This window comes from Haemaphysalis longicornis, unplaced genomic scaffold (assembly GCF_048455015.1).
Source record: "Haemaphysalis longicornis isolate Haplotype H1 unplaced genomic scaffold, Haemaphysalis longicornis Haplotype H1 scaffold_6, whole genome shotgun sequence".
NCBI classification, from domain to species: domain Eukaryota; kingdom Metazoa; phylum Arthropoda; class Arachnida; order Ixodida; family Ixodidae; genus Haemaphysalis; species Haemaphysalis longicornis.
This window is the reverse complement of record NW_027526407.1, coordinates 101,047,041-101,104,965: the sequence shown is the minus strand read 5'-3', so window position 1 is coordinate 101,104,965 and position 57,925 is coordinate 101,047,041. Positions and strand designations below refer to the sequence as shown.

The 57,925-nt window shown below is 46.9% G+C and overlaps 1 protein-coding gene across 1 annotated transcript; it reads right to left on the bottom strand.

Annotated features, from left to right (window-relative positions):
- Nucleotides 1-15,231: 15,231 nt before the first annotated feature.
- LOC144141814 (venom metalloproteinase antarease-like TserMP_B) lies at nucleotides 15,232-50,485 on the bottom strand. Its single transcript, XM_077673305.1, has 9 exons — nucleotides 50,378-50,485; nucleotides 33,823-33,897; nucleotides 33,610-33,743; nucleotides 33,339-33,388; nucleotides 25,852-25,960; nucleotides 19,504-19,671; nucleotides 18,987-19,122; nucleotides 18,789-18,893; nucleotides 15,232-15,367 (listed from the first exon to the last, which is right to left on the bottom strand). Exons 2-9 carry the CDS (start codon nucleotides 33,832-33,834, stop codon nucleotides 15,308-15,310), a joined length of 774 nt encoding a protein of 257 aa, XP_077529431.1. The 5' UTR covers nucleotides 33,835-33,897; nucleotides 50,378-50,485; the 3' UTR covers nucleotides 15,232-15,307.
- Nucleotides 50,486-57,925: the final 7,440 nt, after the last annotated feature.

Below are 57,925 nucleotides of genomic sequence, written 5' to 3'. Positions count from 1 at the left end.
AGTGGGACAATGGGGTGCTCTAAAAACCTATAATGCATTTCCCCACGGACGAGTTCACCGATCGAAATATTCTAATAGCATCTATAGAGAAACCTAGCGCGCGCGGAACCGGTTTTCTATAGTCTATATTACGTCTTCGACTAAACCAGATTTATTCACGATGCTGCGCGCATTGAGCGAAACAACTCTGAGCACTTTGGTTACAGACTGTCATTTTTTATCGCGCTTCGCTTGGTCACACGGGCAGGCGCAGCTAAATCGGGTTCAATCCGCTCCTGCGCAGCAGGCCGCGTGACTTCAACCCGGCAGTTTAGAAGCTGGTCCCAAGTGTAAACTTTGTTGTCTACCTTCAGTTTATCAAAAGAGAGAAAAACCTTCGCCCCATTAGCCCTTTCTTCAGCTGCACAACGCCACAGCTTACCGCGCAAGTCAGGTAGCCTTTTTGAGAAGTCCCCTGATACAGAAATCTCCGTTCCTTTTAGCTTAGGGCGCGATGCCATTATTTTCATTTTCTTCCAGGTCCAGGTAACATACTTCATAGCGTTACACAGATGCGATGAGCGAGCAGTTACACTTGTCACTCATATGCGCAGGATGAATAGCCTCTTCAATTATACGTGTATTTTAGTGTCGGTGTGAATATAAACTGGAACTTCTTTAAAGAGACGTTTCCACCCACAGGACTGACGATGCGCTCATACCGCGTGAAAGGTTCTCCGTGCTCAAGGTTTATTCATGCTCACGCAGGCATGTACTGCAACAACGTCACGTTTGACTGGTACAGACACGTTGGCAGTCTTCGTTGCCATGTATAAAACAGCCACGTGGCACTGCACAAACTTGGGAACGTGTTTTCTAAAGCAAAACCCATACGCTACACGTGACAGAGGCCTTCTTTCAAGAGCCAATCAACAACGGGGTATCTTTACCAGGGCACCAAACACCAACTCAACGTGAAAATGCTTTGTTACTCTTCAAAGCGTGCGATATTTTGTAGGCGTAGGGCACAATGACCTCACGTTTTATAATTTCAGCGTTATGTTTGTGCGACTCAGAACGCCCTGCCGTTTTCACCCTTGGTGAGAATCTTCTCCTAGACACCCACAACAGCTTATCAGAAAACCCAGCGACTTTCAACACGGTCACCTGTTCGAGGCAAGCCTCAAAGGTTTTGTTTTACAACGTAATTTTTTATTTGAGGTCATAGTCTTTCTTGAGCTACTGAAACGCGCCGATATTGGTGTACCTTGATTTATTTCTCTCTGTCCCTAGATTTTAGAGGTAAGCGAAAGGTAAGCGAATTGTTCATTGTACGGTTCTCTAGGCAAATCGATTTTGCTGTATTAAATCCACAAATATGGGCTACATTTTTTACATTGTGCAGCTAAAATTTAATGATAGGATTACTTAAGGAAGCTCGTCAATTCAAAACTCGTGTTCGCAATGTTCAATCACTTAAGAGTAATCCTGTGTCTAAACAAGAATAGCCAACCAGCTGCATTTAACCTAGGATGGAAATTCCCACTGTCGGCATGGAAGGATCCCCTGACAAGGAACGCGCTTCTCAATGTGATAGTCAAATAGTGCGACTTTCGGCAACCGCGGGATCCGCCCAAGCGCACTGAAGCCGTGCTATACCTGCTGTGAGGGAACGTTGCTTACACCAGCAGCTTCTTGTTTGAGCCGGATGTTTATGCTCGTCATTGTGTCCAGGGTGCTCTATGACTGAGGACATTAGCCACCTCTTATGCCACTTCCTGCGATATACTACTCCACGGGCCCACCTTTGAAGGCACTTGTGCGACTTCGACTTGAAAGTGCACTACAACTTTCCCACTTCATCGCACCCTGCGGAAATCATTTCGAGGCAGTGCTGGGGACAAAAACTGTTTACTTTCCTTGCGGAAACAGGGCCGCAAGAGTTATCCTGAATACCCTGAATAAATTTATTTTAAAAATGTGCACATCTCCCCTTTCTTTGCCTTTTGTCATTTTTCTGTTTCTCTCCATTTTTCGTCCTTTCAGCTGACTGTATTCCCACCAACCTGTAGTAGAAAGCCATGTGGTTACTGGGGCTGACATCTCTGGCTTTCATTAAACGTTTTGTAAATCTATCTATATATCTATCTATCTATCTATCTATCTATCTATCTATCTATCTATCTATCTATCTATCTATCTATCTATCTATCTATCTATCTATCTATCTATCTATCTATGTATCTATATGTCTGTCTGTCTGTCTGTCCATCCATCCATCCATCCATCCATCCATCCATCCATCCATCCATCCATCCATCCATCCATCCATCCATCCATCCACCCATCCATCCACCCACCCACCCATCCGTCCATCCGTCAATCCATCCATCCATCCATCCGTCCGTCCGTTCGTCCGTCCGTCCGTCTGTCCATCCGTCCGTCCGTCCATCCATCCGTCTTTCCGTCCATCCGTCCGTCCATCCGTCCGTCCGTCCGTCCGTCCATCCATCCATCCATCCATCCATCCATCCATCCATCCATCCATCCATCCATCCATCCATCCATCCGTGCGTCCGTCCGTCCACCCATCCGTCCATCCATCCATCCATCCGTGCGTCCGTGCGTCCACCCATCCGTCCATCCATCCACCCATCCGTCCATCCATCCATCCATCCATCCATCCATCCATCCGTCCGTCTATCCATATGTCCGTCCATCCATCCATCCATCCATCCATCCGTCCGTCCGTCCGTCCATCCGTCCGTGTATCATTCCGTCCGTCCATCCATCCATCCGTCCATCCATCCGTCCGTCCATCCGTCCATCCATCCTTCCGTTAATCCGTCCGTCCATCCGTCCGTCCATCCGTCCATCCGTCCATCCGTCCATCCATCCGTCAATCCGTCCATCCGTCCGTCTGTCCATCCATCCATCCATCCATCCAGCCATCCATCCATCCATCCATCCATCCATCCATCCATCCATCCATCCATCCATCCATCCATCCATCCATCCATCCATCCATCCGTCCATTCATCCATCCGTCCATCCATCCTTCCGTCCATCCGTCCATTCATCCGTCCGTCCGTCCATCCGTCGCTCCATCCATCCATCCATCCATCCATCCATCCATCCATCCATCCATCCATCCATCCATCCATCCATCTATCCATCCATCCATCCATCCATCTATCTATCTATCTATCTATCTATCTATCTATCTATCTATCTATCTATCTATCTATCTATCTATCTATCTATCTATCTATCTATCTATCCTTTCGTCCCTTCCTCTCCATAACTCTCTCTCTCGCTCTCTCTGTCTACTTTTGCGGGAGCAGATCGAAAAAAAATTGCCGCGTATCTGTTTTTTTTTTCGTTCCAAATGTCGCCAAAAGACGATGGTGGAATGGCGCGCCTGCCACTTAAAAGCCTCCCTGCTCTTTCCCGCTCACATCTCATGCTGTTGCTCTCCTATCTCGTTCAACCCAAAATAACTCGCTAGAGGTTTGCTCAAGAGCATTTACATTTACCGCGTTCCACTGGTCCAAGTCCGGTGTTCCAATGCCAGCGCTGCCGTGATGAGGAGAGGCGCATAAATTGAAGCACCCTACTGTAATATTTATAGAACGACGTCGCCCCACTTCACGACCGTTTCATGAGGAACGTCGATCCCATCTAGTGAAATGTTTCGTTGCTATTGCCGTTTGATTTATTAAATTCCGCAAGGAGGTTGCGCTGGCAACAGCAGTCGACGGTTTTCTGCCATTGAGGTGTATTTAATTTGCTATCGAAAAAACCCAGCATCCATGATTTTTTAATAAAGGAGCACTGCAAATATCACTTATGTATTGATTTGCTGCCTTATATATGCGTAATGTTTTGTTCTTGTTCATTGTTGTTGAGAATTAGGAACATTGAGACCGGATGTTGACGTTTAGATTCGGTTGTGAGTATATAAGGCTATTGCGCAACTTTCATTTCTCTTTGGCCGGGTTGGGAATCGAGTCACAGACACACAGACAGACATGAAGAAAGACCAAAATACCTTCGTTTAAGTAGCCCAAGAAAGCCTATGGTCTCTAATAACGTGTTGGAAAGAATGTTTTATCCACAAAAAAACTCCCACCTCCCCTCGCGGGAACTTCTGTGTAGATGCGACGCATAGGCGGAGCGGCGAAGGGAACGCGTTTTATAGCGCGCATAACGTTGAGGGCACTGCGTAAGCTGGTCCCAGTCGATGACGACGTTGGCGTACTTGTAAAGCGGCGTGGACTCTAGGTATTTGAGCCAAGCGTGGATGTTGCTTCGCCGGAGAACGGCACACCGGTTATATGCGCAGCGCGCCCGAAGGAGAGGAAACCGCGGAAGAGAGAGTACTGCACATGCGCCGGCCCCAGCGCGTCTGCCGCGGCTATGACGCAACGTGCCGCGGCTATGACGCAACACAATCCAACACAATCCACTTTAATCCAATCCAATCCAAATCCAATCCAACCGAATCCAAGCCAAGCCAAGCCAAGCCAATCCAATCCAATCCAATCCAATCAAATCAAATCCAATCCAAAGCCCCTCGCGAGAGTGTTCGTTATCGGAGAGGAGAGGGGTGAGCGGCGGAGACCGGCGGAGAGCGCAGCTCGCGCGGCGAGGAGAATGGCAGAGGGGTGGACAACGCCGACAACAACGACGACGACGCCGGAGGGACAAGGCGAGTGAATCAGATGTTCTGCATCTAATACAAACAATGCCGGCGCCCGAACCTCGCGATCGCGGCACGAGCGCTAATTTTACACAATGCCTGCAGATGGAGCAGCATTGCGAACGCGGTAAAACTGAACCAGCAAACCTTGAATGGGTGGACTGAGACAGGATGGGAACAGCGTCACAGGAGGGCAGATGAGACAGGAGAGGCAGTAACGTGGCAGCGGCGACCAACGCCCCTCGGCTTTCGACGCCATTTGCGACACGAGATGCGCCGCCGATTTCTTGTTCCTTGGTGTTTCGTCGTTTCTTTCTCCATTCCCACCATTTTCCACCCTTCCCAACTCTCCCACCTATTAGCGGTGAAGCCTCTTAGGGACACGGGCGGTGGGCGTCTCATGTCATCGTAGTATCATTTAGTCACGGTACTAAAACGCCGGGACATTAAAACACGGGTACTAAAATCCCCGCCTCGCACTATAACGTTTCATCTCCGTGGGCAAACACGCGTCCAAAAAAACACACCATGACACTGTTTTTCCAACGGCTCGCGCTAGAACACTTGAGACTTCAAAGACAGGAGACATTTACATCAAAACTATCTACTTCTACCCCCATGGTTTCGTCTTCATGGGCAAAACGCCAATGCGCCAAAAATGCACTTGCACGCTGCATGCATCGCCCTTCCTCAGTTTTCGCGTTATGGTTTCATCTCCGTGAGCAAAAACGCCCAGCCGGCAAGAATAAACATACTCTGCATGCATGCCCCTCCCAGGTTGCAGGTTAGTGGAGATGACCCAGGATGTTACAACTATTCTACCTGCCCGCATTGCGCTCTGACCCACACTTCAAAAACACGTTCGCCTTGTGTATAGTCTTGTCTGGATCGTTTTAGGTGTATAATGGGGTAGCCGCTTAATTTATTAGGAAAACAAGTGCTAACCTGAGCGCTCATTCATTCACATTTCCTTTTACTGTGTTTGACTTCAAAGATTTTAGAAACTTAAATGGCCTGTCCAGAATTTCGCGTGTTAGTATCTGATTGGTCGATTTAATAAAAGTGTATTGAAAACAACCAATGAATTGTGGCTCTAGAAACACTTGCTGTCTTGGGTTCTCCCTGCACGAGAGTGGCAGTCCGGGAATTTGTCGCCAGTTCGCGCAGGTGAGTGGGGTTATTAACAGTCAGACGAGCCCCTCGTGAAAATTCGGTTCGGAGTGATACAAAAAACGGTATCCTCTAGTTACAAACTTTTCTGCAGGAATTCTCACGTTTTTAACATTTAATGTGTAGATGAAAACCAAGGCTTGCGGGGGCTTTTATATTGAGGAGATGAATTAATATTGTGGTATGAGGGAGATCTCTTATTGGGTAAATATTTGACAACCTTTGGATGTGTAAATGTGTTACGAAAATGTTCATTCTTTTTATCAGAAGTGCCTCCTGTACGGAAGTCATGAAGGATCAGTTTACTCTTAGCACATCAAAATTGTTGAGAATTGGGGCCGTCATTTAAAACGCCACGATTGCTGAAAACTTCTATTTTTCTAAATAAATAAAACTTCTCAATGAAACATTTTTGTTGATTATCCTAGCACCCTTTATAAGTGGAGCGATGAGGTTTGCAGACTTGTACACTAAAGAAATGAAATACAACATATATATCAGCAGCGAAGGTCTAATACGCCGTGCCTATATGCGAAAATATTAGATCCTACACACGATACTGGAAGTTACGGATAAAGGCTACAGCTTCATTTCTCAGGGCGTGTTTTTTTTCAAAGTCTGCTACAACATAAAAACACCCATTAAGCATCAGCTATTTTCCGCTATTGTACGGCCACCATCGTTCGCCTTGATATATAATTTGTTTAGCATTGTGACTGGATTTCTGAGCGGTCGAAGCTTTGCGGGCCGTGGCAGCTCTATATGAAATACCGACCCACCATGGCCCGGAAAGCTCCGACAGTTTTTGTTTGTTATTGAAGGAAATCTCTGTGACGCACGTATAAACAAGGTTAAAAGTTGCACTGCTGTAGAAGTGCACACAATTTCTTCCTAGTTCGTTGCCCCCCCCCCCCTCTAGTTCATTGCCCCCCCCCCCAAGTTTCACAACAAAAGGGCGCGCTGCAAACGCATTGCGAAGGCAGGAAAATTTCAGAAAATTATGAGATTAGAAAAGCCTCGTAGAGAAACTTGGGCACCCTCACTGCTTAGGGTGTTGCTAGTTGTTTTTATCATATACATAAAATCTGTAATTTTCGAAGAATGCTTGTTACTCGTTACGCAGCAATTACTTCGACTTATCTATCGTTAAAGAAAGCAGTGCGGTGGATGTATGCGCACAAACCGCCTCACATCAGATATTTCTATTAAGGGAACCCTACTGCCAGAGATAAAGACGGAAAATTTTTCACACAATCCCAGCGCCACTGCGTATGAGCATCTAAAAGTTCTTGAGCAGCTGGCATACATTTTTCTGTGTACATTTAGGAAACTACACTGCTAAAAAAGTATGTGTCAGGAACATAACAGTTTATTTGTTTTCCGGGCCATTACAGAGATACCACGTACGGCAACTTTAGGTGGAGGAGTACTTGCTTAAGCCACTGTTCTTTCTCTAATCCTCAACCCTAATATGCGGAGATTTGTTTGCTGCGCTCACAGAGGTTCCTTCACAATACGTAGGAAGAGGGAAACGACTGGATGTGGCGCTTGTGGATTTGGTGTTAGTTTTAGTTCTAATTTTGCAGTAATAATTTATTTTTTTCTTTACTGGACGTAACCTAATTGTAGCGTGCATAAAGCGCACTTCTTAACACCTATTCATAAGCATTTATACACATTTGAGCCGTGATTTGTTCACTATAACTAGGACTGTGAAAGCTAGCGGCAAGCCATTGAAGGCGCTGTCTCAATATCTCACTCGCGTTACTTTTTTGCGCTACGTTTCCCATTTTCGAAAAAGTCCTTCTCTAAACCTTTTAAAATGTTTCAAGAAGCAAGATCCGATGTAAAAATTGTTGCACCTTTCCTGGTGAGTGGAGAGGCTGAAATAATGGTGTGCGTCACAGGTGCATAATCGCCAATGACGGGTACGTTTCTTATAAAAAACGTACTTTTCATATACCTGCAATTGGTCCTTTCCGGCTAGGTTTCACGAAGCAGCACTGCTTCAGTTTGGTTTTCCTTGAAAGCAGACATAGCTATTTGCAGTGTACTCTGTCTGTAAGCAACGCTTCTTCGTCTTATAGTAGGCAGTGGTTTGCTTTTAACAAAATCAACCACGGCCGAGTTGTTCTGCCATCTTTCTTTTTATAGCTTCAATTCCATCTCCCACTTTTATTGGAGGAAATACTTTGCGAAGGTCTACCCGTATAGGATTTCCAGCAGCAGTGGCAGAGATAGAGAATGTTTTCACGGTCCAGCCATCTGTGTTCCACTAGATCCTGTACCTCTAGAGCTCCGCAGGATCATGCACAAACACCTTCATGTTTTTCAAACACCTCTTAAGGAGTATTGCCCTGGAGTTTCATCACAAATCTGGACGCCTATTCCTCGCTTGTTCATACGTCAGGATACCAACGGGCTGGTTTGCCCCGGCTAGAAGATTCCTTTAACCGGGCACACGTTTGCAATTGTAAGCTGTGCAGGATAGAATGTGCCTTAGGATAACTGCTGTTACGAATCGGCCAGCGCCGCAGTACTTCCCCGCATCACTCATCGGCTGTGCGGCAAAGCCACTGTGCGCCTTTGAAAACACGCGCCACCATGTCAGTGACAAGTTGCGACAAGCCGCGTCAGACGCTTTGCTCTCGGCGCATTTCAAAACTTCGGCGGCTGGCGGCGAGGCTCGTCTCCACGCTCTTCAAGGACACAGAGGCCCCGTCGATCGCAACGGAGTCCTCCTCTCTCCCCTCTCTCGGACTCAACGCACGCGGAGGCTACCGACGACTACTGAACACTGGAAAGAGCCTTGTTTGTGTCTGTGACGTTCGTGGCGTGTTGCCGCTTGTTGCGTTTGACCGTTATCGCTTTTGGGTATATATAGAGCTGCCCAAGCGGTGTAAACCATTCCTGTTACAGCAGCGAATCGATGCTACCGCTCTGCTCGAGTCCTGTATTGTAACCTCGCCGGTCGGGGCATTGTTTTTTGGCTTCGGCTCACTTCTCGCTATGAAGTAAACAGTTACGTTAGCCTACGGCTTCTGGACTTCTTTACGGCTGCAACAGCGGCCGGCCGCTCGCATCATACACGCTACCACTTGTATGTCGGAGGCCACGGAGCTCAGATCGGGTGCCCGCACTCGGTCGCAACAACTGGTTGGCAGCGGTGAGATGGCAACTTCGTAACACCTGAAGCCAGCGGTGCGAGACCCAACACCACGGACATCAAGGCGGCTACGGACTTCGCAGAATTCACGGCGGTCAAGGGTGAGTGCGGGACGTTTCTTCACTGAGTTTTACCAGGCTTCTGAGGATAGCTGGTAGGGCGTGTGTTTTTGTCGCGTGGGTTATTCGCGCAAAACATTTTTGGAGCAGTGGGAAAGCAGTACTCTAGACCGGCCATGAATTTGAAGGCGTTGAAAAAACCGCAGTTGTTGGAGCTTGCAAAAGAGTTGCGCTTGGATGTTACAGACGCGCTGAGAAACCCAGAGCTGATACAGGCAATACTCGCTGTCGGGGCTGACGATGAGGAGCTGTCTGAGTGCATTGAGCTGATCAATGACAGGGAGACCGCGAAACGTCAGGCTGCAGAGGCTGAGCGTGAGCGAGAAATGCGAGATTACGAGGAAAAGTTGCGATGGTACGACCTTGAGATCGAGGAAATCCGAAGGGAAAGAAAGAGGCTCGAGCGAGAGATACTGCAACGAGAGAACAAGAACATTATTAACGGAAGAACGAGAAAAGCGAGACCTGGGCCATGGCTGCCCTTCGCGGGGACGATAACTTTACTAACACGGTCCCACGATGATGGTGATGGTGTGGCGCATACCCATTGGGAGATTCAACATCCTCCCGCGCCCGCAACGTTCGTATCGGGCCTTAAATAGAAACGCTGTACGGACGCCGAACAAGCAATCCACCATGCTAACAATTTGTTTCCGGTCCATAACGTCAATCCTGGTGAAGCTGCCCGGAAATCCTGTTCCTTTTTTGTCTCCAGCGGTGCATCCATCGTCTCGCAGCTTTCACTACAGCCAAACGCCGCCAAGGTGCAGCAGCCGACAACAAAACAATACTCCAAACCTGCTGAGACGTCTCCAGTCGCTCAGTGGAATACGTGCTTCGCTGAAGCTGTTGCCGTGAAAGTCTCAAGCGTTCATTGCACCTGCAGCTAAGATGCAACGAGTCGGTCGGTGGATTCTGGTCGGTCCTGTGCCTGCCCCGCGTTTGCATTTTATCGGTTTCCGTCTCTAGCGAGCACATTTTCTTGATGAGAACCAAGTCAGCATATGGGTCGGCTGATCTCGGACCAGGCGTCCGCGTCTGCTCGCTGGGACGAGAAAGGGTCATCAAGGGTGGTTTAGACTTTCCACGCTCAGTACCACGGAAGGACTGGCTTCCAGGAAGGTCCGGTAAGGATTCATCCTTCATGAAGTCGGGAACAAAGATGTATTCGAGCACATACGGTTGACGGTCGACCTTTTCTTTCACATCTTCGACTTCACGTTCTCTGTCGTCTGCTCCGGTTACTGTCGCTGAACCTTCTTTGACGGCGACAGGCGCTTTATCATGTGCACCACGCTTATCGTTCGTGCGTACGCTCGAAGATACGTCGTCATTTAGGAAAGGTGAAGCTTCGGCTGTTACGATGGCTTGTTCCTCGACGGACACTTCAGGGGCGCTAGTGGACGAAATACTCAGGGTATTGGGCTCTATCGTATTATCGCGTTCTCGTAGAGGCAAAAAGCGCATCCGCGCGTCGCACGTCGTGTTGGACTGAACAGTTTCTTGAACAGCCGCCTCGGAGCAGTTCTGCGGGCGAGCACTTGGGCTCCCGTTGCTACAAGTCGAGGTTGTGGACGTCGCGATGTGCTGGAAGCGGCAAAATGGGTTTTGGTAGGTTTTCCCCGCGTGATGGGCGTGAACATCAAATCCTCTTCCCGCTGCTTGTCGGACAAGTCGGTGTGATCACGGGACGTCGCCTGCAAATGGTTCCCAAGCCTCTACAGTTGAGGCGACGCACTCTTAGCCGTGCTAACCTGCAGCGTTGGTGGGTCAAATTGCAAGGTGGATGTATGTAAGTCGACGTGAGAGGGGTCACCTGTACGAGTTGCCGTGCGAACACCGTTCGATATAATGGTGAGTGGTCGAGGGAAATTTGGCCTGCTAGGAGTGGCGTTGGTGGTGCCTCTCATGCCGGACGCCTCTGAGACCTTCAAGGCATTGCGGAGCCGGTTGAGGGCGCGGCATATACCTCCTCGGTACGCCAAGGCCTCGAAGTATTCGCGCTCGACTTCCGCATGGTCGATAAGGTCGATAATGCTCTGATCTATCTCGTACATTGTGGCATCTTTGCTCTCCAGAAGGTCAATGGTCGCTAGCAAGTCGTGCGGAGCTTGAGACGGGGCTTCTAGAAGCTCATTCGCTGCCTTGAGCAGTCTTGCAGTAGCTTCGCGAAAGATACGTTGCTGCCGACGCAGCTTATCCATTCGACACTTACTGTCGATCGTCACTGGACGGTCTGGGCCAGCCATGCCGACCTCCGGCTGAGGGCGGTGTGATCAGCAGAAACAGCAGTCAACGGAACGGGGTTCTGGGTACCTCAAGCCGGAGGGGACGTCGGTGGTCTCCTTCGTCGTGTGCGGTCATCCTCCCGGGTTTAGCGGCACCAGAAATATTAACGGAAGAACGAGAAAAGCGAGACCTGGGCCATGGCTGCCCTTCGCGGGGACGATAACTTTACTAACACGGTCCCACGATGATGGTGATGGTGTGGCGCATACCCATTGGGAGATTCAACAAACATAGAGCACAAAATTCAACTCGAGCAGGAAGAAGTGAAGCCTGAGTTAGAATTGTTGCTCGAGAAAGACCTCGTTATCGAGGAAAGCACCGTGCCAGTGCTGCCAGTAGCAGACGCTCGGGAGCGCGAGTCGGAGGCGACGGTTGCGGCCCAGCAGCGCGGCAAGGTTGCTGAGAGAGATAACGACGGCGCATTAGCTCAGACTGTCGGCACAGGCGGCAGAGGGCAGTGCGTGTCCACTGAGTGCGATAATGTGTCGGCGTTTGTTTTGGAGATCTCGGCAGTGTTCGGACGGTTCAAATTCGCGGGAGGCCTCGGGAACGGCTACCGACTTGAACGTGAACATTTCGCGAGATAGCGACGTTTCGCAGGAATGCGTAAACAATGAGGCTACCGAAAGGCCGCACGAGTCCGCTGAAACGGAGGTTGTTCCTTCGGACGGTAGTGCGGAAACGAGCGATGTGGTGGCAAAGCCTGCACCCGAGGCAGCGAACGGTTTGCCCGGTTCAGTTGGGAGTCATGACGATCTCGCCACTGAGCAAGCCGATTCCCTCCTGCCACCAGCTCAGGTAACTGACCTCGAACAACGGCCAGCCGAGCTCGTAGAGATTCCGGGGACGCGCGCAACAGAGCCGTCTTTCGAGACAGGGCAGCCTGGTTGTAGTGTAGTTCTGGCAGTGAGGAAGGAGAACGGGAACACGCTTCGGTTTTCGCGTGCCGAGGCTGTCGCTGAAAGCGCGAGCGACGACGAGGTAGTGACTGTTGGGAACTACAAGGTGTCTAAAGAGCTCGTCGTGCCCGTTTCACTCCCAGCTGATGCTCCCGATGATAGGCCAACATTGGCTGAGCTAGTTGAGGTCCCGGTGTCGCCTGTGGCTGAGCCGAAGTCGGGAACCAACCAGCCAAGAGAGAACGTAAACGCGTTCCGGCGTTTGCGTGCCAAACGCGTTCGTGAAAAGGCGAGCAAGAAGGATAGAGGGAAAATTTCCGCACGTACTTGTGGCGCGTGTTTCAGTGCGGGCACGCGAAGGGACAAAGCCGTGAGCTCGCATCGCGCCAGGGGAACGCCGCCTCCAAAAACGAGTGCGCGCCTCTCGTTTGAACGTTGGAAAATCTCGTTCGCTCCTCCGCGCGCTCGACCTTTGTCGAACAACACGACAGGTGTGATTTCACGCGGTCGCAGCAGTCTCTTTCAGAGAACGAGCGCACCTAAAGTGCGATACAAATTGGGGAAAGCTCGGAGCAATAATGAGAGCTCGAATCGCAGCTGTCAGCGCGAGAAGTGGCCTGTAGACGCCTGACTTTCTCAATTTTATTGTTTTTCCTGGAGCAGGTATCGCCCTTTACGGTTGCATTTTTTGTGTGTGGGGGACATTTCCAATCAGGCGAAATGGCAACTTTCAAGTTGGTCACTTGTCTAAAGTACTGCTGGGCAAAATATAACTAGAGTAGTTAGTTATTAGCGTATTTTATCGCAACTAAAAGCCTGGTACAGCTTCAGTGTGGATTTGTCTTCGCACTTAAAGGCGATGCGGTTGTGTCTTCCTGTGTTGTTCTGTTGCTTGCCTGACCAAGCCAGAGACGTTCTTGGAGAGCCACTACTCGTTCAGTGACCCGCCCGGTGAAGCTCCAACACGGTGTCGTACAGCCCAGGCCTGGAGTCGAGCGTCTGCCGAACACTTCACTTCGACAGCATCCCTCCGGACTACGGTTGAAGACCCTTATCCATCGGGATCTCGGACCCTCGGCGGAGAAGCTGTTACGAATCGGCCAGCGCCGCAGTACTTCTTCGCATCACTCCTCCGCCGTGCGGCAAAGCCACTGTGCGCCTTTGAAAACACGCGCCACTATGTCAGTGACAAGTTGCGACAAGCCGCGTCAGACGCTTTGCTCTCGGCGCATTTCAAAACTTCGGCGGCTGGCGGCGAGGCTCGTCTTCACGCTCTTTAAGGACACAGGTACCCCGTCGATCGCAACGGAGTCCTCCTCTCTCCCCTCTCTCGGACTCAACGTGCGCGGAGGCTACCGACGACTAACGAACACTGGAAAGAGCGTTGTGTGTGTCTGTGGCGTTCGTGGCGTGTTGCCGCTTGTTGCGTTTGACCGTTATCGCTTTTGGGTATAAATAGAGCTGCCCAAGCGTTGTAAACCATTCCTGTTAGAGCAGCGAATCGATGCTACCGCTCTGCTCGAGTCCTGTATTGTAACCTCGCCGGTCGGGGCATTGTTCTTTGGCTTCGGCTCACATCTCGCTATGAAGTAAACAGTTACGTTAGCCTACGGCTTCTGGACTTCTTTACGGCTGCAACAGCGGCTGGCCGCTCGCATCATACACGCTACCACTCGTATGTCGGAGGCCACAGAGCTCTGATCGGGTGCCCCCGCATGGTCGCAACACTGCGGTAGTAGCCTTGCTGTGCGTCAGCAACCGTCACTCTACGTCGTGTCACCTTATGGATATAGTGCGACGCTTAATTGCTAAAAAGCCGTGGCACTGACACTCAGGAATGCTCATTGGTTATAGTCAGCGTTTTCTTGAAATATATGGCTGTCTCTGGCAGACTTGATAACGCCGCCGCGTAGCCCTTTTCGAAATCGGTGTGCGCGCGCTTCCACTTTTTTATGGGGCATAAGGCGTGCCGTTGCGGAGGGCTCCGGAGTACTTTTTACCAACTGGAGATCTTCAACGAAGGCAGAACAGTCAAACAGTTGTACGTTTTCGATTTTTACCTCCTTAAAAAAAGTGGGCACAGCGGCCGGGAATCAAAACCGCGTCCGTGGGCCCAGCAGCACTATGCCCTATCCACTGAACCACCACGGCGGGTTGTGCTTTTACTCCAGCTCACACAGAAAACTTGGGGCGTTCATAGGTATGCTCCCATGAGAAAACCCTGTTTGCAAGCGCGCGGTGGGTCCGCAGTTCTGCATTGTTCCTAATAGCTAGGATCAAATAGTACAGCGTGTAATTCCCCAATGAAAGGGACGCTGTCCGCCTGTACGTTCTGAGAATAATCTAGTACCACTATATTTTTCCGTCATAAGATAGTGGTGAAACAGTGTGATGGTGATGATGAACACCGTCTGATGTTCTATTTAGCCCCCTAGTAGCAGATGGAAGCAATGTAAGTAAACGTTACGTCCTTAGTTGTCGGGTTGTTCGAACCCACGCTGCTCTTACTCAAATGCCCTCGGTTGCGGTTCTAGCAAGACTTGGGTGTAACGCAAGGCAAGTTTCCTTGAAGTTTCAAGTTAAACCGCATAGCAGTGCCCACACCCTTTCCGTGGCAATCGCATCGCCATTGTGATCCATCGACACGACATTTTGAAGCATACGTGGTAGGTAACACAGCCGATTGTAGAAATTTGAAGAAAGCAGGCTCGCATTTGGATGAATGCTCACTATTTGTAACATTTCTTTTTATTTAAACTCAGACAAACCTGAAGGCCTAGCTATGCATCGATCAGAATTTGCCATTAAGTAACACGTGTTAAATCGGAAGTCCGTAGAAGCCCGCAACGTACACTTTGTGTAGGCCCTTTGTGAGAGCTCTTTAAAAATGCCGTGTGATGTGTCAGAAGGAGTACAAGGATTCTGCTGGAGGAATAATATTTACGCCAAGGTTTATCACCTAATAAAAAACGAAGGTAGTTGTTCAGTAACGTTTCTTGGACTTCCACGTCTTGTAATCCCAGCATTTTCCGAGCATACATTTCTAAAAAAGGGAAAACAAAAGTATTAGGGAACTATCTTTTTCTTTGGAAATAATTGTGAGCACATAAATCATCTGCATACAATTTTACTGCGGGGTTTTGATAAGTAAAAATCTCCCAAAACATCCAGGGTACCGTAAAAGAGGCTATGCTGGTACATAATAAAAGCCTCCTTTATGCATTTTACATGACTAGTTCGCCGATAAATGCAACCGTCGCGTACGAACGTGCTTGGTAAGTTTTGTTCTTTAAGTTTCTTTAACTTTCTTTTTCTTAATCTTTCTTTAACTATGCAAAACCAAATACATATTGAAAATTCAGATTTCACTCTAAAGTAATATAATAGGGTCAGGGGTAACGTCATATTGGCCACCACAAAAATATGGATACTAGTGTGTTAACTGCTCACTATAATTCTAGGGGTAGGATCAAAAGGACATATAGGCCCTACTATAATGGCCCTGCCATGTTTCGTGGTAGTGGCTCTGGTCGGCGGGCACCATTTGCTCGCAGTAACTTTTGGGATGGCGAGGGATGGCCGGAAAATGGCGAGGGAATCGTCACTGCTTTATTGGTTTTCTTTTTTATTTGAATATTTCTTTGAAGTTCGCGACAAACTTGGTTTGGTAGCCTTGTTTATAAACCCATACTGTCTCTAGTCTTCATGACAACCTTTAGACATCTTTTCACAGTCCTTCCTGGAACGAACGGAATCAGTCGTTAACCTATATTTTGGTAATTTATTTGACAGACGACTTTGGTTTGATACCTGTATGCCACAACTGCAGAGCCCGGAGTGCAGTGTGCGACAGTGGACCACGATGCCTAAGGACTCGTTGGTTACGTCCAGGGCACGCACCGTGGCCACCTATGGTGCCCCACGCCCAGGCCTCCCGTTGTTGCAACCAATCCAGGCCTCGCGGAAGCACGGCTGTCCGCTTCCGATGTTAGACGAGATGATTATATGGCTGATGGTAGGTTCAGGGTTGTTGCGAACCAGGGTAGCGTAGTCGAAGTAGACCCTCGTTGGTGTTGTGCCGGGGCAGTCATGACGAAAAAGTTGAAGGAGAAGAAAACTTTATATACAAGTATTTACATCTCGGTATCAGGTAACTGGCAGTGCATTCCGGCGCTTGAGAGATTAAACAGGCCCGTTGGGTACGTTCCCCTTCACCCTTTTTCTTGGATGATGTCAGGACGCACCAATCACAAAATCATTGCACTGATGGTAGTGCGCCCACGCACAAACGAACCAACAAACACACAAACACACACACACAAGCACACACACGAGAAACACGCTCCTCTACTGCGCAGGTGAGCGTTAGGTTGCCGCCGCCGTGGCAATCCGCCTGGGGTTGGAGCCTCCTTTGTCCTGGTGATGTTGCACCACCATGAAGACGTCTTGCATCCCTCTGTCTTAATATTCTTCGAGTGGCCTGTTGAACACGTCTCCAGCGTCGTCAAACACGCCACAAAAAGGGCATGACAAAAGATGCGGGGGCACGCCGCTGAAGCTCTCAGAGTAGGGCGCCAAGCACTGCTATTGTCAGCACCGCCGCTGGCCGGTTGGTGCTTGAGGGGCCACGAGGTCGCTGAAAGGCTATTGACAAGTAGCCACATGGTTCGCCTCTTTGAACACGCCGGGTCATGGAATGTCGATGGCAGCAGGTTCTTGGTGGTTTACCCGAGCGCTGAAGCCGGGTTGCGTAACAGCATCGCAACAGGGTGCTCTCGTTAAAGCGCGCCATAAAAACAGTCCACACGCACGCGTGACTTCTTTGTTGCCTGGATAACCTCCGCTGCCGTTGCTGGCAGTAGCGTGAGCAGTGTATTTCCAGGATTTCTCGATATTGAGCCAGAGGGACTGGATATTACCGTGTAGAAGGACTTGAATAAATCTATTATTATTATTCTTATCATTACCACAAAATCACAGGCCATTATCTCAGAAATCCGTTTTAAAAAAGTAGTTTCCAATTTTACGTGGCAGAAGGGCACCTGGGCTCTCAGACGCTCCATAGTAAATGGCTGAAAGCCATTTTGAATTACGCGGGGATGTTTAACTTGTGTTTATTCTCAACGCAAGTGCGCGTTTATTGTTTCTCCTATATCTTAGCAAGGCCACTGTGGCCGGATAAAACTGGGTTCCTGGAATCACAAGCACGACGGCTAAGCTATTGAGCTAATGCTGCTGGAACAAAACCATAAATGGGAGTCAGAGTTTGTCGCGAACGGGAAAATGTTGATCATTTGTGGTTCATTGGGACAAACCGTCGCGCACGAGGTTGCATAGCGAATTGCATTCAGGACTATGCTGTGGCTACGACAAGACATCATGCCTTCTGCCTTCTGCATGCCTTCTGAATTCTTCCTCAATGCAACATTCATACGTTCCTTTCTCGTTCCCTTTTTTCCCGACCCTGTCCCCCTATGTTAACTACGACCTCTTTCCTTAACAATAAATTCGTTAACTGTTTCATTAGCCATGACCGAAGCGCGGTGGCTCAGTGACTTAGGCACTGTGCTGCTGAGCCCAAGGACGCGAGCTCGATTCCCGGCCGCGGCGGCCGCTTTTCTCATGGAGGCGAGAAGCGAAAACGCCCGCTTGTTCGCGATCACGGCGCATATTCAAAATCCCCAAGTGGTCAAACTTAGTCACGAACTCTCAACTATGGCGCGACTCATAGCCTGTGTTGATTCGGCGCGTTAAGCCCCACTTTCAATCAATCAATCAATCAATCAATCAATCAATCAATCAATCAATCAATCAATCAATCAATCAATCAATCAATCAATCAATCAATCAATCAATCAATCAATCAGTCAATCAGTCTGTCAGTCAATCAGTCTGACAGTCAGTCAGCCAATCAATCAATCAATCAATCAATCAATCAATCAATCAATCAATCAATATAGTGTCACTTCTCGCAACGACTTGCGATTTTCGTTAAAAATTAGGGTCTTAGGCAGTGGTTGAAATTCGACGTTGAATCACAGCAGTGGGAAACGCAGTAGTAAAGTATCACTTTACTTTGGGGCCCATTGCGATGAAGCTACACTATTTTACGTTGAGCGCCGTAGTGGAGGGCTTACGATTAATTTCGACCAAATGGCGAGCTTTAACGTGTGCCGAAATATGGACATACGGCTTCCTCGTTTTTCTACTCCATCAGAAAACCAGGCACCGCGGCGGGGATCGAACCAGCGTTCTTTGGGTGAGCAGCACAATACCTTAGCCACTGTACCACCTACTCGGCTGTAAAGTAGCAGTGAAATTTGAATTCTTCCTGTACAGGGGTTTTGACAATTAGAGTAATAAAAGTTCTTGTTTCCGAAAACTTAACACAAAAAATATTACAAAAGAACGTGGACATCATTTTCCGCACATTATTTCAAAATACGTTCAATTTAGCCACTTACTTTTTCTCCGGTCCTTTTTTGGTCACAGGGTGTCCCATCAGGTACTCCAAGGTAATAGCTGCTCGTCCCTTGACAATGCACCTGACAATGCTGCACTCCGTAAACCTGTGGATAATGCGTAAAAACGTAGTGGCAAATAACAAAAATCATTCCTCGTAAATGCAAACCTTTCAGGGAGTCAAAATAAGGCTTACTCACCCTATCGTAATGCATGCTCTTATCATAGGAGTACAGGCCTTGGCAGTACTTTTCACCTGACGTGTGTTGTCCTGGAAACACACGTTGCTTGATGCTCCGATGAGCGCGCCAGCTCAAGCATCCCCATTTCCGCTGACTGCAGCAAAAATGCATCAAAGGTAACATTTAAATGCCTTCTCTGGGCAAAAAATCCCTATTTTAGATTTTGAAACTGATTACTTTCAACATTATCAATTCCGTTGCTTAAATGTACACCTCGCATTGGTTATCTTCGTTTCTTAAAAATGCCACAAGATGGACGCTGTAATGATGTCAGCGCAGTAGGCTTTCCGAGGGAGGCTTTCGAATAGATGACGTTATTTTTAACGGTGATATTGCATCGCAGCGGCACGAAAATGTATTTTTTGGGGTTTTGAGTACAAAAAATGTGTACTTTTAAACCTTGATTACGGATAATTATTTCAAAGGTGCCTGTGGTCAATAAAATCGATTGCGCGTGCTTGACAATGAAACGTACCTGAGCAAATTTTCCATATCTCTTCGACAGCACTCGGAAAATGTGTACTGTCGTTCATCCTTGAGGTCGTAACTCATTATATATCCTTCATCCCATCTGCACTGCGTAGATCCTCGGTGTCCCGGTAGTTCTCTCACTGGTCCCGATCCGTCGTGAACGCAACCTAGACTTTAAATAAAAGATTACAGGAATTACTTTCAGAGTTTTGCCGAATAACTTTTTTTTATTTCTGTTCACTGATCACCCGTTTCATAAATTCTTGCCAGCCCACTTTGTCTACTCTACATTTCAATCCACCATCAGTCAGAGGGTTTACTTGCGTCATAATTTTAATCGAAGCTTGAGATAAAGAAACGCATGATATAGCAACCACGTCATAACAATTTAGTGTCAGCTGTAGTCGCTACCGGGAAGCTCCGTTATGTTCCGGCCGATAAGCGTTTTTTGAAGTCGTCGTGCGGTTGTGAACTTTGATGTAGGAATATCACGCCCCATTACGTCAATGGCTGTGTTCGAGTACTTACGGGATATAAAATGCGTCATTTAGCTCTTGAATATTCCAATTTAGCTTTTATTAAGCAGAACCTAAAGTGTAAACGCGAGTTGGCCTATATTGGTAGACTTTACAGTCGGGCATAAAAATGCAAGTAAAGCTTATTATTTGAACTTTAGTACTTCCAGTTTGTGATTAATTCCAACTGTACACCTTAGTCCAGAACCTCTCCATAGAACACGGCGTGTAAAAAAATAAAGCCGTTCCACTCAGTGTGAAAGCTGCTGGAAGTGCAGAGCAGTGATTCGCCATAATGGGCTGTAGCACCGTTACCACCTCACTGCAACCTCCCAATGGAAAACAGATTTCCCGCCTTCGCAGTGCTCGCGCACGCCCAGCCTGAAACGGCGCCAGGGGGAGTTCTGTTGTTTTTGTGCTTGCCTTTCCTCCCGCACGTGCCGGCGTTGCACCGCCACTTTTTTCGCTTACTATCGTAAAGACCAACCCAAGGAGCGTTCCCAACTAAGTGAACGCAGGCGCTGCCGGTCATTTACGTACATTTATCCTCAAATGCACCTGCAGTTTTTTTTGCGCAAAACAACCAAGAGATGTATGACAAGCGCCAGTGGTTCGCGAGTTTCGAACGCGTATTACTATATAAACCGGTTGGCTTTCAAAGCCTCCGGGCTACGCTGCGTGTAACAGCGGTGTTTGTCTGGAAATAAAGAAAAATAAAGCGACGAGAGCCCCTACGACGGAACGCCGTGTGGCTCTGCTTGGGTCCAGCGAGCGAGCTGCGACGACAAGATGAGCCTCTAAAGTTCTCTTCACTTAAAAACCCGTTAGCTTAAACGAGATCAGTTGGCGCCACGGATATGGCGAGTTACAGGTCACCCCTCCGCAATCTCGGCGCCTGTCACCGAGCCAGAAGTACGCCCCACTGTCTGCGGACGAGGCTGCGTCACCTGCGGAAGAGGCTGCATCGCCTACGGAACAGGCAGAGGGAACCCTGCCACATGCGGTGATAGATGGCGCAACCGACCCCATCGCGGACGTTTTGGAACAGGTCAGGGTGGACGCCAGTGCAGTCGTGTGTGCTGCACTCGGTCATGAAGCCCCATTTCTCTCATCAGAAGAGCAGACCCTATCGCTGAAAGTGACAGCCAGGAAGAGTACGACGTAGCACCCGTCCGGCCACCGTTTGCAGTAGAGAAATGTCTCCACCCTTCAGTTTTAAAGACGGCGACGACCAGGCCGTCCATCATATTGGAATTGAGAGAAAATTGCCGGCTTCCTCATTCAAGGAAAAATGACCTACTGCAATCACGATATTTCTGACGCAATAAATTGCTGGCGTGCACTACGGATTTTGAGGGGCACTGTCTCGTCCTTTATTCGTTAATTGTAGTGTTTAACGCGCCGTCGCAACGCAGGCGATGAGGCGCGGCGTACTGGATGGTTTCGAATTAATTCTGACCACCTGGGGAAATTCAACCTGCGCCGGAATTTCGTACACACGGACGTTCTTGCGCTTCGCGCCCATCGGAAAAGCGGCCACCGCGGTCGGGAGTCGAACCCGTGTACTCATGCTCAGCAGCACAACGCCTTGGCCACTGAGCCCCCGCGGTGGGTCCACTGTCCTCTTCTTCTTGGCATTGGTTAGTTCGAACTTGCTGCTTCCCGTACCATTTGAAATGACGAGCTTTAATTATACAGCACATTGAGCCGAGGTACCTGATTAATAACACGGAACAAAACTAAATATTTCGAAACAGGTACCACTGCCCCATACACCTTCCGGCATTACGTTTCGTCACTTCACCTACCTTGAAGAGGTATGCACGGATGGTGGATTTTTCCGAAACACATTTCCTCCTAAAACACTTAGGCTGGAGAAAGATATGTGAAATTAATGTATCTTTAGCCTGGAAAAGCACATGTTAAATACATTTCTCTAAATTTAGGCGAGAAGTTTTACTCGCGAAGCCTACATTGCAGGCCAGAATCTCAAGTAGCAAGAGGTATAGAACATAATGTCCCATCTCAGGTGGTAGGCAGGTTTCAGTTTTGATATCGTTGAAATGTCTGGCGTCGCTTGCAAGGGCACTCAGAAAATACATGCACGCGTTTAAACGAGAGAGTCTATTGTACCTACTATTACTAGCACATATGTATGCTACAGAGAGCAATGAAATCTGTACAAATTAGAGCATTTCACTTGAAAGGAGATGATCGACAATTTCTTGAGAGGTTGTGGGTGTATTTTCAGGAAACGCTCCCACGCGGCTGCACATCGCTAAAAGCGACGCCAAGGTAAGGAAGCCCCGCTCACTAACTCTGCGTGTGCGGCGCCATAATAAAATGAAATGAAACAACAATGTTTATGTGACTCGCTTCCCATCTTTGCCACGGCAAAAATTTTAAAGCAACAGGCACGGAGGAATGTCGTTTGGAAATAGTGCCCCAACTTGCTTTGTCCACTTTGTGACGTGATCTTCAACTTCTCAAAATATATAAAGAAAACGGGAGAGGAAGTGCCAGCTTAAGTATTCCTCTATCAGCAAACAAGGCATTTGCGTAAAAAACGCCCTGAAAGTTTCGAAACCTGTTGCATTTTGCAAAGGTTGTTTATCGTTTGCTGTCCATTTGAATGTATCAGATAAATATTTTGTAGGCTTGGGAACTTTTGATCCCCGTTTCAGTACTTTTGCCAAAGGTGCATCAGACCATGTCGATGTGCCAGTCTCCCTTTCATCGCTTTCAGATAAGCCAAAGATCAAGACAGCGCCTAGTTCTCGCAATTTTGCAACTGTAGTGTGAGGTCTCACTTTTCATGTGCGTTCAGTGATACTGAGGGTTTCACTCTGTTTATTCTAAGCCTCTTACTCTCCTTTGCTTACAGGTGTACAGGTGTATTTTTTTACTGCGAAGCTTCATATGGAAAGAATCCAAGCTTTTTCTTTCGAAGTGGAGAATTAGCTCGTCTTAGCCGCTCCACTGCTCTCCCTCACGCTCCAACGACACGTGTTGCACAAGTTTTATATCTCTCGCCTCCACCTTTCCCCTCTTTACAATTGGCGCAATGTGCTGATAACGGCAATGTTGTCATTATAAGTAATTGGACTTCCAACTTGCCACGAGACGAACTCTTGTGGTTCACTCGGAAGAATAAAGAAGGAGCGGAGGCACGCACAGAGGCTCTCATGGGCCCAAAAAACTGAAAGCCGCTGCCCCGGAACATACAACCGCCGCTCTTGCCCTGCCAAGTTTCATACTGCCAGCAAGCTCCGCATATTTCCCGAATGAAGAGAAACGTGTCCGCCCCGAATTTCTTACTAACCAATAGGGATATTACACAAAATAACTGCAGCAGAACCCCCCCATACCAAACCCCAGCCTACGCCTCATCTTCTTATGTGTTTACTTCTCCAAGAGCTCCTGGAGGGAGTTTTCGACCGGCTTCTTTCAGGTATAATCCCGCACACCAGCGGTTGCTCCGTTAAGCGTGCATTCGGGGGGAGGGGGGAAGCATTCAAGAGCGGGGAGTCTTCACGCGCCCACTCTTGACATACCCGCTCTTCTCGGGGGAGATTGTAACGTGGAGGTCTTATAGCGCAACCCTACCTGACCCCAACCCTCCGTGGTGGAGTCGATTGGGTTGGCCTTTTACACAGCCAGTAAGGTGCTTGCGACGCGTTTGGAAAATGAACATCTCTTTGCTTGTCCTCTAGAATAAAGCTTGGGTCTCTCTAAGTTTATTTCAGCTAATCAGCTTGGAATTGTTCTGAATAGCAACTTAGAAACAAACGTGTTGTGTTTCGTGTGCTCCATGCAGTGCGTGTAGTTTTGCTTGTTATTCTTTCTGACAGACTGGAAGGGCGCAGGTTTTAGCCTTTTTGGCCATGTACGTATCAATATAAGACATTTCCGTAAATAAATGACTGCATGACGGAGTTTGTCCTGTGGGCCTTTCTGTCATCCTCATTTTTTTCCTTTGTGTACAGGATTGTGAATTACCAACCAGCCCTAGCCTTCCCCCTCCTGAGCTAGAAAAGCCGTTGTGCAACAGAAGCGCCGTCAAGAAAAACGTGATGCAACCATTTCTGAAGTTGATCTAAGAGGCAAAAGGAACCTAACGTGCTCGGCAATAGCATGGGGTTAAGCCCACCTCGTGTTCTCCAAAAAGCATTCATAGCGACTTGCGACCGAACGAGCATCCGTCCCTACTAAGGGTTGATGACAACTCAACCAGGAGTCGTGGAACAGCAAATAGCGTTAACAGGCACCTTGAATTGTAAACTCATGAGAGATTCAAATGTAAATCCGTGTTGTATACTGGTTTTCAATGTTTCTGAAAGAGAACTAGGAAAACAACGGGAGTTTGGTGACGTTGCAGTTGAATGGCAGGCCAGAGTGATTGAGGCACGATGGGATCGGCGTCAATGTCGTCATTTAACCCGATCGCGATTGAACCGAAACGCGTAGCCCGAGCTATTACAGTCACGAACTGATTACAATAACAACAATGAACGTTAGTAATGAAGATGTAAAATAAATGTACAATTTTGCTGTGCGCAATTTTGCCGTCTCTAAGTAGGCTAAAAAGAAAGTAAATAGTTACCAAGAACTACTCAAACAGTAAGATAAGCTCCAAGCGAACCATTGATAAATAATGTATGCCGAAAGGCAACAAGTAAGCTCATGCGCACTACCAATTAAAATCGCAAAATGCACAGTAATATTTTTTCACGAGCCACTCCTTTTCACAAAACGACCGAAATTTAGCATTACAAATGTTGGCGTTTTAAATCCTAGCAAACGATGGTTGTTTCGAGACAAAAATTGTTTCAGCGTTAAGGAAGCAAATCTTACTATAGTGACTGCGGCAGTATCATGAATTAAAAATGGAGAGATATGTGCATGCGTTTTTTTAGTTGCAGATACCACTAGAAAAAAGCATTTTAATTTAATACGCTAGAAAACAGTGGATTAAATTGCGAAACATACACGTGTTGACTTGTTTTCACGCCGGAGTAGGAACTGCAGAGGTTTGAAGTGCAGAACAGTTTAGGCGCTCGCCTTTTCGTCCTAGCTCGCTCGCTCGACCCAAGTATATAGAGCACTAAGGCGGCGTCCCGAGGTAACGCTGTTCGCGGCGTACCTCATAGGCTTCGAAAGGCAAGCAGTTTATATAATCATAAGCCTTCCAAACTCGTGAAACGCTGGCGCTTGTCATACATCTTCCCGTTGTTTAGCTCAAAGAAAACTGCAGGTACATTTGAGGCAAAATATGCGTAATTAACCAGCAGCAACGAATTGGAGCATAATAAATTTTAGTTTAGTAACTTCCCAACCAAACAGAAGTCTGTCAAAATGTTCACCTTAAAGTTTCACCAGCAGCGCCCGCGTTATCTAGTTAGGAACGCTCGCTGGGTTGGCTTTTGGGATAGTAAGCAAAAAAAGTGGCCGTGTAACGCCGGCACAAGCGTTGAAAAAGCAAGCACGAAAAGAACAGAACTCCCGCTGGCACGGCTTCAGGAAGGGGGCGCGCGAGCACTGCGAAGGCGGGAAATTTGAAATGCTGTGGTGGAAGCAGTGAGCGGATAACGGCGCTGGAGCTCATCATGGCGAATTACTGCTCTGCACTTCCGATAGCTTTTACGTTTAGTGGAACGGTTTTAATTTGTTAGGTTCGAAATATAACTACTAAAGTACCCTTGCATGAGCCTTCATTATATAACCACTTATAAATGTTAATGCCGGCACCCAGATGCGACTTCCTAGTCTAAGTATACTTTTAACCTGTAAGCATCCGAATACAAGGAATTTGAATTTTAAACCTGTCTTGCACTTACGAGTGACCTATTTCATGGGAAACCGTGTAAACGTTGTAAAACGTAGTGGGATAGTCTTCGCTAAGTCCCACTTTGTAGTCTTGGCAAATTCCGCCGATGTACGTGTAACCTGAAGGGAGAAAGGGAGTGGTTACTCTCTATAAAACTTAAGTGGCCGAAAGCTTTCACTCTCAAATACTGTGTGCCGCCAACACTTGCTATAACATTTGTAATTCAGGAATACGAGAGTCATAGCTTTAAAAAGCGCAGTTGCTGCCAACACTTGTGTGTTTCGGAAATAGCAGTTTAAGCATCATCAGTATGCCGCAACGTCATAAAGACGTTTACATATGCAAGTGAGACCGGAACTATGTGGGGACACATATTTTCTGAGGCTATAGCAGGGCTCTAAGCCCTTCTAGTTGGTACATCGCCTCGTGTAAAGCAGCTCTCACATTAATGAAAATGCGGCCATATACACCATGAAGATGCTTAAAGAGTGAACATTAACTAGCGGCTGATACTTTAGGTGTCACGTGTGGGTGCCACATTCCGAAGTGATGTGCGGTCGGTGTTTGTCATTGCCACGTTGAATCTGCTATGCCCGGTATGCAGCCACCCCTTCCAGCCCTTGTTGATTGTGCTGTGTTTCATGCAGTAGCTCGCTATACAAGCCCTGTTGCGAGAGAAACTATTTGTCGCTCCTTCCATTACGCCCTTCCCACTTACCAGTGTCGGTACATGCGAGAATGTGGCTACGTCACATTTACACCCAGCCAGTTTGGCTTGGTTTACTCATATCTGCTCTGTAACCTCGTGTCCCACGCATGTGCTTGGCGTTGCGCAGGAATAGCTTTCTTAGTACACGAAACCTTGGGATTTTTTCCTAGCCATAGAAAGCCCCGATTTAAAATGGCACACAGCAAACTCAGGACATGCCTCTTAATATACGCATATATCTGAGTTCTCTATTTTAAATTATTCAGTTCATATTTAGTGTCGTGTTCTGTTCTTTTAACTCCGTTTTTTTGTATAATGTTCCAGCTGCTTTGTACAACGATTAGAGGGTATGTTATTGTAAGCGACTTGAACTCCACGAAAAAATCACATAAATGTTTGCCAGCAGCGTCTGAGAGCTGCACCCCGACTATAATACGGCACCACCCACACCATTGAAAATGACTAGGTTCACAGATGTTGCGCATGTCCGCATTTAAAATATTTTACCCTCATTATGTCTTTATAAATCATCATCACCATCATCAACAGCCTATTTGGGTCCACTGCAGGACGAAGGCCCCCCCCATTGACCTCCACCAATTTCTGTCCTATGCTGCCCGTGTCCATTCCTTGCCTCCGAATTTTCTTATTTCATTTTTCCATCGAGTTAATGGCCTTTCTCTTCTTCTAGTCCCTTCTCATGATGTACATTCTGTTGTCCTTGTGGTCTACCTGTTTTCCGCACAGCCTACCGCATGGCCAGCCCAAGACCATTTCTTTTTCCTAACCTGGACTATGATATCATCTATCCGAGTTTGTTCCCTAATCTAGGTAGCTCGTTTTCTGTCCCGAAGTGTTACTCCTAACATCGTGCTCTCCACGGCCCACTGAGCGGACCTAAGCTTGCTTTGTAATTGTTGAGTGTCGCCGCTTTTCCGCGCCGTATGACATTTCCCGCAGGACGCATTGGTTGAACACCTCTCTTTATAAAGCTGATTATTAAATCTCCAAGTCCGGGATCCAACATGCCACATGCTTACAGCTCCGTGTCCTTGAATGACAATGTTTGTTTACAAGGTTTTCAAAGAGGACAAAGTTAACAACACGTGGATGCCGCCAAAATAACGTCATCGATTAAGATTCTCATCTTGCTCCATGGTAATGTACAAGTTGAATCGAAGGAAACTGATTCTCCAAAACACGGATATGCACAAAACAGTTTTGGGTCATTTTTTTGCACATTTACGTTCCCTTTTTGCGAAGTTCTACATCCATTTTTGCAGAACTTGACTTTTCTTTTTAATGATTGTATTTGTTGTCGGTTTGTTGGGGTGTAGTACCTCATTACAGATTACCAAGTTAATTCTAACGGGCCTTGTAATGCCAGTAGCTACGCTGTTGTGTCGCATCCCTCCCCACTGCTTTTGGGACCGATGGTTGCAATAAATTACATCTTGCTCGTTCGTGGACAAACACATGGGTATCTGATGCTCCTAGGGTACCTCCTATATTGGGCTAAAGCGCGACGGGAAAGTTACAATGCCCTCTCAAGAAACAACATGATTGTTTTACAATTATCGCTTCCTTGATGGATCAAATGAAGCCAGTTAAAACTTCCCTATTCTAGAAGCAAGAAATCACTGCCCTCTGTACGGAGACTTTGGAGAAATAAACAGCACGTAACATTCTAACAGCACGTAACATTCTTACACTATAACCACATCATTTTTCGAATGTTTGCGTCCTCCTTTTCTAACTTCAGTTACGTTCTGCAACAGCAAGAACAACCTAACGGTTTTGATAGTGCTGCTTGGTTCATTAGTACCCGAATACAGTTAACTTTTAATATACAATGTGTAGATCGTATATTGTATGTGTATATTTCATATGCAATATCGGGTGTGATGGTATAACTCTTTCGCAACGGTATTTTGCTCCTGAAAATAAAAAGAGAAAAAATATAGGCAGCTTCGTACTAATGGCCTAATGACTGGGCAAAAAGCTAAGCTGGCTGCACCGCGTAGCTTAGGCTACAATTGCTTCATCGAAGTTTATGCGTGGTTATGCTTGGAGAATCGGCACGTTTTCTGCATGGTGTCATAATTAGCCCCGCAAAGAGCAATAAAAAACCGGATAATAAAATATGTAAGATGTACGCGTGTCCATCGGCTTTCCAGTGAAGCTCCAAGAGGAGCGGGGGGCGCAGCAGTACGAGCGTTTGTTCACATTTTTTATATCGTTCTGTGGCCACCTTTCGGCCTGCATGGTCTGGCTTGTGGGATGCTAATTAAGAAATGCATTAAAGTTATCCGTGTTATCCTTCTGGTTTCTTTTATTTTAACACTATTTTCTTTGCGTCGTCAAAACTGCACCACTCGTCGGAACAGGCAATAGAGCGAGCCACTCCGGGACGCGCTTGCAAAGCCTTGCATATACCAGTTGTACCGAGGTTCCGACGGGTAGCCAAACGAGCTCCGCCCGAGCGCGTTGAAGCAAAGCTAGGTTAAAGCAGCGGTGCAGGCACGTGCTCGGCCAGGGTTTCCTGCATGCGTTCGCCGCTACAACCACAGGTTAAACGGCATCGTTGTTAAATGAACATGACCCCATGTTTATTTATATGGGTCATCCTTTGCGTTATATATTACTCAAAACTATCCCAAGCCTGCTCGAGTTTTCATAACAGTATTGGTTGAGTTCGAAATATTGGTTATTAGCGATTGGTCATGCATGTCTCTACCAAAACTGTACACGCTTACCCCAATTTTTTATACTCTCGTAAAAACTGCCATACCATCGGGTAAACTTGAAGAATAGCCTTTTTGTGTACCAAGAGAAATTAACGTTCCAAATTTCAAGCTGTTCCTCAAGAGAAAAAAATTCTAGAAATTAAGCTACATTGATTACAACATCCATACATTTCTTGCGTTGTACGGTGCGTACTTTGAATGTGCAAGCTGTTCCTCAAGAAAAGGAATTCTTTATACATTTAGGGTGTAAGGTTTACAACGCTCATCCATTTTTCACGTAGCACAGCACGTACAAAACCAAGACAAACTCAGTCTGCACAACCGCCGAACTAGGCGGAAGTTTTTGCAATGTAGGTTAAGATTGGAAAAGTGCAAACACTAAATGCGACGGGCAAGCCTTCCGGCCATCTTCCCTCCCTTACTGACCATCACTCATTGTAACTATTTATCGTAAATGGGAGTTAGCCGCATGACGGTTAATTGGCGTTTAATTCTAGCATCATAAATTTTTGGTGGCACATGCGCAGAAGCAAAGTAATGACCTACATACAACATGAAACAAACCCTTCAAACAGTACGAACCCACGCTGCCCATCAGTGCTCGGATCCGTGCTTCTGCTTACCGGCGAGTGAAAGCACGGTGACCGGCATATCTTTATGGCCGCAGCCGCAAGAAATGCGTTTCGCGAATACCACTACGCAGAACTGAACGCGGTGGCGCGGACAATTTTAAGTGCGAATGCACTTCTTAAGCGACCCTGAACCTGCGTCCACCGGCGATGTCCGCGCACGTGGAGATGGGCGCGCGCAGCCTGGCCGCTGACATGGCACATACCCACGTGGGGGATTGGCCAGGAATCTCCTCGTCTTCCTTGGCAACGGGGGGAGATGGGCGCGCGCTGCCTGGCCGCTGACATGGCACATACCCACGTGGGGGATTGGCCAGGAATCGGGCGTGAGAAGGGCTAATGCACCCGCTTAAAGGAGTACTGACACGAAATTTCAAAGCTGAGATCCGCTCTAGCAATCAAGTACAACGACAACACAAATAGGTGTCTGTGAATAAATGCATCTTTCTTTCTTTGTAGTTGTGTGTGTGTGTGATCTCTCTTTCGCGAACATTACCGAACCGCGCAAATTCAACTCGTGCATTCGCACTTTCACATTCTTCCCCTCGGCGAAATGCGGGGAATTTTTTTACTATGAACAGTATAAGTCTACCCCCCCCCCCCCCTCCCGTGTTCATTCCGGTGAAGCAGATTTACTCAGCTCCATTCCAGGGCTCCTCCCACCACCGCCGGCACCGCTTCAAGACTTATTCCCCTCGCCACCACCGGTGCCTCTTTTGCCAGCTCCGCAATCGGCTGATAAAGGCGGTAGCGCCATTTTAAGGCGTTACTTGAGCAGTTTGCCCACTTCGAACGCCGGCGTAAACCAATTATTCTTCAGCATGGAAGGCTTTCCGCGCGACATTTTTGCCATGTATTTTTCGCCTAAGCACACGCCCATCATCGGCGGCCGGTTTATGCGTGCACTGGTTGGGGGTGGAAGCAACGGGGCGTGCATGCCCAGCTAGTCTTCATAACGCTAGCGATAACATGCGCGTTGTGCTGGCGGAAAATATAAACGTAAAAGACACTTGGCTTAATGCGATTCGTCAGCTGTCGCCAATGGTCGACGGAATTGGGTTTGAGTTGGGGGGTTACATAGACAGTGAGATGCCTACGAAAGCGGGACGGAAACGGACAGCCACATGTTCGTCCATTAGAATGAAGCTCGGGGCCTTCCAGGTTTTAACTCCCTATGGGCCGACGCGTGTCGTTCGCTCGGAGGAAGAACCGTGGGAATCGAAGCAGCGTCTCCCGGAACAGAAGCATGAATAGGTGCGAAAACAGAAACCTGCTGCCACCGCCGTTTCCATCGGAAGTTACAGTTCGCCGAGTAGCTGGGAGTGTCTCGCGGATGAACAGAAACGTCGACGTGAGACAATATTTCTTGTACAGCTTGAAGGACTTCCAAGCGATAATTCTGGCGGTGCCATTCCAGTCTAAGGGCGGTCACTAAATGGTTGCCGATTTTACAGGCACGAGCTGCGAGTGGTGGGAAGGGGTGGCAGCGTCCACGCCCCCACCCCTTCATGCCGCCACCCCTTCATAGGATTCATGCCTTCACTGATGACACGTCTAATGGGCTGGTTGGAGGTTTACACGTTTACTTCCACCGTCCCAATGCGAACTTTCCTTTGTCACACTTGTCCACATTGGTCGAGCGGATTGGATTGGTGTGTAACACAGACAGTAAGACGCCTACTACGCGGGATGGAAACATAGAGTTTCATGCTTGTCCACTCAAATTAATCTCCAGACCTTCAAAGGTTCATTAAGCTAAGTGTTATTTGCTCGATCGCCACTTACAAAAAATGTTTTGTTTCGTGCATTTCGTGTACTGTGTCCAGCTTCGCAGATCATCCTTCTTCACTGAGTACAAAGGCACTGTTTTTTTATAATGGGCATGTGCGCCATCCCGGGGCTTTTTTTCTTCCACAGGAAGGTGCGGACGACTGCCCCGAACACCACATCCGTGGAGCAAGAGCCAAGGATGGGGCCCTGCCACGTTTGGGCCAAAAGCAAGAAACCTCATGTGTTAGGAGGTCACATCTGTGGCATTGCCCTACCGCCGCACAATGTGAGCCATGGGTGCCGCTGTGGACGGCGCCCGTCTCCACGCATTCTTCCTGACTGGAGCACCGGCGGCCGCAGCTGAGGGCAGACAATGCCGGCCGTGAATGCGCCGCCGCCGATACTTCGGGTAGGACCACCCGGTCTTCGAAGATTGTCCCTGGTGCCGGTTTTTAACCATCAGGCCTTAATTGTTGTCACCGGTAATTAAATCGCAGCGTTTTTGAACCACTGATTCAGCGTATGCTCCTTTCCGGAAGCAACAAGGCCGAACTGCTTCATAACTAAGGCAAGACTGCCGGTCTGAAAAACTGTACCACGTCGAAATTTGCATAAGTAGGAAAACTTGCTCACTGAGGCCGCCAGGCGAATTTATCGCAAACTCACATGCTACTACATTGGTCTTCTTTTCTGAATAGCGTGTGAACTAGTTGCTTTATTGACGGTATGGCGATCATGATTACTGAAATAAAATTCAAAGTTCCATAGAGAAAGCATCACGCTGTTTACGAGTTCACATTTTTCCACCGAATGCCCACTACGGGCATACTTGTGATGGATTTTTGTTAGTTTTCAAATTTTTCGGCGTTTGTGTTTTCACTACAATTTCTTTCCCCACGCGGGGAAAACAAAGTAAGCTACAAACTGTTTGGTATATTTGTCTCTATGTTTGTCCCCTAAAAAACATTCTCCCCTTTCGTAAACACGTAGTTACTCTATCAACGTGTATCATGGCTTGTGGAACGATACTTTGATTGAAATGATCAAGTCTGGGTGCCTAAGGGAATCTCGGTATGAGCGCTACGGTATAAATCAATCACCCTCTTCGCGAACATGTAAGCAGTTGTCATGGTGGGCTATTTACTTTACATAAAAGGTATAAATTGATATAATCGGACGTCATACGCCGAGAGGATTACATAAGACCGCAAAGACCACCGACGTTTCGTTCTCACGGGTTTGCATGTCGTACTCTGTTTCCCCTAAAATTGAAGCAACTTTCTTCTAAAACATGGCAATTACATCTTATTCCCCTGCGCTACTTTTAGCTGTCTAAGCATGTAGTGGTTGTCGTAATAGGTTGCGTATTTTCAAGATTACCATTGGGTCTTTGCCTCATCCCGCCACTTTTAAACCGGAGCATTATGCACTACACTAAGACACGCTTTCAGCACATTCTATTTTCACCTGTTCTATTGATATCGGCCCGTACATCCCAACCGCAATAAAGCTTACAATAGTGGTAAAATTCTCCGAACATGGAAGCTTGAAAACGGTTGTCGACCGCTAGTCAGGCTTACATTGGTATCTGTAACCCCGTGTGTGTGAATATGACAAGAAACTACTTTTTGCAACTGCTTACCTCCGGTCCACGTCTGCAGCGTTCCGTGCTCATAAAACGTGAGGTCTTCGCTGAAAGATTCACAGAATAGTGAGCGCAATATAAATTTATGCTATTTATACAAAATATTGAATGTACAGAAATACAAAACGAAACAGTATGAATGTGAAACACGTGTATAAAGAATGCAAGTGTGGCTTGCTAATACTTTTTTATGTTTATACTTATTATGACACCAGGAGCACTTGATGCAATACGTTAGACAGTTGTCAGAATTCAACACAATACTAACCCAGTAATTAAAAACATCAGGTCAGCCCTTTTGTACACGTCCTTATTTTTATAATATTTATTAAAAGCCGCCAAAGTTTCTTCGTCCAAAGCTTTTTCTGGGCGTCCATGTGGTCTCACAATATATGGGTTTTCCTATGCAACAAATGTATACTATTAGATACTTGAGAACAATGCCTAACAATAAGAATGCACGAGGAAAAGACTTTCTTACTGTTTTAGACATGGTTATTCCCACGAGTCGCAGCCTAATGCGGGGCTGTCGGAGGCTCTTGTACCGCAGGTTGCACTTCAAAGAAATAAGTGTGTGCAAGAAAATTATTATTAGGCACTATAATTCTTATGTACAAAGTTATTGCCTTCCAGCGCACTTCATACTGACTTCAAAAAGGCGTACGCAGCCCAAGCTAATTGTGTGTTGCTAACTAAAGCAATGGACATTATGTGAAGGCGAATACAAATAAACGACATTTTACATCAATATAAAGAAAAAGGTATGACGCTTTGGATATGACAAGTATTATACTCGAAACTGTTCAAAATATAAAGGCTCAAGTGTTCATTGCTCCTGATCCCAGATATCACCGTGAGCACGGCAAGGCACGGCTGATTTCGCGCTCAGTTACCAGAAGCTATATCGGCCCCTATTACGCACCAAACCCATTTGTGCAGTAAACACGCCTCAACAGCGCAGGCGTGCGCTGGTAGACGTCGTCATCTCTCAAACAATAAATGAGTGTAACAAAGGAAATAAGGGACAAACGGCAGGATCGAAGGAGTATTTTACAAAAACTAAACTTTGCGAAGACATCGCAGAAACAGACCCAATTGATTAGTAGGAGAAACGTTAAAAATAGCCCTATTGGATTTTTACTACGGAAATATCGCTTTTACACGAAATATCCGTCTCCAAGGCAAATGAAGTGTTCGTTTTTTTAAAAAACAACATTGTCGCTGAAACGATGCAGCACGAAAGATGAAGTGTTGTTAATTGATACGACATTAAAGGATTTGAAAAGAAAAGGTTAATCTGACTGGAAGTTAAAGCGGACAGGGGCCGGGGTAAATTTTCAGATTTGGATAGAGAATGTTTAGACCCGTGAAAGTGTACGCCACAAACAGGCTATATAGCCAAAAGAAAAATTTAATTAGGGTAAAACAAAACGCCGGATAATAATAAATCAGAATAACACGGAACGATGCTCCGCCGGCTCGCGATTGGAAAAATCGGTTGTCTGAAGGCATAGGAAGAGGAACCACTTAGACCAGATAAATCGCTCTCAGAACAATATAGTTTGCAGCTACTTTAACCCTTTCGGCCCTGGTGATCTATATTTAGGACATTAACCAAAAGCCTTCTAGCAATTTGAGGACAAAACAAAAACAGATAGTTTTCTGGGAAATAGTTCTTTAAAGATGCCCCTTCCGATTAATATAACTATTGTTCGTTTTTTGCTAAAGCTAAACACATCAAAGAGGAAGGCATTGCAGTGAAGACCAAAGTGACGTCCGGGTGACTCCAAGGACTGAAGTCCTAGTTAGATTACATGGCTGTCAACCGAAAAATATTTGCACTACCAGCTTCAATTTTTATATGTGGGTTACGTTCTTTCCAAAATTTAGAAAAAAAAAGCAAAAATATTTTGTCTACTCGATTTTAAATATTTATTTACTAACGACCTGATTAGTTGTCATGCCTGTAGATCGCTAATTACATGCATCACAAGCTCATTTTTTTGTTTGGAAACTAATAGGGTACAAATATTAAAGAAAACACATAGAAAAATCTTTTCAGTAGATGTTGAAAATATTAAGCTATTTATTTCTAAAAAAACAAAAGTTAACAGAAGTCTACGAAGAAACAATTCCGGTGGCAAAAAAAAACATTATAAAACTGCTTGCAGAAGTACTGATTTTAACTTTCCCCACGCAGAATAAAAACGAGAAAATGTATATTAAGCGTTACTCACATCTGTAAATTCCTACACAAAGGTTGTGCAACATGTGGGGTTCTTAGGGGCCACCTAGTCGTCTCTCCGGCGTAGCCCACCCCGCTATCTTCCGGCGCGTCATCTACGTGGCCGTCGCATCCACGGCAGCCCCGAGAGCGTCGACGATACAAGAACACAGTTGACAATACTGTCTAATTCAAGATTAAGATAGGAGGCGAAAGTAGGCTTCCTAGCGCGGCCAGATAATATCACAAGCGCTCGTCATAGGTTAAGCTGGCGGCATCTGCCATGGGTAAGAAACTGCGGGGCCGCAGCAGTCGGCATTTTACTGCTCAGCCGCGGAATAAGTGCGGCCGCTATCAGTTCGTCCATCAGGTGCCGCTACCCTCTTCTTCACCGTCGCAGCTACGGAGTTTTGCAGTCCGCCTGGGTTTTCATTGTGACACTATTGACACAATCTGGTCGCTCGCCCGCACTTGCGGCAATGGGCCGTCTTGCTGGTTTCGCCTGTACAGGTTGGTGCGGCGATAATTGGAACACTTAAAAATTTTTCCTGAGCGAACCACCATTTTGTTCGCGTTCAAACTTCACACGAGGGTCGCGTTTTGTGGTCTATGTTGTTTCATACCGCGACCAATGACGGTCCTTACATGGCTATTCTGGAAAAAGAAATGAAAACGAATTTCGCCTATGGGAAAATGGCGGCTGATTTGTACGTGCGAGACAGCGCAAATTGATCTTGGACCGACAGCACCACCTGGGGTATTTAGAGCGAAACTCACGCTTGGGATTCACTGTAGGAAGGAGCCAAATTGTGTAGCAGACGACCAGAACACGTGAAAGCGGGTTTTCTGATGGTCTGCTAGCTCAATTGGCTCCTTCCTAGGTGCATATTCTGATCGTCTGCTGCACCATGTGGCTCCTTCCTACCGTGAATCCCAAACGTGAGTTTCGCTCTAAGCACACCAGGTTGCACCGTCGTTCTAGATCAATTTGCGCTGGCTCGCACGTACAAATCAGCCGCCATTTTCCAATATGCGAAAATCGTTTTTATTTATTTTCAGAATAGCCAGTGTGTACCGTCATTTTTCCCGGTTTCAAACAAAAAAGACTACAAAATCCCACCTTCGTGTGAAATTTGAGCGCAAACCAAGCAGCGGTTCGTTTAGGAAAAAACAATAAAAGTGTTCTAATTATCGTCGCACCACCCTGTATATTCTTCCATCGTGCCCGTAAACGAGGCACAGGCGCTTATTTGGGGTCTCCCAAGGCATTCCGGAACGACACGCCCTCACGGAGCGCGACAACAATAGTCCCAACCTGAGATACATGCTCCGTCACGGCTGCGCTGTTCTGATGACGTCACCCAGGCTGCACCTCGGACATGATTGCTCTTCCCCTAGCGCGCGCTCCTTCGGGGATACCCTTTTAACGTTTCAGCAGGTTACAGCGCTCTCAGCGGTCGTGCCATCTTTCGGGGCAGTGCTGAACTAGTGACGGGTCCGACCGGTTTTCGGCGCATCGCTTCTCTTGTTTAAGGGCGCGCTCACTTAGGTAGGTCTCCACGATACCCGGAAGGTCAAAAAAAGCTTAATTCCCGTTTGTATAACCCCGACGATGGTTGAAACGCGAAGCTTTCTTCTCCGCGAAAATCGAACAGAAGTTCCAAAGCCAAAGCCACTGCAATCAAAGTGAACGCGTCAACGATCAATGTGAAAACCTCCTGTGAATGAAACATGAACAGTCGAAAAAACTAAACAGTTGGTATTCAGCGCCCGTATCTATTCTCCGTGTCTGCAATCCTGCGTCCCTTTTATTCGAGCTGTTACGAATTTCATGAGAGTCAAACTCCAAACGTCAATGATCAAAGTGCGACCTGCCTGAGAGTCGGAGTTACAACGCAGACGACCGAAAACGAATCCCTCACGAGAATTCTGACCACCCTCTTATCCATAATCTTCGTTCGACCACAGCCTTCTTCCAAAATCCAAACTGCTGCAGCACAGAGCCAAAGTACTTATCCAGCGTCCAAAGGCAAAGCCCACTCTACGAACCAAACGAAGTGTTTAGCTACCGGACTGCGATGATCGACGCCGGTTTCGCACTCTAGGAAACCAGGCTTCATTCCGACGACGGAAGCAATTTTAATTGCTCCATCGTCATCACAACCATCACCATCATCCTTCGCCCTCCAGTTGTGTAAAGTGTGCTTTCCTACAGCGCGTTTCAGTTGCGACACGCCATCAGTGAGACCAAGGAAACTTCGTTTTATGATTTTCAGCTAAGAATCTTTGACAGCATATTCGATATTTTACGCAAGTAGATAGTCGCTAGCTTAGTGCGGAGCCCGTAATAAGTGCACATTGTCGGTTAGGAAAAGACTGTGTCATATATGGGATAGGATGTAGCATGAGGAGCAACAAAATATGTCACCGGAGCCATCCTGATGAGACGGTGATTGGTAGCTTTGTAGCCCTTTTGTATTCATTTTGTGCACACACCATACTGTCACGAAGAAATCCGAAGGGCGTTTTTCCAATAGTGAAAACACTTTAAACAAAGCGTAGATACATTGCATCACAATGTCTGACCAGTTGTTTATCCCTAATCATGTACCACAGGTATACTACCTACGAATGCTAATGGGACAATCAATACTGTTACAAGAAAAGGGCTATAGTACAAGTATTTACAATCGTTAAAGCACAAATATCCACACGGCATGTCTCTAGAAAATGTAGCCAGAGACAGTTATTCCTCCTTGTCGTGTCTGATACACTCGCCGTACATCCAGACTTCATCCTTCCGAATGCCATCTACATGGAGCTGCCAATATCGTATTGTCAGTGTTCCTTAAGGAGTTCACGTAGGTGTGCATTGAGTGTACAAACGCCTTCGTGGCCTATGTTAGTGGCGGCAGTGTTCATTCCAGCCGTAAGTTACGCTAACAGAAAACCTCCAGTTGAAAAAAAAAACGCTTGCGTTGGTGGGAATCTAACCTGGGTCCCTCGCGTTCTCAAACCGGCGCCTATCCGATTGTGCTATCATCGCATTCCCAGCGCACATAATAATTTCCTTTGTTGTTCGTAGCCATGCCGTTAGATTTCACGTGAGGGTTCGTTTGCTCGTTCTTTTGCTCGCTCGTTCGTTGTTCGTTGGTTCGTTCGTTTGTTCGTTTTTTCTCTCGCTCGGTCCCATAGGCCTCACTGCTACAACTAGGCCGAAAGCCGTTCTTAACAGCACAGATATTTAAGCTTGAGCTTAGTCAGGTGGCATGGCGTCGTGCAGGCTTGCGCGTAGGCTTGCGCCGCGTGAGTAGCTAGCCAAAAAAGCACACAGTTCAACCGTGTCCGCGCCTAACTACAGGGCACAAGACTGCTCGTGCTACCGGTGCAGACTTCGCGAAGCCGGCAGCCTAAGGTTGTACCGCGTGCTAATACGATTCAGTTGGGGATAAGTGGGAATGCCGCGGACAAAATGATACGGACATGCGGTCATGGAGAACTTTCGTCGGCCAGTCCGGAAGTACATGTGAGATGGGACAGCCTGGTCCTCGAAGGAAGGAGAGGGCATGGGCTGCCAGCTCTGCTGTTTCTCCAGCGTTGCACCAGTAGTGCAACATGTGCGAATTGTTCGTTTTACACGCAATACGGCGGTCTTGGTGCTGCGTATTGTTCCGAAAAGGAAACGAACAGGAAAAAAAACACCGATTGCATCAGAGGCCTCCCCCACCAACAACGACAAAGGAATGATTAGCAAGTAAAAATTGCTTAAGTTGATGAAGCCAAATTGGGATTAAATCATTCTTTATGAACAGTATTTTGTTTCAGTTGTCCTGCGGGTTTGTCAGGTCTTTGCGGAGGTTGCGGTGTCATCAGTCTTATCCCGGCCTACACCTTCTCATCGCATCGGCGTGGGTGCATTTTTTGAGGGTAGGGCATCCGTGTGGGAAAGCCCAATCTCAACCGCGACCAAAAATGAACCGCGCCTCACCCCAGCCCCCTTCGTCAGCCTGTGCACTCTCGGTCACAGCCGGCTTACCAGTCAACCACACAGTATCCCTAGCCGTCTCTTCTTATAGTGGGAACAGGCCCTCGTCAGACGAGATGGTTCGGTGCCAGCGGTTCGTCGGTGCCTTGTGGGAGCTCTTGCTCCGGAGTTAGTTGTCACCAAATCCACTATGATCACACGCGAAGATCCAAACTTCACTTTATTCATCTCGTCTGCCGACTGCTACGTTTCTTATTGTGGCATCGAGAGATATGCTTGGATTTGACGATGGATAGATATTACCAAAAGTCGAGAAAGCGGAAAGGGGCATACATCGTCAACGGCGTCCACCACGGACGATAAGGAAGCAGTGGATAACACGTAGACATTGCTTCATCTGCCATGGCTGAATTGCAAGTACATTGTTCACTACCAACCATGGTTCACATTGCTTGTCACGCGGACACCGAACTATATGAGGATAAAGGAGCACGGAACGTTTACTCATTCAACGCGGCTGCAAGGTGTACCTTCAAGAGTTTTTTTTGCATAGTTTTGCTATTCGCTACGTCATTCTAAATGCCCCTTCGAAACTCCTAATGTGAGATACTTTTTTCGTATACTTTTTTCGTACACTTAAACGAAGCGATAGTACCTTCGGTCGCGTCGTGATTATTTTGGTTTTTCTGGTATCATCTATGCACCACTAGCAAAACACTAATGTGGTGATGTGTGAAAACAGACCGGTTAAGGGGGACGTATATGACACATCAAAACTGAAGGCAGTAACGCTACGGCAAAAAGGTTTCATCATTCAAGTATGGCGCATCATTTGGTTTCTTTGGACGAAGTGCGCGGAATGTAGTGGTGGGCTGAAAATCAGCCACAGTAATGAAGTAACATGTTACGAGTAATTTAGTTCGAGTGAAAACTAGTGCTGCGCCATTTTAAAACTTCCTGAAGCCGTGGAATAACTAAGGAGTACTCGTTGCGGTTCCTTGTGCGGGTGATCTTGCGGTCAACATCGAGTACATTATTAATATGAGGGGATGCGTTCGAGTGTGCCATCTCACCTTAGAATTTTTTGGGAACATTAGTAGCAACTACTGATATTAAAATATGCGTTATGTGAGCATCGTAGTGCAAAAAAAATTCCCGCGGCTTCCCGCGAGGGGAACACGAGTAAATGCAGAGCATTGGGGCCTCAGTACTGATTGAAGGCAGTGTTGCTTCCATCGCTTCTTCCGTGATGCTGGAGTAGCAGACACGAGTAAACGTGGGCACGAGCGTCAACCAAGGAAGGAAGGAGCAACGCAGTGACTGAAACACGAGCGACCGCTAGCCGCTATATTTTATGCGCGCGCAGTAGAGGGAGAGCAGTACGGGGGGGAGAGCGCGCATACGCAAGCAGCGCGGGCCCTTTCACGCCCCACCGCGCTGCTATCACGCACCTGTTACGCCGAGACCGCGACGGAGCGAACGGGCTGACTACGACGCATGCGCGCGCCAGCTGCTGTTGAGAGAGAGGAGGGAAGGAGAGGCGCACCTGCTGCGGACGCGGAGCTGTTGACACCGTCCGACGCAGGAAGAGGCGAGGCTAAGAAATGCTCTGCATTTAAAACACACCAGTCGGATGAGTAGAACGGAATCAGCGAAACTGACGTCTAAACGAAACGTAATATAATTGGCACGCCATTGATGGTGCATGCTCTCCATGTAAAGTTATTAAAATGGGTGTACTGAAAGAAGAACCAGTAAAGGAAGAAACGTTAGTCACTGCGTTGCAACAATTTGAATAATGCCCTCTTGTCCTATTCGGTAGTTCGTATTTTATTTCAGTTGTGCGCATAATCGGCCCATTTGTGTCCAACGCAGGAGGCAGGCTTCTCCAATGGTCCGCAACAACTCTTACACGCGCCTGTCTTCGCCATAACAACATGCTGACGAAATGTGTTTCTGACAACATCAAGATGCCACGAGATTATCCGGTCTTCCTGCTAATTACTCTTCATAATATTAATTTAAAATGATTTCTTACACTTATGAATGTCTTATTTTGTAACGTCGTTACAGAACTTCGCAGCTACTAGAAGTAGGTAGGACGCAACACCAGTATGCGCACTGTTGCGCTGTTTTACGAGAGCAAAGAGTTCAATGATTAGCGCCAGCGGTAATGAGGGGAGAGAGCAACACTTGTTATACCTGGAACATACGGTGAAAGTGGCTGTATAAAAACTATAAAAAAAACGCAACGCTTTGTGGCCAAGACGCCCCTGGTTAACACAGCATTGAATATTTGGACGTAACTTTTATGCTCGTGCGGTCCTTGCCAGTCGCGAACATCGCCTAATGACAACTACAGGTTTTCCCGCTCAATTTAATCCAATCGCCATACAATTTAATCCAAGCGCCAGTCAATTTAATCCAAGTGCCATCTAATTTAATCCAAACGCCATCTAATTTAATCCAGGTGCCAGGGAATTTAATCCAAGTGCCAACCAATTTAATCCAAGTGCCAACCAATTTAATCCAGCTGTTGGAAGGTTGTTCAGGGGTGTTTTGTGCGGCATTAGGCGAGCTTTGCGGGCTTTGATGCCTGTGGTGTGATGAAAACGTGGGGTTCCTTGATGTCTTACGTGCGAAATATCATATGAGCGTAGCTTAATGGACATTTACGAACATCCGCAAATCGGGAGAGCGGTCTCGTTTGATCCGTAGGTGGCGTGGGGTGATCGTCTGCGAGATCGTCAGAAGTGTCGTCTGCTCGCGTATTGTTACCCCAGCAGATTTGCCAGCGCATTTTTACGCGAGCAAACGACGCTTCTGTCGCCAGCAGGCGACATTTCTGACGATCTCGCAGACGATATTATAATTCGGAAATATTTCTTAACACTGCAAAAAAGCATTAATGAGTTTTTACCAACGAAATGTCTTAAAGCATTATTACGCAAGGAGCAGACGATAATTCTGACGCGCGTTACACTACGCTGGCAAGTCGGGTGGCGTAACAATACCGGAACAGACGATACGTCTAAGAAACTCGCAGACGATCACCACACGGCACCGACGGAGTAAAAAGACCGCTGTCCTGGCCTGCGGGTGTTTGAAAATGTCCCGAGGAAGACCGAAGAAAGCGCCGGGTGAAGGAAAGAAGAAGTACAACTCCGTTTCAAATGTCGACAGAGCCCGGATAGTTGAGGTTTATCGGCGTGGTGGCGACTTAAAACTTCTCGCTGAGACGCTTCGCATAAACGTCAAGACGGCTAGATCCATTGCAGCAACAGACCGCAGCACCGCAAGAAAACGTGGCGGTTCGTCAAAGAAGTTCGACATGACCGTCGTACACGCGCTGACCGAGATTGTTGACAATAACCCATCTTTCACGCTTTCTCAGATTCGGTCTGCCCTCATCGAAACCATGCCAGACCTTGAGATTAGTTTCTCCAGCATCGACCGGTTGTTAGATGGTCACGGCTATTCCCTGAAGTTGGCCACGCTAAGACCGGTAGAGAGAAACAGCCCGGAAGTCAAGGCGAAGCGCCGGGAGTACGCAGAATGGCTTCAAAATGAAGGCACGACGGTGTCACGCTACTACATTGATGAGACCAATTTTAATGTGTGGTGTGCGCGGAGTTTTGCAAGAGCGAAGAGAGGTGCTCCAGCCGTAAAACTTGTGACGGGCACGAGAGGGGCAAATGTAAACATCCTGCTCTGTATGTCGGCCAACGGCATCGTCCATTGGAGTATCGCCGACAAAGTACACTGGGCAGGCTTCAACGAATTTCTTGAAGAAGCGTCACAGCAAGCACATGAACAGGACCCCGACGGCGAGGCGGTCTTTATTTTTGACAATGCTCCAGCCCATCGACGGGCGGAAGTGGCGGCTTTGGCCGTGAGCCAACACACGATCCAAAGACTGCCGCCCTACAGCCCTTTCTTCAATCCAACTGAAGAGGTATTTTCGAAGTTCAAGTTCAATGTCAAGGCCTACCTAGAGGAACATCGACAGGCGCTCCTGAACGCGCCAGCAGGTGTGACAAAAAAACAACACCGGCGCTCCATGCTTGTCAACGCCGCGAAAGAGGCCATTGAGAACATCAGTCGCGTTGAATGTGCAGCGTATGACAGACACAACTTTTCGTTTGTTCGCGCTGCCATTAACATGGAGAATATGTAACCACATTCGTACGATCGCTACATAATACAACTCGAGATATCGCGAGGTGTCGTAAGACTGTTCACTTGTTCCTTGTGTGCTGTAATGGAAAGACCCACTAAATAAAGAATTTCTTTCACATGGTCGAGTCAAATAGCCGCTATGACCGCATGCAATTTTATAATATGCGCGGATCGTGTGTCATGAAAACGAGTAAATTAAAGGGGCCTATTTCAAATCCGTTAGGCCAAAACCGGGTAACGGCAGTATCGGCTGGGGGGGGGGGGGGGGGGGGTAAAAGTGATGAGATGTCTAAGTGATTATTTACCACTCTCAAGTCTGACTACAACTACAGGTTTTCCGGCTCAGGTAATCAAATGTCCATAGAATATTTAATTCAAGCGCCAACCACTTTCATTTCTGCGCCAACAAAATTAATCCAGGTACCACAACAATGTTCAGGAGCGTTTTGGGCGAAATTGGGCACAGCTTTGCGGACTTTGTTGCGAGTGGTGTCGTGAAAACGTGGTGATTCTTGATCCATTATGGGCAAAATGTCTTATGCGAACAGCTCAATATACATTTACCAACACACAGGCACGTAGGCAGGGGGGGGCCCAGGGGGGCCCGGGCCCCCCCCGAAATTCGTCCAGTCGGCCTTTAACGCCAGAGAATAGAGGCACAAGTACAAGTAGTGGTGTGCACATTTAAACAAACGAAAAACAAACAATAGTCAAGGAGCTCACCAAGAACAGCTACCCAAGAACCTTTATTCGGAAAGCACTTCAATTCCGAAAGCACAGCAACGCTCGCCGAGAAATTCAGCGTACGGCCACCCCAATCGGGTGGTGCACGAAAGCCCACGATTTCAAAAGCCCCGCGCCGGAAGCCCCACTCCTTATGCCCCGTTTTGGAAAGCCCCGTACTCATAAGCTCCCAACACATTTGCCCGTGTGCCGATTGCCCCGCGCCGGAAGACCCCCTCTTAAGTCCCTTACTCATGATTTAAGCCCACAGCTGTCTACATTTTTTTTCTTCGTAATTTTAACGCTAAAATGCTATATTTTTGGAAGCTCGCTTCCATGTTTTCAAACGATTTGAGTCGTAGTGACTCATGATATCCTGAAGACGCCTGTCGCAGTCCGCGGATATTTTTTTTACACTCTCCATAATGCCGTGCAGACCCCTGCTGGTGCGGGCTTCTCTTCCATAAGTGATTGCTTCCATTTTTTGCGCCTAAAGAGGTACAGGTGGTAGAGAACTGCAGATGACGTTGGTCTCGGTTAAGAATAACCAATTTATGACCAGTACGCTTTGCAGCAGAACGCCGAAAATCCCAAATGAGCACTGCTTTCAACAAAATATATGCATGTTGCAGAGAACACTAAAAAGGAGGCTTTCCAACTTTCAAAATAGTTCGGCGGGGTAACGCAGGGGTCACCACACAGCAATGCACATGAACGCAGAACGCCAAAATCTTACAAGTTCTTCGTAATTACTTTAGAAAGCGACAGGTTCCTTTCCCCAAGCAATTGCGGGCAATCACACAGCTGTTTCGCATGCGCAGGAAAATGGAAAAAAATAATGTTACTTTCGCTGATTTTTCAAATAAAGATACTAATGATGCTAATGCAGGGTACCATGAATTGTTTCTGATATATTTATTGCCTGTGTTCCCTTTCGTACTCGTTTGATTCCTATGTTTTGTATAAGCCCCTCCTGCTTGAATCAAAGTTTTGACCTGCAGTATCTGTAAATAATAATAATAATAATAATAATAATAATAATAATAATAATAATAATAATAATAATAATAATAATAATGATGATGATGATGATGATGATGATGATGATGATGATCAAAAGTCGTCAGAGATAAAAAGAAATAATCAACCATAGTATTATTTAAAAGCTACGCTTATGCCGGCTATTATCCCACAACTAAATAGGACTTTATTTTGTGAGGCCGCATAACTTTCCACAGACTTAAAATAACGCGGAATTAAGAGCAAGAGCATGTTGTTGCGACTGCGGGGTATCGTGATCGAAGTGGACGAGGTTGGTGTCGTGCCGGGGCAGTCATCAGGACCAAGTCGATCAAGAAAGAAAGCTTTATACTAGTATTTACATGTTCAGGGTCTGAGTGAACAGGCATTGCGTTCCTGGTGGCGCGAGAATAAATAGACTTTGTTTGGTCCATCCCTGTTCTTCCTGTCTCCACGCTGTGGTCGGGAGGCACCAATCAGGAAAAATTCCGAAGAGTTCAAAATGCACGCATGTGCGCGCACACACACTGAGAGGGCATCTTTCCCCTTCTCGTAGCTGAAAGTCTGTCGCCTCCGGTGGCACTTTCTGCCGAAGGTCGACGTCCCTGGGACCACCAATATCGAAGTCCCGGAAAAGCATCTCCTGCATTCCCACGCTCTGGGACTCGTTGAACAACAGCGTCCCGGGCATCGGCCACATGCCGCCATTGAGGGAAACCGTCAGCACGCAGCACGCCGACGAAAGGGAGATGCCGCCCAGGGCTTCTGTCATCACCTACGGTTGTTAGGGCCGCATTCGGCCCGCCGAGCGTATGGGTGCTCGAAGTCGCCGACAAGCGGATTAGCCACCGCAGCACGGATCACCGCCGTGCAGTGGCGGCAACTTGGGGAGTATTCAAGTGCTTTGTTTGACTGATAGCTGCGCGGCGTGGGAACACGCACGCGTACGGCTTTGCTTTGCCGCAGACGCAGAGTTTTTCCGCGACCTGACGGCGGAAGCTAACCGAAAGCTAGGAAAAGGGGACTTCTGTATGGAAAGCGACGTCTTGACGACCCATTAACCCGTTCGACCCCGCTGGCGCCTCTGCGAACCCCACCACCTTTTGTCCGCTGCCTGTGTCGTCGGGCAAGCGCCCGCGTGGCGGAAGGAGTAAACAGGAATGAGCGGATATGCGGCTCTCCAGTAAGTGTACACGGGCGGCGTCGTCTGCTCTTACTTTGGGCATGCGGCCGCCTCAGCACGGCGGTGACTTCGCGGCTGATTGCATCTTTAGTGGATGCGCAACATGCGAAAGGAAGCAAAGTGTGGGATTAGTTCTCAGCTGGGTGACTCCGTTGAATGCCGCGCCGCTGGGACACGCCTTCGGCGCCCGGAGGTCCGGTTCAGCCGCGAGTCGACGCGAGCAGTTCATATCTATCCAAGTAGGACTCTCCGCTGTCCTCAGTTTGAATTCGACGAACGGACTTGCTGGGGTCCGCCGAAGAGGGAGAAGGGAGGGCGACTCCTCGGCGCTCCTTCCCAGGTCATGTTCGCCGCGGGCTGGCACAGCGAGGCATGATTCAGCCGATTCGGCACCTCTGTTCGGCGCTCCTTCAGACCAAGCAAATTTGTGTCGGGGCGCTCTGGCGCAACAGGACGCAGCCATGGTGCCACGCAGCCAGAAGGTGCCAGCCAGGGTTCAACTTCAGCGGCCAGGACAAACGATAAAATTAACAAGCTTCTTCGCTAAAGTTCCGAAGGTGGGTCCTGTGTTTCTTATTGCCTCTGCTTGTTACGCCCGCTTTAGCGAATCGGTAACTTAGTAATTCTCAGCTTGTGAGCTTCTGAGCAATACTATGATACTGGTTTTGCCATAAATGTCTATTTAGATAGTTCACTCACTTGAAGAGTTCATGGACACCTCCCCTGATAAAGCAACAGTGTCCACCGCTCATTGCCTCCGTCAGCGAATCTGTTCACTCAACTTTCTTTTATGCCTCGCTGTTAGTGAGACATTCCTAGGCCTCACACACCACTTGTCTGTGTATCTGCAGAGCCCAGCTATGGACATGAGCGTCGCCTTCAAACAGGTTGACCTGGTGCTGACTAAACTCGAAGAGATGGGCACTAACGCGGAGGAAGAATTCCACAAAATATTTTCTCTATGTCAAGATAGAGCGGTGGAGTTCGGAGTGAAGTGCGAAATTCCACGGGTGGTAGTAACACAGAGATACCAGGCAAACTACCGTTGTAGTTTTGCGGAAGATTACTACAGGCGAGCCACCTTCATTCCATACGTAGATGACCTGAAAGCTTCCCTCAAACGGCGCTTTGCAAACCATCGGAAAACACTGCAAATTTTGCAATTTGTATTGCCAAAGCACGCCTCCAAGGGCAAATTTGAACCTGTGCAGCCGGCCTTCGATTTTTACCTCAGAGATATGACGCCAAAGCACGCCTCCAAGGGCAAATTTGAACCTGTGCAGCCGGCCTTCGATTTTTACCTCAGAGATATGACAACAACGCATATCCTTACACTAAAAGGTGAATGGGAAATCAGGAAAACTAAATGGCAAGCCATGCAAGAGGAAGAACTTCCCCGCTTTGCGACGGACGCTTTAGCTGAATGCGACAAAGACCTCTTGCCGAACGTTCACGCACTCCTCAAGATATTGGCAATGCTCCCAGTGACTACAGCTGCTGCAGAACGCAGCTTCTCGACACTCAAAAGAGTGAAAACGTATTTGACGAACCGGACGGCGGAAGAGCGGCTTAATGGCCTGGCTCTTATGCCCATTCATCGGATGCAAGTCAGTGTCGACGAAGTTATCGGTGTGTTTATGGAGAAACCACGACGTTTGAAAATTGCAGCGTGAACCGCTCTTTTCGGCCAAGCTACATGTTCGTTTTTTTTTTCTTTTGCATTGACTTTTACTATACAGTAAAACAATCGCAATGCCATTCTTTAAAATTGCTTGCTGTAGAAAAAAATGTTAGCATTTTGCATCTTTTGTGATTATGAAAGCATCCATGTTTTGGTTCTTTGTGTTCAATAAAACTGATTTCCAAAATATATGTCTGTTTTTTGTTTAGAATTGCTGTCATAAAATGGCTCACGTTCTTCTCGCCGGCCTGTTGTTGAGACAGAGAGTGAGAAGTTGGGTAGCGAAAGCGTCTGACAATTTTTTTTTATATGCCGCACATCTCCCTGATTGAGCGCCTGATTCATTTGCATCCCCCCTTATGTTGTCACTCCTCTTTTTGTCACTGGCTCTGTACGGCCCTTCTTGGTGGAGATTGGGTGGAAAGTGCACACGCACTAGCTTTACTGCAGTGTCAAAAACGCTTTCCATCTCGGATTAACTCGCCTCTTGCGCTGCATTCCCCTTTGTTGTCGTTCTCTTCTAATAATTAGGTGCCTTCTATATTTCTGGGCAATTATTTTCTTTTTTTTTTTTGCCATGGAAAGAGTTTGTTTCGAGCAATTAGGCCTGGGGGCCCCCCCCGAAAAAAAATCCTGGCTACGTGCCTGCCAACACACGTAGACCGTTGCTGTGAGCTGGTCGTGTGCAACAGTGCCATCGATAACACACGTCAGAAGTACCGTCTCATCTTCGCGTAACAATGCATTCATAACTTCATTTGATAAAGACACATTACATAAAGGTCTTTTGCATTTTGATTTTCAAGAATTCATTGCTTTTATGCAGTGTTAAACAATATTTACGAATGATAATATCGTCTGCGAGATCGTCAGAAATATCGCCTGCTGGCGACAGAAGCGTCGTCTGCTCGCGTAAAAATGCGCTGGAAAATCTGCTTGGGTAACAATACGCGAGCAGACGACACTTCTGACGATCTCTCAGACGATCACCACACGCCGCCTACGGATCAAACGCGACCGCTCTCCTGATCTGCGGATGTTAGTAAATGTCCATTAAGAACACCACGTTTTCATCCCAACACGCGCATCAAAGCCCGCAAAGCTCGCCGAATTCCGCACAAAACACCCCTGAACAACCTTCAAACAGCTGGATTAAATTGGTTGGCACTTGGATTAAATTGGTTGACATTTGGATTAAATTCGCTGGCACCTGGATTAAATTCGATGGCGGTTGGATTAAATTAGATGGCACTTGGATTAAATTGGCTGGCGCTTGGATTAAATTGTATGGCGATTGGATTAAATTGAGCGGGAAAACCTGTAGTTTCGTGCCTGGTCTTTAGGTGACAGCCATCACTACACTGTGCTTTGATATATACGAAGAGGGGTGGCTAGGGGGATTCAAGCGTGCATTGCCGTGGCATTTGACGTAAGAATGCTAGAGTACTTGATGGGCAGGTAATAGAGTGTATTAAAATAAAGCATCCTGAACTTCAACAGTCCTGTACGCAAAAGGAAATCACTGCTTTTGCAGCTTGGCAATGAAGCCCTCAATATACCCAAATTTACTGCGTTGCCGTTCTCTTTCTCGGGAGTGTGTTTTATTGACAGATACATTTCTAACATGTGCACCCTGTAAAGCTCACTTCCTTGTATTTGGGCTCTTTCTATGCATGGCACAAATATTTATTTAAATATACATAGGTGTTATCTGCATTTTAAAAATGGCACCGACAATATAACCGACAAAAAGATGACTTATGATCGGACCGAACGAATGCTGTAATTTCACCCGGCAAAACGTCATTCCATATCAGTAAATAACCCCAGAACGCGTTAAAAGGCCGAGCAATACAAAAATTTCAAATATACGCAATTACATTGATTTACGTATCAACTTAACCAGTACATCCCCAAATCGGGCGTGTATAAGAGGGAACCGCTTTCGGCATACGTTTACAGTTATGAACTTTTAAAAACGTATAAATGCGATAATAAAGTTTATGTGTTTTGGGTATATTTATAAAATATTTTTGCTTACCGCGTTGAAGAAAACAGCGAAGTAATACGTTAGTTCCGCTTCGTCGAATCCAAAAGCTTTTGAATACAAATAGTCAGCCACAACGTGAATTTCAGCGTAGAGCGTGCGTCTTGAGCTTCTTTCCTCTGGGAAGCGAACATTTTGTTGTAATAACATTTTGTAGATTTATGCATGTGCAATAATCATTTTAGTGAAATAACTAACAATAAGTGAAATTTTGTGAAAATATCAGGTGTCTGCAAAATACGCAAATACGTAAAAAGCCCCTAACGCAACGAAGGAATGAAAACAGTTGTCATTAAAGGTCAAGGAACACATTCTTGCAGCTCGCTTCCGTGACGCTAAAGAACGATTGCAGGTTCAACAGGTGTGTAGCGATTCACACTAATGTTACCAGAGGCTGAGAAGCCACTCTTGTTAGTTGTATCAGAAACGATTCCCTTTTGTTCAACTTTGCGTATTTACCTAATACACGAAATTATGCTGTTTCGCTGGTCGATTGACTGAGTGGCCCAATTGCATGTACGTTGTTCACTACCGTAATTTCTGTAATTTTCACCGGCAAACGATCATTGCCGTCAAATAATCATCACTGTCACCAAAGGTGGTTGTTGCCTCATCTAGTTTATGAATATATTTTTTGTGGCGCGTTATACCTAATTTGCCCCTCGGTATAAAGAAGCAATAAAATGCCACGAAGCTTTAAAGAAAAGTATTGCAGTTTGAATCAACTATCGTAAAAGCCAATGCAGCTGAAGAGGCCAGTCATTATTAGCAGGATTCCTTCCCATACTTCTTTTTTTCCCCTATAGGTCCTTCTACCTTAGCCCAATAATATGAAAACTCATTGATGCTTAAAACATCAACAGAAATAGCTTACCTTTCATTTACCCTAGAAAAATCGCATGTCTTTTCAGAAGGCACTTTGTGTTATACCTGATCAATCTAAGAAGTTGCGACAATACACCACCAATTTTGATGGCCATCGAAGTGGCCCCACCCCAAGAGCGCACATTCTGATCTGAACCACTACAGTCGCAACGCTAGAGTTTACTACCTAAATAATAAATACAGCGGTTACACTAAGATGAAACACTAGGCATCACCCCCCCCCCCTAGCGGTCGAAGACGCCATCAGAAATATGTCAACCCCGGTTAAATACTGCCATATATGTCCAACTCCTCCGGTAACTGTGACAATTTCAGTTGCGGCGTACACTGCAACGTCTGACTAACTTACGATTGTTACCAATTCGCACAAAATCTGTCTCAAACACATTCTCAGGATACTTTTACTTGTCACTTCAAGCCCAAGGATTCCGTACTATAATTACTACCCTCCAAACGCCTCCCCTTCGAATCACGCAACCCATGCTGGTGCCCTTGAACTCCACCGCCAAGGAATCCTTACCGTTACTTACGAAATTAACAACTTTGCGGACACAAAACCACCCTTACGAACCTCCTACTGTGTTATCTTAATCCACTAAATGAAACACCATGAACAAAAAAAATATAAGGAAATGTGCTAGTTGGTTTCTCATGTTCGTAAACTACGCTTGAGGTTACTAATAAAACACGTTTTTTGAGGAATAGAAACGAATGACGTGACCAGCACGACCACAACCAAGAATAACCTCCTTCACATCCCAGTCTGACTTGAACGACTTTGCACGTAGCGATGTCTCGAAGCACATAATAAGCACTGCCATTACGTTTAAAGCTCCTCCACTCGTTTCACCTTGAAGTAGGCTTGCTGCAACACCGCAGTACTGTTCTACCCACAGCATCTTTACAGTTCCCCTAAAATACCCAGAGGCATAAAAATTAACGCCAAGCAGCTTGCACCTGCAGGACGTGGGAACCCTCATCTGCGGGCCTGTCTACCCATCTATCAAAATGACGATGTCTACTGGTCTAAGCAGAACTCACAACTGTTCGTAATCAAGAGAATTTTCATAAAACATTTATTATTCCTCATAATTCTTAACCAGAACTTCTAATCATGCCAGAGGGAGAGCCTCGAGGCCATTTTAATACACAGAGTATTTCCTACTGGACATTAAGAGTTCAGTGGGGCAGCATTCCTTACATTTGCACTAGCGCGTTTACTGGGGCAAAGACTTTGCAAATGATCATTCTCTTTTTATCAGCTGTTACTGTTTTATGAGCCCGTAAATAAGCGTTGGAGATTGAGAGAGTACACAAGTAAACACCGAACAGTGTTACCTTCGGCAAGTTCGTGATTCGCAGTGTAATTTTGTTTTCACTTGTAGACGCTGTACAGTCGTTTTTGTCGTCTTTTCTCCTCAGTTATTACAAAACTGTAACACTCATCTTTGACAGGCGACCATTTTCCACGAGTCACGTTTCTCCAGGTACAACCGTTAAGGGTGACAGTATTTTTTGATCTACCTAAACTAAAAAAAGGTGTCACTGTGCCTCTATGTCACTTCCTCAACCTGCCCCGACAAGGTAAAAAAAAACTTCAAGAAGTGTACATAGAGTAAACAGTTCCAAAATACTAACACTGCTGCATCCCACGTCTACGCAGTGTTCAGCGAAAAGAAAACGACATTCTCATTTTCACACAACGCACATAACCTGGAGTACCAGACTTTTTTAAATAAAAATAGGCGCGGGAAACACGGGTTCAGTTAAGCACAATGCGAGCGAGAAGAGTGGAGAAGAAAATGGCGGCTGGGAGGAAATAGTGGAGCGAAAGTTGAAAGGTAGGCTATACCTTTGTTTTAGAAATATACCTCCGCGAATTGAGGAGACAGGCCTTCATTTCTAAAAATAATTTCCGCGGAAGGTTCTCCCCTATCATTAAGACGCATGCATATCTTAAGGTGAGACATAACATCGCCTTACCATCGCTTTCCGCGCTGATCTTTAGCTTTTATAGTCGTCTCCGTAGGTGGGTGACACAGCATTTTTAAAGCAGAGCTTTACTACTTTCGTGCCGTGGGTTCGCGGAGGATGCGGAAGTTAGTTTTTTGGCCAGAGACACACCTCCAGCGACACACCCGTCGAAGTGCATCGAGTGATTCGCCGGACCCGCTGTCGGCGCTGCGCACAACGACTCCTTTTAAGTCGTGCTACTCACGGGGCGGCGCCGGCCGCCACAGGAGCGGCTGCTCAACTCAGGCGATCGGAAGCCCACCAAACCCGCAGCCTCCCACGCATGCGCCGCTGCGTCGTCCCGCGCTATTTGACTCTTTTACGCCGCGTTCGCCGAGAATGAAAGCGAGGCCGGGCCTCCTTCTGTGATAGCTGCACGCGACCGAACGATTTTGACTGTGGTGAGCAATACAGTTACATCAAAGCTTAACCAGGCGAAACCAAGACTCAACCAGACTAAGCCAAGCGTTTGCGTTGCATATCTAAGTTTAGCTGAGCTAAGCCGCAGCCATTTTTTTGTCATTTCTTGCTTCGAATTCTTGTTTTAGCCGTAAAGTTTGTCGTTAGGAGATCAGCAAAGTAAGGCTCAAGTTTATTTATGTTTTCGAAAGGGATATAGTTAACTACAGATTCTGCATCATTGCCGTACTTTAATTGTACTGCCATCTCAGCCAAAACCCATGCGAATTGTACAAGTGGTATTTTTGGTGCGGGGATATCCTTCTGCGTAATTTCCTTCGCATACGTTCGGACACATGCCTTCGAGTACGTTTTATCGGTTTTTCTTTTTCAAATCTCTTTTCTCGAGGTATAACCGTTAAGGATGACAGTATTTTTTGACCTACGTGTAGGGAGCAAACCCCAGCCGGTGATGAGGCGCTGTACAATCGATACATAAGTGCTGAAGAACGGCAGAAGACCGATCTGAGCAAGGGAGACGCAGTAAGTACCTGGAAAGGCAATTTGTTGCGGCAAAGGAAGGTAATCCAAGTAATCCACCGTGTTCCATAAACATTACGTACTTACAATTTCAGCAGAGGCATGCGCTTCATGGCCTTCATTTTTCTGCTTCAGGAAATCTCTACTCGCAGCAAAAAGCGTAGGGTCTGCAATTACCATTATACTTTAAATTCAATCAGAATAGTCTGCATACTCGCGCATAGACAGCGTGAGGTGCACTGTATCTCGTTCTCCTGTCCGTTTTTATTCTACAAGAGTTTTTTTGGAAAGTGGACGGAACAACATCAAAGTTTTCAGGCAAACGATCTTGTTTCCTCGGTTTAAAGGACGCAGGTTATGCATGCAGGAACTTGGTTTAAAAACTGTTCACATTGTGTAGGGAGCAAACCCCAGCCGGTGATGAGGCGCTGTACAATCGATACATAAGTGCTGAAGAACGGCAGAAGACCGATCTGAGCAAGGGAGACGCAGTAAGTACCTGGAAAGGCAATTTGTTGCGGCAAAGGAAGGTAGGGTGGTTCTGCAGGTGCAGTTAATGACGGAATAAATAGCATGATCTTGACAAGAGGCGTAAGAGGAGATAACCTCTGAGGGTGCTCTCAAGGGCGCTGGTCAAGCTGTAACAGGGGTGGCATCTAATATTAAAAGGAAATTCGAAGAAGTATATTAGGAGGTTTCTGGTGAATGTGAGGGAGCGGAGCATGCTTGGGAGGTTACTCTAGTGAGCTGGTGAACTCTTGACACGCGCGGCCGCAAAGTTCAACAGCAACTGGAAATCTGAGCCACCAGAATGTCCAAGTAGCCTTTCGCCTACACATGCTTGCAGAATTTTAAGGATCCCACTAAATGTTTGTGGATTGCGTGTACATAATACATCGGTTATACTGACCGATTGCTAGACTACGCTCATTTCAATTAGGTACTTTCATACCCAGGTACAAAATACTTAATATCTAAGCTGAATTGTTACAGTGAAAAATACTCTAAGCTCAATTTATAGCGTTACCTGTCAGGGTATACGCACAATGAAATATTTTTTTATAAAAATGCATTTCCTGGGATGGCTTAGCTTATGAGTCATGCTAAACCGCACGCCTTCTCACGACTTCAGAGGCAGAGAGCCCCAGACGACTGGTGTGTGAGGTTGAGCCACCCAATTTTTTTGTACTTACCAGGTAGTTCTTCTAGTTTCTCAATATGCATTTCTGGTAAACCTGAAATGATACGGTATATTTTAAAGTAACAATAAATTATACAAAGAACGTTACAGAGAAAAAAGTTGTATATACCATGGGGAGTACCTCATTTGTGCAAATATTAAAAACCAAGATTTTATTGTGTGCGCTCTAGTATTGTACTAGTTGTCTACTATTGTCTAGTATTAACTGAAAGGCTATTTTTTACCCCTTTGGTGAACAAATGAGAATCTGTAGACTGTAGAAAATGACGCCATTTATTCTTTTGCGTTCAGCTTGTTTGATAACCCCAAATAAATAGAATAAAAAACTATCAGTGGCTTAGCTCGGCTATGCCAGGACATACGTAGCGTGAGCAAAGGTTCAGCTGATTATTCTTAGCTCTCCTGGTTGTCTAGGATTAGCTTGATTATCTTGCTTACTGCTGCTTCAATGACACACACACAGTACACGCATTATGTGACACATGCATATTTAATCAGCGGCTCTGGCGCAGCGTCACCTTCCTCCCTAGAGCTAAGCTGATTTTACAGGCGCACAGCAGTGTTGCGGCGACGCAGGAGCCATCGGTTCCACACCCAGCCACCCCTCGCATGATCATCAAGTGGAACGGGCCGCCACGTGCGGCACTTAGGTCGGTGAAGACAATGGGCGCGGGGGGTGTGTTACAGACGCCGGGCAGAGAGCAACGTTCAGTCTGCCGTGTGACGTCACTGCTTTTCGCCCATGAGCAGCACGGCTCTCCAGGAGCCACGCGAAACTGCTCAACCTCGGCCAGTGTAGCTCACGCTGAAATATAATGTACTTCTACGCTTGGTGGCTAAAGGAGATGATGCGAGAGCGAGAATCTGTGGGTGTCTCCCAGTTTCTCTAAACAATGCCAAATTTTGGTTGTTCCTATTGTATATTGTTTCTTGGGACGATTTGCGCACTTGGCGCCAGTTATGCGGCTACATATCTTACAGCACTTTCCCTCCAGCGTGACACTCGAGGAATTATTTTACAAAATATTTCATTCCGGCGAGTTACTGTGTGTATTTTTTATAAGTACGCCTAGTAATTAATTTTTCTTCATATTCGAGAACCGTGAAGTCGAAGCTGAGGGTCACAGCCGAAAAATCATCACATTGCGCCTCTGGAACCAAATCGCTCTTGCAGTGCCTGCAAACCAATTCCTCAGCGCTTGTGTTTGTTTTCGTCGCTTAGGAACCAGTTTGAAGGCGTGGGTTCAGAGTACAAGGTTACATTCCGCCTCCTTCGGCGTTGGTGGGTGCCACAGTCCCCGTACCTAGGCACACAGGCTAGTGGAAGGGGTGTGTCTTTGTGGCGCCATGCTGAGTGTTTGGGCTAGCTGCGTACAACGGAAGATTGTTGGGTAGAGTCTCCAGATTAGCCGACTTCAGGTGGTCTAATGCGACGACGTCTTTGCGACAATTCAACAGGATAATGGCGTTCTTTGGTGTCTTGGGGAGGGCCCAGTATGGCATGTTGTGGCAGATTGTACGAAGATAATTTACACGTGTCGCCCTAGGAAGCGTTAGTTTAAAGCGCGAAATAACGGTGCACAAATCTGCTGTCTTGAGTACATCGAGGCCCCGCTTAGCGCAGGTGATCAATGGAGTTTTGTGAATTGTAGAGCTAAGGGAGGGCCAGGATGGAGAGGAACAAACTGGCATCCAGATAAAGTTAGGTTTATAGCGTGGACAGGGTCTCCCACTCAGCAGACAAGGTCGTTATGAAGGACGGCCCGCAGCAAAACAACCACGATGGAAGGTAGCCGATCCAGTATTCGGAATCAAGGCGCGAAGTGACAGTCGCCTTTTACTCCCGACGGATCCGCTCAAAGATACCGTTTACAGGGATGGCATTCTGTGATACGATAGATGTCAAAATCGATTGATAACACGCGTGGGAATATAGATTTCTGACTCTGGCATAAAGTGCTTTAAAAAAGATAAGGGCGACTGGTGGCTAAACATGGCTGGAGAAATTTATCCTCGGTGCGTTTTTCTTCCCTAAAAAGCCACTAGGGGATGTTTTTAAGAAAGAACTGTGGGCAAGCTTAGCACGAATTGAACTAGCGCTTCTACACTGAACATTTTACAATACCAAAAAGTGGACCTTTCGTATTTTTGCAGTGTAAATAATATAAGTTGTAATCAAAACATATTGTCGTTTTGGTAGCACGGTGAGCAGTAACTAAGTATGTTGTGCTTAGTTCTGGTAAAGCCCAATTTGTCCAGGTACGTAATCCGCAGTACCGATGACGTCTTAGCTGTGGACGCAAAACAGTTTACCAGAAGAAATGAAGCCCTTACTGTAGTCAGGCCGTGAGTGGTTGTGCCTTGGGAGTTCCACAGAATACAACTGATGAGGAACACCTCCGTCGTTAGAGCGAGCCATTTGTGGCATAGGTTTGATTCGTAGCGTCTCGCTGACTATTCCTTCCTGTAAATTCGAAAAAAAAGTAACGTAAAGACTCTTTCGC

Coding starts and splice junctions, on each gene's coding strand:
- LOC144141814 (XM_077673305.1), bottom strand. Junction 19,123..19,503: donor GATATGGAAAATTTGCTCAG/GTACGTTTCATT, acceptor TTTTTGCTGCAG/TCAGCGGAAATGGGGATGCT. Junction 15,368..18,788: donor AAAAAAGGACCGGAGAAAAA/GTAAGTGGCTAA, acceptor TCCCTTTTTTAG/AAATGTATGCTCGGAAAATG.